Source organism: Salmo salar, chromosome 25 (genome assembly GCF_965601325.2).
Source record: "Salmo salar chromosome 25, fSalSal1, whole genome shotgun sequence".
NCBI classification, from domain to species: Eukaryota; Metazoa; Chordata; class Actinopteri; order Salmoniformes; family Salmonidae; genus Salmo; species Salmo salar.
The window spans coordinates 35,022,328-35,094,416 of NC_138315.1; the positions used below are offsets into that span (position 1 = coordinate 35,022,328).

General features: G+C 42.7%; 2 protein-coding genes across 2 annotated transcripts in view; one reads left to right on the forward strand and one right to left on the reverse strand.

Moving 5' to 3' along the window:
- LOC145864091 (nectin-3-like) overlaps window positions 1-9,054 on the forward strand; it is a 16,110-nt gene extending 7,056 nt beyond the window's left edge. The window contains exons 4-7 of the mRNA XM_082969236.1: window positions 4,411-4,513; window positions 4,726-4,880; window positions 7,191-7,204; window positions 8,869-9,054. Coding sequence (XP_082825362.1) covers window positions 4,411-4,513; window positions 4,726-4,880; window positions 7,191-7,204; window positions 8,869-9,054 — 458 coding nt within the window. The remainder of the gene's footprint in view (window positions 1-4,410; window positions 4,514-4,725; window positions 4,881-7,190; window positions 7,205-8,868) is intronic.
- Window positions 9,055-32,088: 23,034 nt separating this feature from the next.
- Window positions 32,089-41,507, reverse strand: LOC145864068 (uncharacterized). Its single transcript, XM_082969117.1, has 5 exons — window positions 41,352-41,507; window positions 40,845-41,168; window positions 40,455-40,560; window positions 40,263-40,308; window positions 32,089-33,072 (listed from the first exon to the last, which is right to left on the reverse strand). The coding sequence occupies exons 1-5, from the start codon at window positions 41,413-41,415 to the stop codon at window positions 32,962-32,964; spliced, it is 651 nt and encodes a 216-aa protein (XP_082825243.1). The 5' UTR covers window positions 41,416-41,507; the 3' UTR covers window positions 32,089-32,961.
- Between the last annotated feature and the right edge of the window lie 30,582 nt (window positions 41,508-72,089).

The window sequence follows — 72,089 nt, forward strand, 5'->3', positions numbered from 1 at the left end:
AAGGTTAGTGCTGCTGTCTTCTGGGTTTTTGTGACATTATATGCTAGCTTGAAAAATGTGTGTCTGATTATTTCTGGCTTGGTACTCTGCTGACATAATCTAATGTTTTGCTTTCGTTGTAAAGCCTTTTTGAAATCAGACAGTGTGGTTAGATTAATGAGAGTCTTGTCTTTAAATAGCTGTAAAATAGTCATATGTTTGAGAAATTGAAGTAATAGCATTTCAAAGGTTTTGAAAATCGCGCCACAGGATTCAACTGGCTGTTACGTAGGTGGGACGAATTCGTCCCGCCTGCCCCAGAGAGGTTAAGCCGGGAGTGAGGGGAAAAAGCGGGAAAGGACACTAATGCATACATGTGACTGACAGAGGGGTCTGGGTGAGGCTGGTGCTGACTCACCTGAGGTGTCAAAGAAGTGCTCTGCCTGCCATCTAGACTCCCGGGTGAGTTCCTCCAGCACCGGTCCACAGTGTGTCCTCTGCGACCACTGGCGGTACAGGAGAGACCCCCCCCCTCCGACCTTCCTGGCGGCAGCCCCCCCTATCTCCATAGGCGTGGGAGCAGGAGGGTTAGGAGGTGGAATGAGCAGGGCCCGGTTCGGACGCCCACGGGCCGACAGCAGATTGTCCAAACAGATCGACAAGTCAATCAGCTGGTCCAGAGAGATAGTATTGTCCCTACATGCTATCTCCCGGCGGACATCCTCCCTCAAACTACACCTGTAGTGATCTATAAGGGCCCTCTCATTCCACCCCGCTCCAGCAGCCAGGGTCCGAAACTCCAGAGCAAAGTCCTGCGCGCTCCTCGTCTCCTGTCTCAGGTGGAACAGCCGCTCCCCCGCCGCTCTCCCCTCCGGGGGATGATCGAACACTGCCCGGAAGCGACGGGTGAACTCCGGGTAGCTGTCCCTGGCTGAGTCCGGACTGTCCCAGACGGCGTTGGCCCATACCAGGGCTCTACCCGTGAGACACGAGACGAGGACGCTGACACTCTCCTCCTCCGAGGGAGGAGGACGGACGGTCGCTAAGTACAACTCCAGATGGAGTAAGAACCTTTTACACCCAGTGGCCGTGCAATCATACTGCCTGGGAGGTGAGAGTTTAACCCCGCTGGCACTGGGTGCTGGAGATACTGGTTGAGGTGCCGGCTGTTGGACTGGCTGGTTAGTTGGACCAGAAGCGCTTCGGTCCCAACTCTCTAGGCATGCCAGCACCTGGTCCATGGCAGTACCCAGACGGTGGAGGAGGGTGGAGTGTTGATCGATCCGCTCCTCTATGGAAGGGGCTGGTGTTGAAGTCCCTGCTGACTCCATGTTTGGTGCGGGATTCTGTCACAACGGGTGGCTTGTGGATTCAGGAGAGTCAGGCGCAGGAGACAGAAAGATTCCGTGAATGAATTTAATAAAATATCCACACGGAAAATATGCAAAAGGTATGGAGTGCAAGGTGTGCAGAAAGAAACGCACCACCCTTAAAAGAACGTAACCAGGGACGCAGCCCAAAATGAATAACGTAACTCCAAAAGGCAAAATACAGAACCTCCTAACAAAAACACACCCTGACAAACGAACAATCCCGCACAAACAACAAACCTAACTAGCTAGCCTAAATACCCTTCCCCACTAACAACTAACACAAAACAGGTGCGCAACTAATCTAGGCCTAACTAACAGAACGTGAAACATAAATCGATTGCAGTTTGTAGGCCGGCGAAATGTCTGTAGTGATCTATAAGGGCCCTCTCATTCCACCCCGCTCCAGCAGCCAGGGTCCGAAACTCCAGAGCAAAGTCCTGCGCGCTCCTCGTCTCGTCTCCTGGAACAGCCGCTCCCCCGCCGCTCTCCCCTCCGGGGGATGATCGAACACTGCCCGGAAGCGGCGGGTGAACTCTGGGTAGCTGTCCCTGGCTGAGTCCGGACTGTCCCAGATGAATTTAATAAAATATCCACAAGGAAAATATGCAAAACGTATGGAGTGCAAGGTGTGCAGAAAGAAACGCACCACCCTTAAAAGAACGTAACCAGGGACGCAGCCCAAAACGAATAACGTAACTCCAAAAGGCAAAATACAGAACCTCCTAACAAAAACACACCCTGACAAACGAACAATCCCGCACAAACAACAAACCTAACTAGCTAGCCTAAATACCCTTCCCCACTAACAACTAACACAAAACAGGTGCGCAACTAATCTAGGCCTAACTAACAGAACGTGAAACATAAATCGATTGCAGTTTGTAGGCCGGCGAAATGTCTGTAGTGATCTATAAGGGCCCTCTCATTCCACCCCGCTCCAGCAGCCAGGGTCCGAAACTCCAGAGCAAAGTCCTGCGCGCTCCTCGTCTCGTCTCCTGCGCGCTCCTCGTCTCGACGACGACCGCCGAGCGCCGCCCGGGCGAGGAGGGGCGCCACCTTCCGTAGGTGTCGTGACAGGAGTACCAGTACCAGATCAATGTGGAGCTATATACTGGGAGTACCAGTACCATATCAATGTGGAGTTATATACAAGGAGGACCAGTACCAGATCAATGTGCAGACGTACGAGGTACAGGTAGTTGAGGTAGATATGTACATGATGGCAATGTGAAGTGACTAGGCATCCGGATGATAAATAATAATAAGAGTTAAATAAAGAACAATGCAGAAAATCAAATCAAAGTCTATTTGTCATGTGCACCGAATACAACGTACGCATCTTACAGTGAAATGCTTACTTACGAGCTCCTAATCAACAGTGCGGTTTAAAAAATACAGGGGGGTACCGGTACAGAGTCAATGTGCGGGGGCACCGGTTAGTAGAGGTAGTATGTACATGTAGGTAGAGTTATTAAAGTGACTATGCATAGATGACAAGAGAGTGGCAGTGGTGTTGAGGGGGGAGGGGGGGCAAATAGTCTGGGTAGCCATTTGACTAGATGTTCAGGAGTATTATGGCTTGGGGGTAGAAGCTGTTTAGAAGCCTCTTGGACCTAGACTTGGCGCTCCGGTACCTCTTGCCATGCGGTAGCAGAGAGAACAGTCTATGACTAGGGTGGCTGGAGTTTTTAGGGCCTTCCTCTGACACCACCTGGTGTAGAGGTCCTGGATGGGAGGCAGCTTAGCCTTGCGGTCAGAGGCCGAGCAGTTGTCGTACCAGGCAGTGATGCAACCAGTCAGGATGCTCTCGATGTTGCAGCTGTATAACCTTTTGAGCATCTGAGGACCCATGCCAAATCTTTTTAGTTTCCTGAGGGGGGGGGGGATAGGCTTTTTGATGCCCTCCTCACGACTGTCTTGGTGTGTTTGGAGCATTCTAGTTTGTTGGTGATGTGGACACCAAAGAACTTGAAGCTCTCAACCTGCTCCACTGCAGCCCCGTCGATGAGAATGGGAGCGTGCTCGGTCCTCCTTTTCCTGTAGTCTACAATCATCTCCGTTGTCTTGATTATGTTGAGGGATAGGTTGTTATTCTGGCACCACCCGGCCAGGTCTCTGACCTCCTCCCTGTAGGCTGTCTCGTTGTTGTCGGTGATCAGGCCTACCACTGTTGTGTCATCTGCAAACTTAATGATGGTGTTGGAGTCATGCCTGGCCACGCAGTCATGGGTGAACATGGAGTACAGGAGGGGACTGAGCACGCACCCCTGAGGGGCTCCAGTGTTGAGCAGCAGCAAATGATGTGTTAACGTGTGTGTATGTATAATATGTCCGTGTGTCTTTGTGTGTTTGTGTTGTGTCAGTATGCATTTGTGTTATGTGTGTGTGTGTGTTTGTGTGCGTATGTAGTGTTTGAATGTGTGAGGGATTTGTGTGGGAGTGACAGTGTAGTGTGTGAGTGATTGTGTATATGGTGTGAATATAAAGTCTAGTTAGTGTGGATAGGGTCAGTGCAAGATGGAGTCAGTGCCGATAGTTTAGGTACCATCATTTATTATTTAGCAGCCTTATGGCTTGTGGGTAGAAGCTGTTTCTGAGTCTGTTGGTCCTAGAGCTGATGCTCCGGTACCGTTGTCCGGACGGTAGCAGAGTGAACAGTCTTTGGTTTGGGTGGCTGGACTCTTTGGCAATTTTTCGGGCCTTCTTCTGGCACCACTTGATATAGAGATGGCAGGGAGCTCTGTCCCTGTGATGTACGTTACTGGGCTGTCCGCACCATCCTTTGCAGTGCTTTGTGGTGAAGGGCGGTGCAATTGCCATACCAAGTGGCGATGCAGTCAGTCAAGGTGTTCTCGAGAGTGCAGCTGCATAATTCTTTGAGGATCTGAGGGCCCGTTCTCTTCAGGACTGTGCGAGTGAGTGTGGACCATGTTACTTCCTTACTAATGTGGATGCCAAAGAACTGAAAGGTTTCGACCTGCTCCACAACAGCCCAGTAGATGTGGATGGAAGTTTGCTCTCCCCTCTTTCTCCTATAGTCTCTCTCTCTCTCTCATAGATCCACCTCAGTCAGTGAACATCACCCTTAGTGAGGCCTCTAAAACCACAGTCTTACTATGTGTAGCAGATGGCAACCCACATCCCAACTACACCTGGAGCAGGTACTCACTCCAATGTAAACTAATTCAGACCAGTTTAAATGTAAATGTTATCTGCACTTGTTAAGACATGAGATCTAAATTAGCTAAAGGACAGTTGTTGAATTATGCTGGCAGTCAAATTATGCCTTTGCCTTTAACACACACATGCACATGCACACACACACTCACACACATACACTCAGCCCCTCTCCTCCTCTCTCTCTCCCCCTCAGAGTGGTCCAGCCATGGCCTGGGTCTTCAGTGAAAGCAGAGGGAGACATACTGCACTTCCTCAGTCTCAGCTCTGAGCTGAATGGTCTCTATGTCTGTGAGACCTCCAACCCTTACGGACGAGCAACTGTCTCCCTCTATGTACACATATCCTCTGGTGAGATGCACCTGGGACACACACACACACACACACACACCACACACACACACACACACACACACACACACACACATACACATACACATACACACAAACACTCACAGTATTCATACTAGTTACTTATAATTGACTGATTGCCTGATTTATTGAATACTTTATTGTCCCATAGGGAAATATCTCTGATAACAATACAGGCATTCCCGGTATACACATAAAACACATATATGAGGTTGAGAAATGTGATGTAGCATGGATAACAAAGTTGAGCAAGATGATCACTTATCTTTCACTGCATGTGTTAATATCAGACTTAAGGCCTCATTACCCTTTCTATTGGAAGTTACATGTATAACCACTAACTAAGATGGTCATGATACACACTTATCTCTTACTGCATATGTACATGTCGTTTAACTTACAGTCGTGGCCAAATATTAATTTCCACAAAGTTGGCTGCTTCAGTGTCTAGATATTTTTGTCAGATGTGACTATGGAATACTGAAGTATAATTACAAGCATTTCATGTGTCAAATGCTTTTATTGACAATTACATGAAGTTGATGCAAAGAGATAATATTTGCAGTGTTGACCCTTCTTTTTCAAGACCTCTGCAATCCGCCCTGGCATGCTGTCAATTAACTTCTTGGCCACATCCTGACTGATGGCAGCCCATTCTTCCATAATCAATGTTTGGAGTTTGTCAGAATTTGTGGGTTTTTGTTTGTCCATCTGCCTCTTGAGGATTGACCACAAGTTCTCAATGGGATTAAGGTCTGGGGAGTTTCCTGGCCATGGACCCAAAATATCAATGTTTTGTTCCCCGAGCTACTTAGTTATCACTTTTGCCTTATGGCAAGGTGCTCCATCATGCTGGAAAAGGCATTGTTCGTCACCAAACTGTTCCTGGATGGTTGGGAGAAGTTGCTCTCGGAGGATATGTTGGTACCATTCTTTATTCATGGCTGTGTTCTTAGGCAAAATTGTGAGTGAGCCCACTCCCTTGGCTGAGAAGCAACCCCACACAGGAATGGTCTCAGGATGCTTTACTGTTGGCATGACACAGGACTGATGGAAGCGCTCACCTTGTCTTCTCCGGACACATTTTTTTCCGGATGCCCCAAACAATCGGAAAGGGGATTCATCAGAGAAAATGACTTGACCCCAGTCCTCAGCATTCCAATCCCTGTACCTTTTGCAGAATATCAGTCTGTCCCTGATGTTTTTCCTGGAGAGAAGTGACTTCTTTGCTGCCCTTCTTGACACCAGGACATCCTCCAAAAGTCTTTGCCTCACTGTGCGTGCAGATGCACTCACACCTGCCTGCTGCCATTCCTGAGCAAGCTCTGTACTGGTGGTGGCCCTATCCCGCAGCTGAATCAACTTTAGGAGACGGTCCTGGCGCTTGCTGGACTTTCTTGGGCACCCTGAAGCCTTCTTCACAACAATTGAACCGCTCTCCTTGAAGTTCTTGATGATCTGATAAATGGTTGATTTAGGTGCAATCTTACTGGCAGCAATATCCTTGCCTGTGAAGCCCGTTTTGTGCAAAGCAATGATGACGGCACGTGTTTCCTTACAGGTAACCATGATTGACAGAGGAAGAACAATGATTCCAAGCACCACCCTCCTTTTGAAGCTTCCAGTCTTGTATTCAAACATAATCAGCATGACAGAGTGATCTCCAGCCTTGTCACACCTGTGTTAACGAGATAATCACTGACATGATGTCAGCTGGTCCTTTTGTGGCAGGGCTGAAATGCAGTGGAAATGTTTTTGGGGGGGGATTCAGTTGATTTTCGTGGCAAAGAGGGACTTCGCAATTAATTGCAATTCATCTGATCACTCTTCATAACATTCTGGAGTATAGGCAAATTGCCATCATACAAACTGAGGCAGCAGACTTTGTGAAAATTAATATTTTTGTAATTCTCAAAACTTTTGGCCACGACTGTAGTATTATCTCTTTGCTTTCTGCAGTAACGTGTTTGCATCAGAGCCATTATGTTTGCTAGGGCAACAAGATTACATATAATTGTAAATGAATACTTTTTCTTATATTAATTGTATCACCTCTATCTTCACAGAGACCTCTGCTGCCTGTTGGGTTCTACTGGTTGTTATTCTCTGTCTGATTGTTGCTGCGGCTGCACTCATATGGTACCGGTGCAAATACGGACAATTTCCTTGGTAATATCAACTACTGTAATGTTAGAATTTTCCATTGTGAAAAAAAATATTTTTCATTTGATGATCATATATTTATTTGTATCAAATTCAGATTATATTTTTTTCTTGACGATATTCCAGGAGCACCACAACAGGTATGTGATTATGTTAAAGTCCACCATTGTTGTGTGATTAACCTACCTCATCAACCACTTTTTGCTATGTAATAATACTGTTATAATATCTGATGACAAGGTTGATGAAGATGAACCTGGGACGTCTGGGTTCTAACACTCCAAACCAGGAAGGCGGATAAGGGTGAAGTAACATGATGTAAGGAACACACAATATTTATATCTTGTTTGAGGTATTGTCTATTCATGAGGTATGATTATTGTGCTATTTTAAAGAAATCACCGGACAGGCTGAGAACAGATGCCAGAAGAATCGCAGACATGTACTATGTGGGGGAAGGATTCCAGTCTGCACATTCTCCAACGTTACAGCCATTTTCTAAGAACAGGCACATTCTCCAACTTTTTTTATTGTTTTATTTAACCTTTATCTAACTAGGCAAGTCACTTAAGAACAAATTCTTTAACCCTATCCCTGATTAACCCAGCATTATTTGTTGTTTTAGCCTAGCATTAGTGTAGCATGGCATGTTTGTCCACCAGTAGTTACTGTAGGTAGTTAGTAGCTAGAATGCAGGTCTTTTCCCTATATTATTAGCTAGAATACAGGTCTAGTTACAATGCAGATCTTTTCACGAAGTTAATTGTTAGAATGCAGGTTAGAAAGAGACTTATGTCTTGTTCAAGATGGCGTAGCAGTCAGACGTCTTTGTCATTCGTCTTGTCGTGTCCCATGTATATATATTTTTGTAGCTATTTCTTCGCATATCTTTTTATGTTTCTAACCCCTTACTTCAAATTACTCTCCTGCAATCCGCCATTTTTTTCCCCCGTACTGGTCCCCCGTGGGAATCAAACCCACAACCCTGGAGTTGCAAACACCATGCTTTACCAACTGAGCCACACGGGACCAGTTCTAGATACAGAAAATAAGTGCATCTTTACTTTTACTCAAGTATGACAATTGGCTACATTTTCCACCACTGAGTATTCCAAAAATTCGGAACACCTTCCTAATAGAGTTGCACCCTCCCCCTTTTGCTCTCAGAAAAGCCTCAATTTGTCAGGGCATGGACTCTACAAGATGTCAAAAGCGTTCCACATGGATGCTGGCCCATGTTGACTCTAATGCTTCCCACAGTTGTCTGGATGTCCTTTGGGTGGTCGACCATTCTTGATACACATGGGAAACTGTTGAGCATGAAAAACCCAGCAGCATTGCAGTGCTTGACACAAAACTGGGCACCTTGCACTTACTACCATACCCCGTTCAAAGGCACATATATTTTGTCTTGCCCATTCACCCTCTGAATGGAACACATAGACAATCCAATGGAATAATCACTGGGCTATTAATGGTTTTCAGTGGAAATGCTGAAGCTGATAAACAATTTGTGTAATGAAGACGCTGGGAGTCGAGAAGCAGGTGTTTAATAAAACAATGAACATTGAGGGGTACAAAACAGGAGTAGCATCTTGACATGAAACACAATCAATACTGCCTGGGGAATGAGCAGATTTAGGGGAGGTATTCAGTGAATTGATGGAGTTCAGGTGAGTCTCATAATGATGCGCAGGTTTGCTTAATGATGCTTGTCAGGGCCAGTGATTAGTTAACCGGCTACGTCGAGTGCTGGAGAGGGAGTAGACGTGAAAGTACCCTCCCCTCTGATGCGTGGCTCCAGCTGCAGGACGATGCCGGCCAGGGGGATGGCCCCCAAGGGCGAGCAGCGGACCGGTTCAGACAGCAAAGGTGTAAATCACGAAAGATGTTGGGATCCAGAATGTCAACCACAGGAAGCCAACACAGCTCCTCTGGACCGTACCCCTCCCAGTCCACCAGGTACTGGAAACGACCCCCACAATGTTAGGAGTACGGTAGGGATCTGACATCAAAGGCGGGACCTCCCTCGACATCCGGGGGGGCGGAGGAGTGTTGTGGGGGACAACCTCAGCCATGGGACGAGGAACCACCGGCCTGAGAAGGGAGACATGAAAGGAAGGTGAGATACGGTAGTCACTGGGGAGCTGTAATCTATATGTCATCTCGTTGACCCCCGGAGAACTTAGAAAAGCCCCACAAATCGGGGGCTCAACTTCTTGCAGGGCAGGCAGAGTGGAAGGTTCCTGGTAGAGAGCCAGACAAGAAAAATGCATTCAGGACAGGACCCTCTCCTGAATCGTAGAGATGGGACATCGACTTTGGTGTTCTTTGAACCTGGGCGATAGGTTAGCATGAAGTCAAATCTAGTAAAGAAAAGGGCCCACCTTGCTTGGCGCGGTTTCAGCCACCTCACTGTCCATATGTGCTCCACGTGCCAATGGTCAGTGAGGATGACGAATGGGTCCTTGGCTCCCTCCAGCCAGTGTCTCTACTCCTCTAATGCCAACTTCACCGCCAGGAGCTCTCGTTCACCGACATCATAATTCCTCTCTGGAGGAGACAGTTTCTTGAGTAATACGCACAAGGATACCATTTTTATGGATGACCTTGCGTTGAGATGGGACAGCTCCCACACCCACCACAAAGGGTAGCGTAGGATCTGGGTGTTTGAGAAATGGGGTTTAGGGGAAATGTCTCTTCTGTAGACAGGCTTTGTCAGCTGCTGGACTCTACATCAACCTATGGGGACCCCCCTTGAGGAGAGAGCAGAGGCGATGAGCTAAAGTTCCTGATGAAACGGCTGTAGAAGTTGGCAAACCCCAAAAACCATTGTAACCCATTTATGGTGGTTGGGACTGGCCAAGACCTGACTGCATCTACCTTAACGTCCATTGTCACTCCTTGTGGGCTGATCTGGTAGCCTAGATAGGAGACATCCTCTTGATGAAATTGGCACTTCTCTGCCTTGACATATAGTTGGTTGGCCAGGAGGCGTTCCAAGACTATTTGGATGTGAGCGATGTGATCCTCCAAGGTAGCCGAGTAGACCAGGATGTCGTCAATATACACGACCATCTGACAGCCCAGCATGTCCCGGAACACCTCGGTGATGAATGCCTGGAACATTGATGGAGCACTGGCTAAGCCAAAAGGCATCATCAAGTACTCGTAGTGACAAGACATCGTGCTGAAAGCTTTCTTCCAATCATCCCCCTCCCGGATGCAAATGAGATTGTATGCACTCCCCAGGTCCAATTTGGTAAAGAACCGGGTCCAGCGGAGCTGTTTGATGGCTGCCGGCACCAACAGGAGAGGGTAACGGTACTGGGTGGTGATCTTTTTCAGTCCTCTGTAATCAGTACACGGGCATAATCCTCCATCCTTCTTAGCCACAAATAAGAAGCCAGCAGACGCACGAGAGGTGGATGTGCAGAGGAAACCTTGTTGGAGCAGTTCATGGATGTACTCCTCCATGGCCTTGGTTTCAGCCACCGTAGATGATTCTGTGCGGGGGCACAGAGCCTGCAAGCAGGTTGATGGCACAGTCCCACCGGCGATGAGGATGGAGACAGGTGGCACTGGTTTTGGAAAATATCTCCTGTAGGTCCTGGTATACCTCCGGGTTGTTGGGCTGAAGGCAACTAGAGGACTCTCAACTGATGTGGAACCACAGGGGATGGGAAAGCAGATCCTCCGGCATTCAGGTGCCCAGTCCATGATCCTTTGAGCTGGTGCACTAGTGATGAAGAAGGGAATGTTCTCCTGATGGATGGACTCCATGGTGAGTGGTGTGTTGATGTGTGTGATGGTCCCAGATCCTAGTGGCCAATTATCAAGGGCTTGAACCGGAAATGGAGAGGAGAGCGGGTTTGAAGTGATGTTAAGAAAGGAGGCAAGGGTCTGGTCAATAAAGTTCCCCGCAGCTCCGGAATTCACTAGCTCTGTAGAAACAGTACTTGAGGGACCGTCAGCTGGTGTGATTGACACTAAAAAGGATTTGGCAGAAAGTGATGAAGATGGGATACTCACACCTGCCCCAGGAGGTAGAAGACCATGTAATCGTCCCTCTGCTCACGTGGGTTCCGAGTTGGAATGTACTGGACACTGCTGGAGCTGATGTCCTCCTTGACCACAATAGAGACAGAGCCCCAGCTGTCTACGTTGCGGGGAGGCGTGTGACCCCTACCTCCATGGGTTCGGGCTCTGATACAGTGTGTTCACTGAGGGAGGGAGAGAAGCGATGAGGGCACCGATGCTCCCGAAGTAGGTAATCCAGACGGATGGCCATCACGATGAGTACATCCAAGGAGAGGTTTTCGTCTCGACATGCCAGTTCCGTCTGGACCTCCTTGCGCAGTCCTCTTCTGAATAGCGTACGGAGCACCGGCTCATTCCATTGGCTGGATGCTGCTACTGTCCGGAAGGTGAGCACGTACTCGGCAGCGGTCTGGTCATTCTGCCTTAGTTGGAGTAGGCACTCTGCCCTCTGGTGGACGGTCGAAGATACCTCTGAACAGAGCCATGAACCCCTCATGAATCCAGCTCCTCCTCTCTCCCAGACAGCTGTAGCCCATTCCTACACACGTCCAGTCATGAGAGAAATAACCATGGCAACCTTGGACCTCTCGGTGGTGGGGGCTCCCATCTGGTGCACAAAATAGAGGGAGCACTGTAGTAGGAAGCCACAGCATTCAGATGGGGTTCGTCTTATTTATCTGGGAGGGAAAAATGGGCATCGCTGACCTGGGAGGGCTGCTGAATGGACTGGTGTGCTAGCTCACTGGGTCGACTGGTGGCAGAGTATCCTCCGCTAGTTGAAGGCAATGCCCCTCGGGTATGTTTGTGACGTTGAAGACTGCGAATAACCTCTTTCAAGTAGGAATCCCTGTTCGTCGTCCACCTGCAAGATATCCTGATTCTTGCTACTTCCATTTGTTGAGGCAGTATTCTGTAACGAAGACGCTGGGAGTTGAGCAGCAGGTGGTGAGTTTAATAAAACAATGAACATTGACCGGTACAAACCAGGAGCATCATCTTGACATGAAACACATAATCAATACTGTACGGGGAATGAACCTAAGGGAGTGACTGATATAGGGGAGGTAATCAGTGACGTGATGGAATCCAGGTGAGTCTCATAATGATGCGCAGGTGTGCGTAATGATGGTTATCAAGGCCAGTGATTAGTAAACTGGCTGCGTCGAGCGCCGGAGAAAGGGAGCGGGAGTAGACGTGACATTTTGTGATTTGTGTGTGAAACTTAATACCTCAGGTACCTCTCATCAGGGTGAGCTAAAACCTGTTAATACTGGATTTGCCCAAACCTCCAACACAGTAAATGTTTAGCTACTGATGATGTATATTGCAATTGGCCAGATAGAGAACATAATAGGGTTTATTTAAACATGTGGAAGCAACAGCAAACATTTCAATTAGAGAAAAAATACTCTCCGCTGTTGGGAGTTTGGAGAGCGCAAGTGGAGAACCGCACCCATAGCGCTTCTTCGCCACAGAAATAATTAATTTAAACAAAAAATTCTAAGACTACAAATCCCATATTTAGCTGACACTTTTGCTAACAGGTATTGTATAAATGTAAAACTTGCCCAAGATAGTTCACAGAATTGTCAATTTAAGGGAATGTTGCAATTTATTCATTACTACATGTAGTTAACATTCAATAGTTTATCCAGAGATTCTTACCTTTGCCTCGATTTGGCAGTTTCATCCAGAGCATCATGGCATTTGTAGTTCTGTATGATAGCCACAATAACAGCTAATTAGCATAAAACAAAGATACAGGCAAATATATTGATGAAAGTCACCTTGTCGAAGAGAGATTTACAAGGTTTTTGAAACATCACGCCGGGTTAAACCTACACAAAAACACACCTCTTATTTTAAGTGTTTTTATAATCCCCTAAGGAAAAAATGATTGGAACCATCTTCCTATTGGACCGCTAGATTGTAGGGTTATTATGACTCATACTGTGGTACTTTATAGCTGTACTGCAAATTAGCGATCTGTTTGCTAGCTCACCCGACCTGAATTGATTGACAGTTTACTGATCCAATCAGAGGGCTGAGTGTGCGTTTCACTAACCAATCTGCTGCAAGTTTTTTGGCAAGGGCGATGCTGCGGCTATTGTCTCTGGCTGTGTATAGAGTAATCCACGTAGACTCTGTGCCACAAAATGAGTGACAAAACATTACCACACCTGGCCAGATAATTTAAAGTCATTACTCATAAGTCAAAGTTGAGTCCCGAGTCTTGAGGCTCAAAGTCCAAGTCGAGTCTCAAGTTATTTTATGTTCTAATAAGTCGAGGTTCAAGTCATCAGATTTGTGACTGGAGTCAGAATCTGCAAATTCAACATAAGGTTTGTCTATGTTGAAATTTGGTTACCATGATGACATAATCCTGTGGTTGAAATTTCACCCACAAAACAACAGTTGATTACTTTTTCCAAATCCATTGTATTTCCCACGAAGATTCCATGTCACAATACATTGACAAATTACGTTGAAACAACGTTGATTCAACCAGTTTGTGCCCGGCGTGATCTATTTTCGTAGGCTGTGTGCTGCATCATTGAAGGCTAGAAATGAAAGCCTCTACCGCCATCTACCGGTAATGAAACCCGTAGGCCTCAAAACAAACAAATAAGAATGACAGGACAGGTATTTACTTTCTTTTAAAGACAACAGGCAAATCTTTATGACTTGGGACCCCTCTCTCTGATGTCAATCCATTGCATTAAATACACTCCACTGTTGACAAGGGTAGAATATATTAAACTATTCCTTATATTTTAATCATGAACCTTTAATACAACATAATAACATTTTCATGACATGTACCACCACCAATTTGTGACAGTGTTTAAATACATGAAAGTATATTATTTCCATCCAACCTCTTTATGCAAGTACATGTTTTATTTTCTTTATTTTTATGACAGCACATTTTAAAATGTCAACAATACAAAGTATGCAAGTATGCGGGATCTTTTTCTTGAGTTTTGATATTTCGCAGGCGTGTTAAGTAGAACAGATGTAGCTTATCCAAGGGCAATGAGTCAATTCTTTTCTGGTTGTGGGGCTGTGGGGCCATAGGGCTTGAACCCCGCCATGGCTGCATGCAACTATGTTTTTGTTTCATTCTTAGTGTACGTTTGAGTCTGATTCATTGGCCAGAGGAGAGAGTAGGTTTATATCCAAACTCCTCATTAACATCCACAAAGTAAGGTCAATTCACATGAAGGTTAGTCATTGATAGGTAACATCATTATTATAATATTGGTAATCCCCTGGAGTAACCCGTTCAGTTCTAATAACAAACCTGGCTGAGAAGTCATCCAATGAACACAACCACAGACACAGTTCTAAATCAAGGACATGTAATTTCCCTCTATCCAGGACATGCTGTGCAAATCAAACTCACGTCTAATCTAGAAACCCACTATACAATTAATTGAACACTGGCCTATGTCATTAACCACAGATATACAATGAACCGTAAATGTTGTTGAACTATTGTAACATGCTTAATAAGAAAACATGAAGTTTAATCTTGTGAAGGATCAAATGTTTGATTGTTGTCTTTCACAATACTTGGCTCTTGTTGCATGTTAAAAACTGATTTTACGTTGTTTTGATTAGCATCTGTCCATAGACTGAGTTGAGTGTTTTGAGTATTGACTCCGCTGGCATTGTTGTCTTCAGGCAGTGTGATCATGAGACTGGGCATTGCTCTCCTGTAGGGGAGAGAAGAGATGGGAGCAGAAGAGAGGAATGGAGAGAAGAGAGAGGAGCACTAGAGAAGTATGAACACACAGTGCATTCGGAAAGTATTCAGACCCCTTGACTTTTCCAAATTTTGTTACGTTACAGCCTTATACTAAAATAGATACAAGTGTTATTTTTCCGTTTAACCTCTATGGGCTAGGTGGGACGCAAGCGTCCCACCCGTGGTGCACTCCATCAACAGCAGGTGCATTTCAAGAGCGGCAAATTTGAATCCAAATAAATGTCAAAATTCAAATTTTTCAAACATACAACTATTTTACACCCTTTGAAAGATAAACATCTCCTTAATCTAACCACGTTTTACGATTTGAAAAAGGTTTTACGGCGAAAGCATAAATTTAGAGTATGTTAGGACAGTACATTTACAAGAGTTGTGTGTAATGTTTTGTCAATTCAAAGACAGGGTCACCAAAACCATAAAACCAGCTAAAATGATGCACTAACCTTTTACAATCTCCATCAGATGACACTCCTAGGACATTATGTTAGACAATGCATGCATTTTTAGTTCTATCAAGTTCATATTTATATCCAAAAACAGCGTTTTACTATGGCATTGATGTTGAGGAAATCATTTCCCTCCAATAACTGGCAGTCAAGTCAGCACCACAAATTAAATAATTAAAATTAGAAAACATTGGTAAAATATTATATTGTCATTTAAAGAATTATAGATTTACATCTCTTGAACGCAATCAACTTGCCAGATTTAAAAATAACCTTACTGGGAAATCACACTTTGCAATAATCTGAGCACTGCGCCCAGAAAAATACGCCTTGCGATACAGACTAGCCGTCATGTTGGGGAGATCTAAAATCGAAAATACTATGTAAATAATCCATTACCTTTGATTCTCTTCATCAGATGTCACTTCCAGGTATCACAGGTCCATAACGAATGTAGTTTTGTTCAAAAAAGCTCATCATTTATGTCCAAAAATCTCCGTCTTGTTAGCACATGATCTAAGCCAGCCGGACTTCTCGTCATGAACGAGGGGAAAAAATATATTTACGTTCGTTCAAACATGTCAAACGTTGTATAGCATAAATCATTAGGGCCTTTTTTAACCAGAACATGAATAATATTCAAGGTGGACGAATGCATACTCTTTTATAACGTATTGGAACGAGGGTACCCAACATGAACTCGCGCGCCAGGTGTCTAATGGGCCATCATCGTTCCATGGCTCTTGTTCGGTCAGATCTCCCTCCAGAAGACTCAAAACACTTTGTAAAGGCTGGTGACATCTAGTGGAAGCAATAGGAAGTGCCAAAATATTCCTCAGCCCCTGTGTTTTTCAATGGCATAGGTTTAAAGGTAATACAACACATCAGGTATCCACTTCCTGTCAGAAAATGTCTCAGGTTTTGGCCTGCCAAATGAGTTCTGTTATACTCACAGACACCATTCAAACAGTTTTAGAAACTTTGGAGTGTTTTCTATCCAAAGCTAATAATTATATGCATATTCTAGTTTCTGGGCAGGAGTAATAATCAGATTAAATCAGGTACGTATTTTATCCGGCCGTGAAAATACTGCCCCCTAGCCATAACAGGTTAAATGATGATGAACACTAACTCTGCTGCATTTTGGTCCACTTCCTCAGACAGCCCTTACAGTAGGTTTCCACAATACTTTCCTTCCATCTATAGCATTTTTATTTCTCTTTCTCTCTCTATCTCTCTCTCTCAAGGCAAATAATTTATAAATGGAGAGCACTTAACATGACAGCAACTCGCTTCCAAAATATCTCCAAGCACCACAAGAACAATAATAAATCAGGTAAAAGCCAACCCAAACATAACATCTAGAGATTTGCAGACCTCCCGTACTGCATCTCAGGTAACTGTGCATGCTTCAACAATAAGAAGAACACTAAATCAAAATGCAATTAATGGGAGGGTTGCTAGGAAGAAGCCTCTGCTGTCCAAAAAATACCTAACTGCCCGTCTTAACTTTGGCAGAGACCACCTGGACAAACCTGAAGGTTTCTGGAAGTATATTCTCTGGACCGATGAGTCTAAAATTGACCTTGTTGGTCACAATCAACACTGCTATTTTTGGCGAAAACACAACACTGTCTACCACCAAAGAACCTTATCCCAACAGTTAAGCATGGTGGCTGGAATGTTAAGATCTGAGGCTGGTTTTCCTCCTCTGAACCTGGACGACGCCACATCATTAAGGGAACCATGAGATCTGAGGTATACCAGAAGATTCTGGAACAGAACGTAAGGCCATCAGTCAAGAAGCTAAGCTGGGATGAAAAATGGGTCTTCCAACAAGACATCAACCCAAAGCATTCAAGCAAATCTACCAAAGAATGGCTCAGGAGAAATAAGATTTGTGTTTTGTATTGGCCAAGTCAAAGTCCTGACCTAAATCCAATCGAGATGCTGTGGCCGGACCTGAATTGGGCAGTTCATGCCAGACAACCCTCAACCCTCACTCAATTGGCTGAATTCTGTAAGGAGGAGTGGGCAAATCTCCCTAAAAACAGATGTCATAGACTGATTACTGGCTATAGGAGACATTTACTCCAAGTTATCGCTTATTATGGAGGTGCCACAAGCTGTTGACTGAAGGGGTTCACATATTTTTGCACACATCAAATGAGTTTCTGCGCTTTGGTCCGCTCCTTCATCATACGACAACCGTGACAAAAGGAAACCGCACACTGCTCTTGATAGTATCACTGATCTTTAATAAGCTTACGTATCGGCCTCATGGCCTGCGTCAAAGCTTTTGTGAATAAAAAAAAATGTTGCACCCTTACGTAGACCTAGCCCTACCCACATCCGTTCCACGCATCGAAAGGGGTTGGAGGAGAAGGAAAAACAAATAAGTGCTACCAAATATAACAATATGCATTTCATAAATATTCGAATATAGTGTGTAAAGAAGACGAATTAAACACGTCTGTAAAACCTCAATGAGGACATAGCAAGTTTTCGTAAGTCATTGGGTATATTGTACAGAAAACATCAGAGTAATCTTGACTGAATAGGGACATAATTCATGTTCAAATTCACAACATAACATACATAGGCATTTCATCATTAAGTCCTTTAGGAAATAATGTCTGGAGGGTGAAAATCCAAAAACATTCTCTTTTACGCAGAGTACTATTAAAACCTGTTGGGGCTACAGGTTAGCAATGAACCCCGAGCCGGGATTGCTAACAAGGCTGGAAATTCAAAACATCAAAAATCTAATAATTTCAATTTCTCAAACAATCAACTATTTTACACAATTTAAAAGATAAACATCCCTTAATCTAACCACATTGTTCGATTTTCAAAGAGGCTTTACGGCAAAAGCATAAAGTTAGATTATGTTAGGACAGTACATAGCCACAAAAGTACAAACATCCATTTTCAATTCAAGGTCAGGAGTCACCAAAAGCAGAAACCAGCTTGAATTATGCACTAACCTTTGTCAATCTCCATCAGATGACACTCCTAGGACATTATGTTATACAATACATGCATTTTTTGTTCCATCAAGTTCATATTTATATCCAAAAACAGCATTTTACAGTAGCGTGAAATTCAGATTTTTTTCTTCTCTGAAATGCTTCCGGTGAACATAACAAAATTACTATTCGAAAACATTGGTAAATTATAATATTGTCATTCAAAGAATAATATATTATCATCTCGTAATTGCTACCGAATGGCCAGATCTCAAAATAACTTTACTGGGAAATCACATTTTGCAATAAACGGGGTGCTATGCTAAGAACAACAGGCTATGCTATACAGTTAGCATCATCTAAAATCGATAATAACATTGTAAATACCCCCTTACCTTTGATTATCTCCATCAGAAGGCAGGATCCCAGGTCCGGAAGGCATTCCAGGTCCGGAACAAATGTGGTTTCTTTTGACAAAGTTCATAATTTATGTCCAAATAACACCAAGTACTTAGCGTTCATTATGCTCCCACAAAACGTGGTTGGGTTGCTGGTAAAATCACGCCGAAAAGCTAAAAAAACCTAGTAAATAATCTATTTATGTTCGTTCAAACATGTCAAATGTTGTTTAGCATTAATCTTTTGGTCCATTTTTAACGTTAAACATCAGTAATATTTTCACACAACCTATCCTATGTCTAGATAAAAAATGATGACAAACTCACGTTTCTCAGATTTATGCGCAGGCGCAAAAAAATGAAGTGATGACATGTCAACTTCCTTGGATTCTAATTTGCTCTCTGTTTATCATAGACGCTTCAAACAACTTTATAAAGATCGTTGACATCTAGTGGAAGCCGTAGGTGTTGCGAAATGAATCCTTTCTCACTATGGTATCTATAAAACAATGACACTAAATAGTACAGTCACAAAATTCACATTTTTTTAAATCTATTTTTCACAGGTTTTTGCCTGCAATATGAGTTTTGTTATACTTACAGACACCATTCAAACTGTTTTAGAAAATTCAGAGTGTTTTCTATCCGAATGTGTTAATAATATGCATATCCTAGCTTCTGAGTTGGTGTAGGAGGCAGTTAAAAATGGGCACATATTTTTTTCAAAATGTCTCAATACTGCCCCCGAGCCCCAACAGGTTTTAAGCACCAGCTGTCAGAGCAGCTCACAGATCACTGCACCTGTACATAGCCCATCTATAATTTAGCCCAAATAACTACCTCTCCCCTACTGTATTTATTTATTTATTTATTTTGCTCCTTTGCACCCCATTATTTCTACTTTGCACTTTCTTCCACTACAAATCTACCATTCCAGTGTTTTACTTGCTACAGTGAGGGAAAAAAGTATTTGATCCCCTGCTGATTTTGTACGTTTGCCCACTGACAAAGAAATGATCAGTCTATAATTTTAATGGTAGGTTTATTTGAACAGTGAGAGACAGAATAACAACAAAAAAAATCAGAAAAACACATGTCAAAAATGTTATAAATTGATTGACTGATCATTTCTTTGTCAGTGGGCAAACGTACAAAATCAGCAGGGAATCAAATACTTTTTTCCCTCACTGTATATTGTATTTACTTACTTTGCCACCATGGCCTTTTTTGCCTTTACCTCCCTTATCTTACCTCATTTGCTCACATTGTATATAGACTTCTTTTTCTACTGTATTATTGACTGTATGTTTGTTTTACTCCATGTGTAACTCTGTGTTGTTGTATGTGTCAAACTGCTTTGCTTTATCTTGGCCAGGTCGCAATTGTAAATGAGAACTTGGTCTCAACTTGCCTACCTGGTTAAATAAAGGTGAAATACTTTTTTACAATTGCACCGATACCATACGAGTGCAGCAGCAACAGACATAGAATGACAACGAGTAGAACCCAACAGGCAGCAGAGGTCTCTGTGAGGAGAGAGGGGAAACAGTTAATATAAGAAACAATCTGTATTTACAATTACATGCAATCATGTTGCCCAAGCAACCATCATGGCTCTAATGCAAACACTTTCCTGCAGAAAGCAAAGAGATAATACTACAGTCGTGGCCAAAAGTTTTGAGAATGACACAAATATTAATTTTCACAGTCTGCTGCCTCAGTTTGTATGTAGGTAATAAGAAGTGTACGTATGAAGTAAGAGCAGAGTGTATCACGACAATCTTAGTTAGTGGTTATACTGTCCTGTAGAGTGGGGAATTAGGCCATAAGTCTAACACATGCAGTGAAAGATAAGTGATCATCTGGCTCAACTTTGTTATCCATGCTACATCATATTTCTCATAACCTCATATACAATGCTGCTTGAAAATATGTGAACCCTAGAGGACTGGTCATTATTTTGCTATAAAATATCAAAATAAATATATAAAATCCTTCTTTAAGCCCCAATTTGTTAGAAAGACATTCCAAGTAAATGACAGAAACAAAAATATGATGTGTTCATTGTTTATTTAACAAAAATGGTTTATTTAAAGCTAGGGAGGGAGATAAGTGTTTCCAGTTTCAGAGATTTTTGTAGTTCGTTCCAGTCATTAGCAGCAGAGAACTGGAAGGAGAGATGGCCAAAGGAGGAATTGGCTTTGGGGGTGACCAGAGAGATATCCTGTTAGGGCTAGGGGGCAGCATTGACACGGCTGGATAAAAAACATACCCGATTTAATCTGGTTACCACTCCTACCCAGTAACTAGAATATGCATATACTTATTACATATGGATAGAAAACACCCTAAATTTTCTAAAACTGTTTGAATGGTGTCTGTGAGTATAACAGAACTCAAATGGCAGGTCAAAACCTGAGAGATTCCTTTACAGGAAGTGGCCTGTCTGACCATTTGTTGAACTTCTTTTCCATCTCTATCATTTACTAAGGATCTCTGCTCTAACGTGACACTTCCCACGTCGTCCATAGGCTCTCAGAGCCCGGGAAAAAACAGAATGTCGTCATTCCAGCCCCAGGCTGAAACACATTATCGCCTTTCTCAAGTGGCCGATCAAGAGACACTGGCTTATGCGCGTGACCCCGACCGCCCCCGCCTTTGGGATTTTTTCCTCTGTTTGCCGAAAAGGAGATTCCCTGTCGGAATATTATCGCTTTTCTACGAGAAAAGTGTCGTAAAAATTGATTTTAAACAGCGGTTGACATGCTTCGAAGTACGGTAATGGAATACTTAGAATTTTATTGTCACGAATTGCGCCAAGCGCGTGACACTTCTTTACTATTTCGGATAGTGTCTGGAACGCACGAACAAAACGCCGCTATTCGGATATAACGATGGATTATTTTGGACCAAACCAACATTTGTTATTGAAGTAGCAGTCCTGGCTGTGTATTCTGACGAAGACAACAAAAGGTAATGAAACTTTAATAATAGTAAATATGATTATGGTGAGTGCTAAACTTGCCGGGTGTCTAAATAGCGAGCCCGTGATGCCTGGGCTATGTACTTAGAATATTGCAAAATGTGCTTTCACCAAAAAGCTATTTTAAAATCGGACATATCGAGTGCATAGAGGTCTGTATCTATAATTCTTAAAATAATTGTTATGCTTTTTGTGAACGTTTATCGTGAGTAATTTAGTAAAATGTTAGCGAATTCCCCGGAAGTTTGCGGGGGGTATGCTAGTTCTGAACGTCACATGCTAATGTAAAAAGCTGGTTTTTGATATAAATATGAACTTGATTGAACAAAACATGCATGTATTGTATAACATAATGTCCTAGGGTTGTCATCTGATGAAGATCATCAAAGGTGAGTGCTGCATTTAGCTGTCTTCTGGGTTTTGGTGACATTATATGCTGGCTTGAAAAATGGGTGTCTGATTATTTCTGGCTTGGTACTCTGCTGACATAATCTAATGTTTTGCTTTCGTTGTAAAGCCTTTTTGAAATCGGACAGTGTGGTTAGATTAACGAGAGTCTTGTCTTTAAATGGCTGTAAAATAGTCATATGTTTGAGAAATTGAAGTAATAGGATTTTTAAGGTTTTGAAAATCGCGCCACAGGATAGCAGTGGCTGTTACGTAGGTGGGACGAATTCGTCCCGCCTAGCCTAGAGAGGTTAAACCTGCTGGAGCGTGTGCTACAGGTGGGTGCTGCTATGGTGACCAGTGAGCTGAGATATGGGGGGACTTTACCTAGCAGGGTCTTGTAGGTGACCTGGAGCCAGTGGGTTTGGCGACGAGTATGAAGCGAGGGCCAGCCAACGAGAGCGTACAGGTCGCAGTGGTGGGTAGTATATGGGGCTTTGGTGACAAAACGGATGGCACTGTGATAGACTGCATCCAGTTTATTGAGTAGGGTATTGGAGGCTATTTTGTAAATGACATCGCCGAAGTCGAGGATCGGTAGGATGGTCAGTTTTACGAGGGTATGTTTGGCAGCATGAGTGAAGGATGCTTTGTTGCGAAATAGGAAGACAATTCTAGATTTAACTTTGGATTGGAGATGTTTGATGTGAGTCTGGAAGGAGAGTTTACAGTCTAACCAGACACCTAGGTATTTGTAGTTGTCCACATATTCTAAGTCAGAACCGTCCAGAGTAATGATGCTGGATGGGCGGGCAGGTGCGGGCAGCCATCGGTTGAAGAGCATGCATTTAGTTTTACTTGTATTTAACCTCTTAGGGCTAGGGGGCAGTATTTACACCGCCGGATAAAAAAACGTACCCGATTTAATCTGGTTACTACTCCTACCCAGTAACTAGAATATGCAGATACTTATTAGATATGGACAGAAAACACCCTAAAGTTTCTAAAACTGTTTGAATGGTGTCTGTGAGTATAACAGAACTCATATGGCAGGCAAAAACCTGAGAGATTCCTTTACAGGAAGTGGCCTGTCTGACCATTTATTGGCTTTCTTTGACATCTCTTTCCAAAACAAAGGATCTCTGCGGTAACGTGACACTTCCCACGGCTCCCATAGGCTCTCAGACCCCGGGAAAAAGCTGAATGTCGTCATTCCAGCCCCAGGCTGAAACACATTATCGCCTTTGTCAAGTGGCCGATCAGGGGACAGTGGGCTTAGGCGCGTGCACTGGTCGCCCCGTCTTTCTTTTTTTTTCATCTATTTACCGAAACGCAGATTCCCGGTCGGAATATTATCGCTTTTTTACGAGATAAATTGCATAAAAATTGATTTTAAACAGCGGTTGACATGCTTCGAAGTACGGTAATGGAATATTTAGAATTTTTTTGTCACGAAATGCGCCATGCTCGTAACCCTGATTTACCATTTCGGATAGTGTCTAGAACGCACGAACAAAACGCCGCTGTTTGGATATAACGATGGATTATTTGGGACCAAACCAACATTTGTTATAGAAGTAGAAGTCCTGGGATTGCATTCTGACCAAGAACAGCAAAGGTAATAATATTTTTGTTATAGTAAATCTGATTTTGGTGAAGGCTAAACTTGCTGGGTGTCTAAATAGCTAGCCCGTGATGGCTGGGCTATGTACTTAGAATATTGCAAAATGTGCTTTCACCAAAAAGCTATTTTAAAATCGGACACATCGAGTGCATAGAGGAGTTCTGTATCTATAATTCTTAAAATAATTGTTATGCTTTTTGTGAACGTTTATCGTGAGTAATTTAGTAAATTGTTAGTAAATTCCCCGGAAGTTTGCGGGGGGTATGCTAGTTCTGAACGTCACATGCTAATGTAAAAAGCAGTTTTTTGATATAAATATGAACTTGATTGAACAAAACATGCATGTATTGTATAACATAATGTCCTAGGTGTGTCATCTGATGAAGATCATCAAAGGTGAGTGCTGCATTTAGCTGTCTTCTGGGTTTTTGTGACATTATATGCTAGCTTGAAAAATGGGTGTGATTATTTCTGGCTTGGTACTCTGCTGACATAATCTAATGTTTTGCTTTCGTTGTAAAGCCTTTTTGAAATCGGACAGTGTGGTTAGATTAAAGCCAAGCCCACTCAAAATCGGAAAAGTCAATCTGCTTCCATCTTGAACAGACATGGCACATCACGTCGTTGCGAATGACCACTCCACTTTGTGGGGAATATGTCCACTAACCACGAATCTAAACGGCCATACCTGGAAACAGTCCTGGAGGACTGCTTAGCTTGTCATGCTCTAATTGATTCGGGTGCGACAATATCACTCATCTCTCAAACATTGTTTGATGATCTCAAAAGGGCTTTGAAGCCAACTAAACGTTGGTTAAAAGTGGAACGATGCGACACTAAACTTCGAGGGGTCACTCAGACTACCTCGCCTCTCACATTGAGAGTCATGCTGAAACTACACTTCCAGGACGTATCGCTCGTTCACCCTGTGTATGTTACCAGCCTCGAAACTGTAACCCTGCTACTTGGAGCAGACTTGATGGATCGGTTACTCCCATTGATGGATTGGAAAACCAACCAGGTATAGTCACAGGCCACAGTGCCTTCTCCACTGACCACACTGTCTTCCCCTAATGCTAGCTGCAACGCAGTCCTTCACGAGGGGTATCTGTCGAAAGCACCCCTTGGGAAAAAGACGTTTAGAAACCTCTTGGTTCAGAATCCGATCCACGGAGATAGTACGATATCTCGACACATTCCATCAGCCAACCTGATTGACCATTCTTTTCATGATTTCGAGCCAGCTGTCTCTGTGAATAAGCAACTTCCCTCCTCCTTGCAGTCGTGCAATACGATAGTTGAGATGAACTTTTCTTGCCCTTGGGAAACTTCCGCAAGCACTGCGGCTGTCTCAGCAAGTAAAACATTGATGCACAGAGTATACTCTGCTTCCGATGATACACATTCCGCTTTGTTGGGGACTGTCACCCCTTACAATGACAATAATGGTGTCAGTCCAGCAACTGACCCGATGACTCACACTGGTGAAATACTTTGCGATATCACAGATCGATATCCTCGTCTCAGTTCGCAGGTACTGAAGAGGTTGCCACACGCGGACGCGGTGGTGACTGACATGCCTCGACAGCCACTGAGCGATTTGAAGCACAAACACCAGGAGATTTGGTTGAAAGGTTACAGCCACTCTCATAAAAACGCGGCCGCTGACAACTCGTACATAGGGTCCGACCTTTTCATTTGCGCATCGGACACCAACACCACCCGCTGGTGGGGGGGTCCCGAGGCACAAAGGGGGGGAATAGTAGCCCAGACCCATGATGAGCCTCATCGAGGCCGGTGGGGGGGGTCAAGACTACGGACAACACCGTACGAGGCCGCCAGAGCATAAATCAAATCTAGTTGTAAACTCTCCTATGAGAACAGTGAGGAGCAGACAGGCCCCTAGACGGGGATTATCTTAGAAGACATCTAAGATAGTACTGAGGTGTACCACACTGGTCGTAAAGGAAGTCCAGTGGACTTGTCCACCTCCAAAACAAATGGCAACAATAATCATTCTTTGCCATGTGTAGGTTCAACTACAATACAACTAGTAAAATGCTCCAATCATGTGTTCCGGTAGATAATATTTCAGAATAAATCGGTAGGATAACTGGTCCCCTTGAGTACCAGTACCAATACTAGCAACAGTCAGTCCAGCTACAATCAGTAAGAAGGTTAGAGACCTAACCGATCGAATTACCATTGACAACAGCGACATAGGAGTCACTCAGAGTGCAACACGTGGAGGGGAATCTCCAGTGCACTCTTCCAATGGTTAACCCACATGTCACTAATAAATAGGATCCTCCATTCAGGAGGAAAATTATTAGAAGTCATGAACCATGATCACACCACGTATGACTGGTCCAATACTTAAAGAGTACTTCCGTCGTGAGGTTAGCTCCTCCGTGGATAACATAGCTATGAAATGGGCTTCATACCTATCGCCACTACAATAGTGGAAGACAGTGACTTGTAGAAAAACTACTACAGACTCCCTTGACACCAATTCTGACTGACCTCCAGGCATTGACCTGAAAATTACCTGACTACGTCAGACTCATTCTGAACAACTTGTAATCTGCCCGGATACTTGGTTTTCTTCCCTTGACATCAGCGCTTGTGTAAGCATAAACGCACATGCACAACGGAACATCCAATTAGGATTTATGCTAGGACCACTTAAGGGCCCAAGCAATATACCAGCCTTAGTAAAGTTGAACATTTACTTCTAGGCCTTTGACTCTACAGCACTCACCAGTTTTCTTCCCAGAAGTCCATAGGTCATCCCTGTAGACTGCCCAAAACTAGTGCATTACAGCTGTAGACTTATCATATAGTTAAACTTAGGATAGCGCCTAAGCAACACACCAAGTAGGAAAAACCCTAGATATGGCATTAGAGACAATGCCATGATAATCATTTTGCCAGAACATTGGACGTATATAGAATACAGTCCAATTAGATGATTTTTTTGTGTGAACTATATTTTGTATATTTTTTTGTTTTGTTTATGCTTTCATTCCTTTTCGGTTCAGTTCCTTTGACACTTAGGAAGTGATAGAGCCATAAACAAAGTCCCCATACAACCATCACTTAGTGCCACAACGCCGCTCATTGGGGAATGAATGTAATTATATATATTTCATGAGTGTGTGTGCGTTGTTAACCTCTATGGGACCGGCGGGACGAATTCGTCCCACCTACGTAACAGCCACTGCCATCCTGTGGCGCGATTTTCAAAATCTTCAAAATCATATTACTTCAATTTCTCAAACATATGACTATTTTACAGCCATTTAAAGATAAGACTCTCGTTAATCTAACCACACTGTCCGATTTCAAAAAGGCTTTACAACGAAAGCAAAACATTAGATTATGTCAGCAGAGTACCAAGCCAGAAATAATCAGACACCCATTTTTCAAGCCAGCATATAATGTCACCAAAACCCAGAAGACAGCTAAATGCAGCACTCACCTTTGATGATCTTCATCAGATGACAACCCTAGGACATTATGTTATACAATACATGCATGTTTTGTTCAATCAAGTTCATATTTATATCAAAAACCAGCTTTTTACATTAGCATGTGACGTTCAGAACTAGCATACCCCCCGCAAACTTACGGGGAATTCGCTAACATTTTACTAAATTACTCACGATAAACGTTCACAAAAAGCATAACAATTATTTTAAGAATTATAGATACAGACCTCCTCTATGCACTCGATATGTCCGATTTTAAAATAGCTTTTTGGTGAAAGCACATTTTGCAATATTCTCAGTAGATAGCCCAGGCATCACGGGCTCGCTATTTAGACACCCGGCAAGTTTAGCACTCACCATAATCATATTTACTATTATAAAAATGTCATTACCTTTTGTTGTCTTCGTCAGAATGCACACCCAGGACGTCTACTTCAATAACAAATGTTGGTTTGGTCCAAAATAATCCATCGTTATATCCGAATAGCGGCGTTTTGTTCGTGCGTTCCAGACACTATCCGAAATAGTAAAGAAGTGTCGCGCGCTTGGCGCAATTCCTGACAATAAAATTCAAAGTATTCCATTGCCGTACGTCGAAGCATGTCAACCACTGTTTAAAATCAATTTTTACGTCATTTTTCTCGTAGAAAAGCGATAAAATTCCGACAGGGAATCTCCTTTTCGGCAAACAGAGGAAAAAATCCCAAAGGCGGGGGCGGTCGGGGTCACGCGCATAAGCTAGTGTCTCTTGATGGGCCACTTGAGAAAGGCGATAATGTGTTTCAGCCTGGGGCTGGAATGACGACATTCTCTTTTTTCCCGGGCTATGAGAGCCTATGGACGACGTGGGAAGTGTCACGTTAGAGCAGAGATCCTTAGTAAATGATAGAGATGGCAAAGAAGTTCCAGAAATGGTCAGACAGGCCACTTCCTGTAAAGGAATCTCTCAGGTTTTGACCTGCCATTTGAGTTCTGTTATACTCACAGACACCATTCAAACAGTTTTAGAAAATTTAGGGTGTTTTCTATCCATATGTAATAAGTATATGCATATTCTAGTTACTGAGTAGGAGTGGTAACCAGATTAAATCGGGTATGTTTTTTATCCAGCCGTGTCAATGCTGCCCCCTAGCCCTAACAGGTTAACATCTGCCTAAGTTACTGCCCAGATCTTCCAGTCTGGACGACGGGTCCTGAACGGCGACCCCAAATCCGGACACCCACAGCCTATCCTTGTGGCGGCATGCCCGCTGTCAGAGAGACTACCAAGGTAAACCACCAGAGGGGGGGACCGCAACGGCGATCCCCAACCAGGACATCCCCTGGCCCTTCCTGGGGTACTTTACAGCTTCCAGGGAATCTACCAAGGTACACCACTAGAGGAGACCGCAACGGCGATCACCAACCGGACATCAACTGCCCATCCTTGTGGTGGACGGCTCCGCTTTCAGAGAGCCTACCAAGTTCAACCACCAGAGAGGACTGCAACGATGATCTACCAATGGGACATCACGTGGTCATGATTTTATGTTGATTTGTAACTTGCAGGATAAACAAGATCCAAACCACCAGGGGGGGGTATGTCATGACGTTGGCCTCTTTTGGTACAGGGAGGACAGTTGACCCCCTCCCTTTTGCACCACCACCCAACCTACCTTCCCCCCCAACCCAGGCCCTGTGTGTAAAGGGTTGTAAAAACTCTAAAATTCCAGGAGAGTCTCTGGCCACATGGCCCATAGAGAGACACAGGAAATTCTTCCAACTCATAGAATTGGAGAGCCAAGCGACATTTTGTGTTCTGGAGAAGGTATGGAAGATTGGTGAAGAATCCAGCTACGAACTGATCCGCTTGGTACAATTTTGTGATACTCAGAAGAGACAATATAGCCATATTACCATAAAACTGTTTATATAATAGCATCAGCTTGAGACTTGCATCGTAATGGTTGTATAGAATGTATTAATAAGGATAAAGCTTTTATAATACATTGAGATGCTATTGTACTGATGTTAATGTGATAGAATTGTATTTCTGTAACCAAGTCTAGCTCAGTCATAGGCACGCCCCAGGGACACATACAGGACCAGGAGTCATTTGACAAGCCTGTTCGATGGGCACTATAAAACACCCCCTGATTTACATTTCTTCAGACCAGGCCTACACTCCATGGCCAATAGGTTTTACCATCCAATTCCTCTACTGAAAGTTAACCATACCACGTGGTTAACTTTTAGACTATTGATACCGACAGAATAAGAACAAGTCTTTGATATTAATTATTAGTCTGCAGCTAAGTAAATTATATCATCGAAAGCGAAGACCAACAAAACATCCATTCTAACCGAGAGAGAGAGAGAGAGAACGCGGAGACCAACGAAACATCCATTCTAACCGAGAGAGAGAGAACGTGGAGAAAACTCCCCAACAGAACCGAACTCTCCAGCAAGAATCAGAACGACACACTGAGCGTAAATATATATTAATTGCAATTGTTCCCGAATGAGTGAGCCGTCAATTGTTAATATTAATGAACTCTGTGTACATTCTCAGCTGACCGTTTATGACCCATTGTCTAACAGACCAGTCATGCCTGTTAGCCATTAGCGCACATTACTATACCAATTCTTTGTGACGATAATTACTGTTTGTATGTTTTCTGTTCATTACTTAGTGTAGTAAATAAATGATTTTAAGACAATTGATGTATGGATGATTTTAGTAAAGACTGGGTTCGTGCAGATACAACAATTTACGATGTTTGGAATGAGACTGGACTCGAGGTAAAATACACCATTTAAACCAGAAGATAATCGGCCTATACTATAATAGAATATCATATTATAGTACAGGAAAGTTATATTAGGAAAATTATAGCTTTGTAATCTGAATATTCTCCTTGGAGCCCCGATCTCCTAGTTAATTAAACGATTAATCAGTTTAATCGCGTGATAATAATTACAGGGAGCTAATTGATAAACATATCTTCAGTTTAATGGTAACCCCAAAGACACGACAACATAGAATTCAACAGTACAGTGCAGACACAGCAAAAACATGTGACTTCCTCACATGACTCTGTTCCCCAGAGATGGAGGGGGTTTCCCATTGGGATATGTAACTAGTGACAGAGGGGTGATAGAGAACTAGCAAAATGACTATGACGAGAAAGAGATATCAGAGAACACACATTGATGCTGTCTTCTTTCTCTCAAAGAAGTCACTGTTTACAAGCCTCCGCACTCAACACCAGATTCAGAACTGAATGCTAGTAGCCATGCCTTCGCCCTCTACACCAGATTCTGAACTGAATGCTAAGCCTCCGGCCAGGTTCCTAACTTGATCAATATGCTGTTACTCAGAGAATTGACCCCATGCAATCTAATATGGAGTAGTGGCTGTGATGGAAAGGCCCGTGACATGATCCCTATGGAAACGGCACAGTAGATTATGGCAGTGCCTCAACCTCACATGGCTTTATTGCTGTGAAACAATCAACTGTGTCCCTCTGCTCACTACTTTCTTAGTACACAAAGGAGAGACAATGCAAGAGCAGCTGTACTGCTGTGATGAATGTAAATAATGACAACAATTTGCTTTTATTTACCAAGTGCAGGAAATTTTACGATTTTCTATTTGCACATGTATTCACAAACAACGCTTATTTACAGTTTGACAGCTGCACCAACTCTTTCTCAGGCCTCGCTATACCACTTTGTCTTTCTCCCATCATAGTGTGACCAGTGGCCTTAAGTTGTCATGCTGCAGTCTGCATGTTTCTCTATATGTGTACACATTACAGTAGTTCAGTCATATTGTTATTCATAATAGACATGATTTTCATTTTTTTGTTGTTGCTGTTATTATGTAGATCTAGTTCCTTACACCCAACTACCAGGCATTCTTGTTGCTTTATGTCTATTTCAGGGCCTGGACACATATCAACTGGGTGGATACATTATTTCAATGTTCTTCTGAATAGAAAAATAAAGTAGGGAGGCCACTGCTATCTAGAAACAACGTATGACTTCCTGAGATATATTGCATTTGATCCATAGATAAAATCCCATGGCCCTGTTATTTTTCTGTAAACAAGCCTTAGCTTTCCATCTTCTATGTAAATCCTAGCCCACAACAGTCTTACCAGTCCTAAACCCCGAGCACCACATTTTGACTATATAGTACAGAGATGTATCTGTCTCTCATGCTCTGGTACAAATTACGTCCATATACATTATTTCCATCACCTCAGCGCTGTTGTTAAAACCTGTTAGGGCTAGGGGGCAGTATTTGCACGGCTGGATGAAAAAATGTACCCGATTTAATCTGGTTACTAATCCTACCCAGTAACTAGAATATGCATATACTTATTATATATGGATAGAAAACACTCTAAAGTTTCTAAAACTGTTTGAATGGTGTCTGTGAGTATAACAGAACTCATTTGGCAGGCAAAACCCTGAGACAGATTCTGACAGGAAGTGGATACCTGATGTGTTGTATTACCTTTAAACCTATGCTATTGAAAAACACAGGGGCTGAGGAATATTTTGGCACTTCCTATTGCTTCCACTAGATGTCACCAGCCTTTACAAAGTGTTTTGAGTCTTCTGGAGGGAGATCTGACCGAACAAGAGCCATGGAACGATGATGGCCCATTAGACACCTGGCACGCGAGTTCATGTTGGGTACCCTCGTTCCAATACGTTATAAAAGAGAATGCATTCGTCCACCTTGAATATTATTCATGTTCTGGTTAAAAAAGGCCCTAATGATTTATGCTATACAACGTTTGACATGTTTGAACGAACGTAAATATATTTTTTCCCCTCGTTCATGAAGTGAAGTCCGGCGGGCTTAGATCATGTGCTAACAAGACAGAGATTTTTGGACATAAATGATGAGCTTTTTTGAACAAAACTACATTCGTTATGGACCTGTGATACCTGGAAGTGACATCTGATGAAGAGAATCAAAGGTAATGGATTATTTACATAGTATTTTCGATTTTAGATCTCCCCAACATGGCGGCTAGTCTGTATCGCAACGTGTATTTTTCTGGGCGCAGTGCTCAGATTATTGCAAAGTGTGATTTCCCAGTAAGGTTATTTTTAAATCTGGCAAGTTGATTGCGTTCAAGAGATGTAAATCTATAATTCTTTAAATGACAATAATATTTTACCAATGTTTTCTAATTTTAATTATTTAATTTGTGGTGCTGACTTGAATGCCGGTTATTGGAGGGAAACGATTTCCTGAACATCAACGCCACAGTAAAACGCTGTTTTTGGATATAAATATGAACTTGATAGAACTAAAAATGCATGCATTGTCTAACATAATGTCCTAGGAGTGTCATCTGTTGGAGATTGTAAAAGGTTAGTGCATAATTTTAGCTGATTTTATGGTTTTGGTGACGCCTGTCTTTGAATTGGCACAACATTACACACAACTCTTGTAAATGTACTGTCCTAACATACTCTAAATGTATGCTTTCGCCGTAAAACCTTTTTGAAATCGGAAAACGTGGTTAGATTAAGGAGATGTTTATCTTTCAAAGGGTGTAAAATAGTTGTATGTTTGAAAAATTTGAATTTTGACATTTATTTGGATTCAAATTTGCCGCTCTTGAAATGCACCTGCTGTTGATGGAGTGCACCACGGGTGGGACGCTTGCGTCCCACCTAGCCCATAGAGGTTAACAGGTGGTCAATGTCTGAAATAGAAATGCTATACATTTTCTCACCCATACCTCCCCCCTCAGTCACGCTCTCTGTTCTCCTCCTGTTTAATCTGCCTCTTTTTCTCTCAGTGTTGTGGGTCCATGTTGACAGTGTTGTGCAGCATCTGTAGCTAGACAGTTTTCATAAATCACCTCCTCATTGCATTCCTGCTGCACCTAAGAAAATGACAAAAGTGAATGACATTATCAAGAGATGCAACATAAAGAGACTGGGAGCAGACTGGGGAATTCCTTCGGTTCAACATTGGTTTCAGTTGGCCCCAGGCTAATGAAATGCCACCCCTGACCAACGAAGACCAACAGATGCCTGTGCCAAACCATTACACAGTAAAAGGTAATTACATGTAAAAGCTCTTCCCTGAGTGCCGTTTCCTTGACGATTTTGGGGAAGATTGCGTGTTTCAGTGATCCTGAAAGCTATACCGGTGGGGTTTTGGCCCCAGGCAGGTTCAACCATGCCTGGCAGGTTCCAGGTGAGAGGCCAGACTAAACACAGCACCTGGCCCGCCTGGTTGGGGGTTGGGTGTGGGGCTACCAACCCTCCCCATAAAAAAACACATTGTTACAGAAACTGCAACAACTTTGAAAACTACAACAAGGAACTCAACAGGAAACTTCAGCCAACCCATATGCACTAATACAGCTTCAGATGAAAGCCCTACCCGGGAAATCAGGAGCTTTCTAGGACCAAAACTACAGTCCCCACCATGTTTAAACCTTCAAACTCAGCTCAAGTTTACAGAGATATGGACAGGTACAACATGGACATCCTGTGTTAAAGAAAAAGCAAGTGAACTCGTTCTGGACCCAAGGTGACAAGCGATTGCTCAACAATACTCTATTCAGGAAAGGATGATTCTAGTGTTGTAGCCCTCATTATCAGTAGAACTGCCACATCACTCTTGGAATGGGAACCCATCATTAAGCAGGATTTGACTCCATGAACTGCAAGTTCACCAACCTGCAATGCAATGACCCCACCGACGAGGCAAAGGAGGTGGACAAGCATGACTGGTAGGAGCAGCTACAACAAGCAGTATCCAAGGTCCCACAACAATGTGATCATGATAACGGGACATTTGAATGCCAAGGTTGGAGCCGATAACACAGACTGTGAACAGGCTATGTGGTAACACGGCTGTGGTACCATCAATAACAAAGGTGAAATGCTTGTTGACTTCTGCCTCAATAACAGCTGTGTGATTGGTGGCCCACTCTTCCCTCACAAACACATCCATAAGATAACATGGAGATCCCCAGATGGTCACACCATCAACCAAATCGACCACATCATTATCAACAAGAAATGGCAAAGGTCTCTGTGTATGTCACGGTCCACCGTGGGGCAACAGCGACCACTACCTGCTAATAGCCCAGGTGAGGCTGACGCTGTGATCCACACACACCATACAACAAGGGCAGAAAGTCTTTGACATCAACAAGCTCACATATCCTTACATAAAGAAAGCTTTGAGCTAGGAAATCGCTTCAGTCCATTAGCCAATGCAGAGGAAGAAGACCAGGGCACAGTTGAAACCACTTGGAGTAACATCATGAATGCATACACAGGAAGACCAAATAAAATTATTGGCTTTAGAAAGAAGGGCAAGAAGAGGTTAACACATGATACATGGAAGAAAACCGATAAGAGGAGGCTGGCTATAGATAAATTGCTTAGTGCAAAATCCCCCAGGAAATTAAAATACGCAGGTTACGCTGGCTTGTCCATGTGCTGAGGATGCTGCCAGAAAGGATCCCCAAAGTTGCCCTCAGATGGACACCAACTGGAAAGCGCAAATAAGGCAGGCCATAAACAACATGACGACGGACAGGGGTAGCTGAGCTGGAAGAGATGGGTCGCTCATGTGACAGGGCTCTAACTTTGGCCAAAGACAGACTCCAGTGGCAGAAGATTGTTGCAGCCTTATATCCTACCTGGGGCAAAGAGGACTAAGTAAGTAAGTACTCATGCAATTTGTAATTTCAGTAACATTACATTGACCTACCATTTTTACTGCCAGGATTCTATCTCTTAGCCTCGCAATTACCAGACTGATTACCGCTGTGCACCGAAACAGAATGTAACCTCACAAGCCTTCCGGATGGTTGTACGAGGTTATACCTGCTCAATACATAGTATGCTAAGAGCAGGGAAAACTAACAGGGAGAGAAGAATGTTTTTTCAAGACAGTCTTGAGTATTCATTTTCAAGAAGACTAATCTAATCTTAGGTTCATTTTTGTGTGTGTTTTTATATTTCTGCAGCACTAACACAAACACAATACTGTCCTGCTGAGTTAAGGTAATGTGAATTAAGTTGTTATCACTGTGCTTCCTCTCCGGCCTCTAGGTCACCAGGCTGCTCGTTAGGGCGCACACCTGTCACCAGCGTTAGGCGCATAATGACATTCACCTGGACTCCATCACCTCCTTGATTACCTGCCCTTTATATGTCACTCCCTTTGGTTCCTTCCCCAGTCGTCTTTGTTCTTAATCTACGTCGGTACTCTGTTCGTGGTTCGTTATTTTATTTATAAAATGTATTCACTCCCTGAACTTGATTCCCGACTTTCTGCGTACATAATTACAGTTGTAGACTTAATTAGTAATCAAGTTTGCATGTCTAAAGAGTAAGCCACTAACTTTGCAGGCTCTGAACAAGGTCACCACAGTGATGCTGACAACTGCAACCGTTCCCACAACTACACACACTCAGGGCCAGATTAAGAAATCATAGGCCTAGTGTTCCCCATCAAGTCAAGACTGGCAGCCATTGCTGGTGTACCCATGAGTTTAACAGTCAAATTGCCTGGGTAAGCAGTTCTAAAACCCTTCAATAGATTATATGTCTATGCCCACAATGCAACAAGCTGTATATTTGGTGCACATGCTTCCCAAACTGCGGCCATCCCGACTGTAGGCACACCAGTAACTGCCAAAATAAAGGAAACACTTAAATGAGGGAATGTGGCTCAGTTGGTAGAGCATGGTGTTTGCAACGCCAGGGTTGTGGGTTCGATTCCCACGGGGGACCAGTTCGGAAAACAAAAATGTATAAAATGTATGCATTCACTACTGTAAGTCGCTCTGGATAAGAGCATCTGCTAAATGACTAAAATGTAAATGAGGGATACAAAGTATATGTTATGGTGTAAGGTGCATTTTCCTGGCATGGCTTAGGTCCACTTGTAGAATCCATGCCAAGGTGCTTTGAAACTGTTCTGGCAGCTCGTGGGAGCCTAACACCCTTTTAACACAATATGTAGGTGTTTCCTTAAATGTGGCAGTTACATGTATGTGCTTGTGATAAAACTTCATCCACAGTTATTTTTTTATAAACTATTTATCCTATTTAGCCCCTGACTCATACAATTGACCAGTCACATGTATTTTTTATGCTGCGTTTTTCAATTTGTTTATTAATTAGTTACCCAATCAAGGCAGGGCCCCCTAGTTACGCATTTGGGCCCCCTACCTCCTCTCCTCCCCCCATCTGATGATTAGCAGATCAGAAGAGGGCTGTCAACACTCATTGCGAGTGGGCTCCTGAGCCCTTCTGTGATTAGTTAAATAAATACTAAACATATACTACATATACAATTTCTAATGGATATATATCATTTATATTTATTTGCTGCCTCTTGGGCCCCTCATGACCTGGGCCCAGGGGCTTCAGCCCCGGTATACCCCTGCATTAATCCCCCCCTGGACACACTATTATCCACCTCAATGGACTGAACTTAATAGCCACTGCACCTGCATCCCCAAAAGGAGGTAGGGAATAATGATGTGTCTGCTCATAAGTACAGGGGTACTTATGAGAATTAATCTGAACTTCCTTCCATTAATCTGCACTGATATGAGACAATACTGTAGGACAGGTGAAATAACCTTCCCATTAGGCATATTGCATTCATCAGTCTTGTGTTCATAGACCAAAGCAGAAGAATGGGAGCGGAAGCTACTTAAAACTGCTGAAATGGACCCTAGGTCCTAGAATAGAGGATCCTAACCTGTGAGATAGGGACCTCTAGTGGGCTCCATAGAAACTACATAGGGGTGTCGTACAGCAGGTGGACCCCTGGGTATGCAGATGGTCAGTGTAAATATTTATTTCAATGTTTTTATGAATATTGCTTGCAAAAACAGAACAAACTAATTTGAAATGACATACAGTACTGTGCAAAATTTTTTGTCAGGTGTGAAAAAATGCTTTCAAAAATAGACATGTTAATAGATTATATTTATCAATTAACTAAATACAAAGCGGGTGAACAGAAGAAAAATCTAAATCAAATTCATATTTGGTGTGACCACCCTTTGCCTTCAAAACAGCATCAATTCTTCTAGGTACACTTGCACAAAGTCAGGGATTTGTAGGCATATAGTCAGGTGTATGATTAAAACATTATACCAAACAGGTGCTAATGATCATCAATTATATATGTTGGTTGAAACACAATCATTAACTGAACCAGAAACAGCTGTGTAGGAGGAATAAAACTGGGTGAGGAACAAGGTGAGGTTATTGAAGACAGTTTACTGTCAAAAGTCGTACACCATGGCAAGACTGAGCACAGAAATAAGATACAAGGTAGTTATACTGCATCAGAAAGTTCTATCCAAGGCATAAATTTCAAGGCAGACAGGGGTTTCCAGATGTGCTGTCCAAGCTCTGTTGAAGAAGCACAAAGAAATGGGCAACGTTGAGGACTGTAGATGCAGTGGTCGGCCAAGGAAACTTACTGCAGCAGATGAAAGACACATCATGCTTACTTCCCTTTGCAACTGGAAAATGTCCAGCAGTGCCATCAGCTCAGAATTGGCAGAAAACAGTGGGACCCTGGTACACCCACCTACTGTCCGGAGAAGTCTGGTCAGAAGTGTCCTTCATGGAAGACTTGCGTCAAAAAAGCCATAACTCCGACATTGTAACAAGGCCAAGCGACTCAACTATGCACGAAAACACAGGAACTGGGGTGTAGAAAAATGGCAACAGGTGCTCTGGACTGATGAGTAAAAATTTGAAATATTTGGCTGTAGCAGAAGGCAGTTTGTTTGCCGAAGGGCTGGATAGCGGTACACAAATTAGTGTCTGCAGGCAACAGTGAAGCATGGTGGAGGTTCCTTGCAAGTTTGGGGCTGCATTTCGCAAATGGAGTTGGGGATTTGGTCAGAATTTATGGTCTCCTCAATGCTGAGAAGTACAGGCAGATACTTATCCATCATGCAGTACCATCAGGGAGGCATCTGATTGGCCCCAAATCTTTTCTGCAGCATGACAACGACCCCAAACATACAACGAAAGTCATTAAGTCCTGGAAGTGATGGTTAAGCCCCCACAGAGCCCTAATCTCAACATCATCGAGTCTGTCTGGGATTATAGGAAGAGAGAGAAGCAACAGAGGCTGCCTAAATCCACAGAAAAACTGTGGTCACATCTCCAAGATGTTTGGGCCAACCTACCTGCCGAGTTCCTTCAAAAACTGTGTGAAAGTGTACCTAAAAGGCCGCTCAGCAAGGAAGAAGCCACTGCTCCAAAACCACCATAAAAAAAGCCACACTACTGTTTGCAACTGCATATGGGGACAAAAATCTTACTTTTTTGAGAAATGTCCTCTGGTGTGATGAAACAAAAATAGAACTGTTTAGCCATAATGTCCATCGTTATGTTTGGAGGAAAAAGGGGGAGGCTTGCAAGCCGAAGAACACCATCCCAACTGTGAAGCATAGGGGTGGCAGCATAATGTTGTGGGGGTGCTTTGCTGCAGGAGAGACTGGTGCACTTAACAAAATAGATAGCATCATGAGGAAGGGAAAATGATGTGGATATACTGAAGCAACATCTCAAGGCATCAGTCAGGAAGTTAAAGCTTGGTCGCAAATGGGTCTTCCAAATGAACAATGACCCCAAGCATACTTCCAAAGTTGTGGCAAAATGGCTTAAGGACAACAAAGTCAAGGAATTGGAGTGGCCATCACAAAGCCCTGACCTCAATCCTATAGAAAATTTGTGGACAGCACTGAAAAGCGTGTGTGAGCAAGGAGGCCTACAAACCTGACTCAGTTACACCAGCTCTGTCAGGAGGAACGGGCCAAATTTCACCCAATTTATTGTGGGAAGCTTGTGGAACGCTACCCAAAATGTTTGACCCAAGTTAAACAATTTAAAGGCAATGCTACCAAATACTAATTGAGTGTTTGTAAACTTCTGACCCACTGGGAATGTGATGAAAGAAAGAAATCATTCTCTCTACTATTATTGTGACATTTCACATTCTTAAAATAAAGTGGTGATCCTAACTGACCTAAGACAGGGGCATTTTACGAGGATTAAATGTCAGGAATTGTGAAACTGAGTTTAAATGTATTTGACTAAGGTGTATGTAAACTTCCAGCTTCAACTGTGAACAATCAATGTCATAATTTTCTCAAGGCTTATTAAAAATCCTTCTTTAACCTGTCTCCTCCCCTTCATGTATACTGACTGAAGTTGATTTAACAAGTGACACCAACAATGGATCATAGCTTTCACCTGGATTCAACTGGTCAGTCTGTCATATTTCTAATGTTTTGTACAGTCAATGTATATGTTTTTGGAATCGCCACCAAGTTTTTTTATTTCAGCTGTTCAGAAGTATGAGGCAGAGACATAGGGTAAATCATCATGATCAAAATTGGTCGATGGTTTAGAAGAGGGTGAGTAGCCTAAAGCACTAGAGTAAGGAGAGCAACTTGAATGTTTGTGTAAAATAACGCATGGGCAGAACGTGATTTGTATCGTAAGTTTTGTTTCCACTAGTTACACAGCCACAAAATGTACTTTTTGGTCTTAATTTAAGTTTAGGGTTAAGGTTAGGGTTAAGGTTTGGTTTAAAATCACATTATGACTTTGTTGCTGTTTTAACTAGTGACGACCCTATAGTTTTGAGAAAGAACTTTCAGAGGGGCGTGACGGGGGCATAAAACTCCGTATTTGTATTCTGGCCTTTTAGAAAACGCAGATGCTGCGCAACCTCTGTTCGCCCCAACCCCAGGATAACGTTTTCTGAAATCCTTTACATTCTACACATTTTCAAGACAACATAAACCTAAGCGGGAGGCTGCGTAAAGTTTTTAGTGTGTGAAAGAAACAAATCTACAGAACATAATGAGTTTAAGAAAACGGGAAAAGGCATCCTGCTGGTGGGACAAACACAAGTCAAACAGCTGCTCCGTTTAGTAATGATCAAGTGCTGAATGGAAAGGGAAAGGGGATACCTAGTCAGTTAGTTCCACAACTGAATGCATTCAACTGAAATGTGTCTTCCTCATTTAACCCAACCCGTCTGAATTAAGCTACTTACCTCTCTGTGCCTATCACAATGACTTGTCTGTTCCTGTTTTCGTTTCCTGCAGAAACAAGTTAACATGAATTAGGCATATCATTGAAACTATAACTCCTAATCAACTACAAACGCAAAATGAGACCACAGTGCTTTAGGCAATGCAGATGTGATTGAACTGAGCTCTTAGGTACACTACTTTGAGCTACTCACCTACACAGCCAGACCATACAGCAGATGTTAATGCAGAGAACCACTCCTCCAATAGCAGATGGAATTGTAAAGAGCAATAACCTCCGTAGGCCATGTTCAGCATGATCTGTGTTAAGACAGAAACAATTGGGATTTTCAGGAAAGTCTCAAAAGTCTAAAACAAGTGTTATATTCATTTGCTTTACAACAATATAGTAAAAAAAGGGGAGATAACCAAATAATAATATTATAACATTCAGTATTGATTGTTTGCAATAATTATCACAATAATTGACATTTTTGTTCATGTCAAAAATTCAACTTCAGAAATGTGCATATTTATATCTAGCATTACAGAATACAGTTTCTTCTCCACATGTTACAATATAAACAGAACATTACTTCCATTACCTGTGAGGTTATTAGTGATGGTCAAATTCCACTCCATTGTCCGTACACCACTTTGATCATCTGTTATTTGACAGCTGTAGCTCCCTGTGTCATGTAACTCTACATTAAAGATAGTCAGCTTTGTAGGCGGATCAACACTCATCCTGTCAGAGGTGAATCTTCTTTCAGTTTTATTCAGTGTGTCACTATGAGAGAAAATGAGAACTGTGTCCTTCTTCCAGATGTATGATGCATCCATCTCTGAGTTATTGCAAACCAAAGTAACAATTTCTCCCAAAGAAGCTGATTTATTTTTCTGATATTTTGTTGTGTCAGCTGCTGACTCTATGGGACAGAAAACAACAAAGACAATGTTGTAAGTACTTTACTTTAAATGACATTGTGAGATTTTTTTATCCTTTTAAGAAGTCATAAGAATGCAAACCGAACACAGACAGGCAGGTAGGTAGGCAGGCAGATACACACACACTCAAACACACTGTACTATGGTCATCCACTGTAGCTTACCTGTACAGACAAGGAACAGCATGATGACAACAGACACTAGGTCCCAGGACAGGAGAGTTTCCATGACGACCTTGGACGTGACTGACTGACAGAGAGAGAAATGGATAGAGTGGAGTGGAACTTTAGAGTCAGAGATCAGTTTCACATGTCGTTAGTCTGAGGAGGAGGGAGAACAGAGGAAGTGGTCGTATGAGAGAGAAGCACGGAAGTGAGTTTCTCTGAAACATCACAGCCATTTACTCAGACATTATACATACCCACTGAGCATTTTATTACCGAGTGATTTATTGTGTTCTCAGAGTTGTATTTCATGATGAATTTCACATCCAAAACGTTAAAATGTATTATTTACAACTGTATCAATGATAAATGTCCATTGGGGGGTGGTGTCCATTGAGGGGGAGCAGACACTGCCTAGTGCAGGCCTGGGCAACTCCAGTCCTCGGGGGCCTGATTGGTGTCACACTTTTGCCCCAGCTAACACACCTGACTCCAATAATCAACTAATCATGATCTTCAGTTAAAACTGCAATTCGTTTAAATCAGGTGTGTTTGCTAGGGATGGGGGAAACGTCTGACACCAATCAGGCCCCCGACGACTGGAATTGTCCAGGCCGGAGCTCAGAGAATAAGAATTTCACTATACCCTGTGACTAATAAACAAATCTAATCTAATATCTGCAGGGTAACTGGTGAGATTCGTACCACCGTTGTCTCGTTCCCAAAACCAACGTCTTAACCATTAGACCAAGAGGCAAGTGCTACACCATGCCAGTGGTCAGCTCAGAAACTACAAATGGTGCTTATCCATCTAGACTTACCCCGACACCAGGGTGTCACCAGTGTTTTATGTTTATGTTAGCTCTAGTGTTATTATGTTTCCATCAGGAGTGTAACGCCAAAGATTTGTGGCAAGCAGAATCAACAACCTCTACATCATTCAAGACTGTTGCTTTTTTGAGAACGTGGTCAAATTCACAGTTAGCCGTTGTTATGTAATTGCCAGCTGAAATGTACCCAGGCCTTGCCTTGGCTCCAAGTCAGAGCAGGTCCGCCGAAGCCATGAGCCAGTGAGACACGGGTACCGGCCCACGTAGATGGAAACAGAAAAGTCAGAGCCTTTTGGGTAAAACATTGGGTTAAATCCTCAGTGGAAATGTACCAAGAGAGTGCAGGAGTCTGGCCTAGTGGTAGCGCTGCCCACTCCATACCACACATCCTCTTGGCAACGGGATTTGAGCCCTGTCTTGGCCACTCTGTCTGAGCCATAGAAATAGATTATATTAAATGTTGTATTATCTAGGGCCCTTCTATCTAACCTCTCTGTATTTCCCACAGTCATTTCCTAAAGGAAACCACATAAAGTATTGCAACTCTAAGGGGTCTGACACCCCAGAACATACTACATTCTGAACTACCTCAGTGTAGAATGTAGTACATGACATTAGGATTAGTTTCACATTGACTCAATCACATCGAATCACTTGGTGTTTTTCAGTGCTTTTGACCATTTAGTTGAGTTTATTTGTCTTTACATTTGGGATGAAATTATCAACTTAAGAGTCTACCTATATGTTCATGCGATCCATCGGTAACTATACGTTTTGTTAGTTTATGTGTGGACTTTCCCTATAACTGTTGAGAACTTCATGTGAGACTAAGATACAGAGGGTATGAGACAACCAGGCATAGTGGGAGGCGTCAAACTGATACAGGATGTGTGGTTTCAGAGAGAGGAGGGTTTGTGTGGTTTTAGACAGATTTTCCCTCTTGTACTTGAAAAAGGTAGATCTAGAGTTAGACAAACTTTGATTTTTTTTGTCAGGGACATATACAGGATGCTACCCTAAACAACAAACCTGCAACCTGATTTTGGATGGAATTACCTGGAATTACCTGGAATGCTTCCTATGCCCAAGGATTATTATTCCCAACTATACAGCAAATGCTCTGTCAAACCTGAAAACACCATCCAACCTGGAACTGAGTGAGTCATGCTTAGTCTGAAGCTATTTTGTACTTTCAAAAGCCAAGAAGAAAAATGCATTACAGTGATATATTTTACTTTATAAGGACTGAATGCTAAGGCTACCAAGCTTCCTAGGACAAAGAGATACAACTTCAATTAGCACTGACATGTGAAGTGAGAGGTGTCAGTGGGGGGGGGGTTACCGATGGATACTAGACAACGAGGACTCTGAGTCAGCTAATATCAATCTCTATAAGTCTGGAACAGTATTGGTACAGGGCAAACGCAAACAGTTTCAGCTGGACTTTCACCTAATCAAAGAAATAACTCAGCAAGAGAAGCTCTTCCTTAACAATTCTTAGGGATAGGGGCAGTATTCAGAAGTTCGGATGGCTGAGGTGCCCAAAGTAAACTGCCTGTTACTCAGGCCCAGAAGCTAGGATATGCATATAATTGGTAGTATTGGATAGAAAACACTCTGATGTTTCTAAAACTGTTACAATAATGTCTGTTTGTATAACAGAACTGATATCGCAGGTGAAAACCCGAGAAGAATCCATCCTGAATTGTATATTTTTGAGGTGACAACACATTGAAATGGCTGTCTATGGGAAAATCAAAAGGAAATCCTCCCAGAATGCAGTTCCTATGGCTTCCACTAGATGTCAACAGTCTTTAGAAAGAGTTTCGGCTTGTTTTTTGAAAAGATTAGCTAGAATTTGAAGTTTTTCAAGGTGGCTCTCATTTAGACTGTAGTGCGGATGAGGGCGCGCACTTCGTTATTTATCTCCGGTATTGAACACACTATTCTCCGTCTTAAATTTGAGCATTTATTTACATATTAGGGTACCTGAGGATTGATTAGAAACGTTGTTTAACTTGTTTGGATGAAGTTTATTGGTAACATTTGGGATTCCTTTGTATGCATTTTGAACGATGGGAACAGGTGGATTACTGAATCAAGCGTGCCAAATAAAAATACTTTTTGGGGATATAAAGAAGGACTTTATCGAACAAAACAACCATTTGTTATGTAGCTGGGACCCTTGGGATTGCAAACAGAGGAAGATCTTCAAAGGTAAGTTATTTATTTTATCGCTATTTCTGACTTTTGTGACGCCTCTGCTGGTTTGGAAAATGTTTTTAATGTTTTTGGATGTGGGGCGCTGTCCTCAGATAATCGCATGGTATGCTTTCGCCATAAAGCCTTTTTGAAATCTGACAAAGCGGCTGGATTAACCTGTTATGGCTAGGGGGCAGTATTTTCACAGCCGGATAAAAAACGTACCCGATTGAATCTGATTATTACTCCTGCCCAGAAACTAGAATATGCATATAATTATTAGCTGTGGATAGAAAACACTCCAAAGTTTCTAAAACTGTTTGAATGGTGTCTGTGAGTATAACAGAACTCATTTGGCAGGCCAAAACCTGAGAAGATTCCATGCAGGAAGTGCCCTGTCTGACAATTCCTTGCCCTTCTTGGTTATCTCTATCCATTACAGAGGATCTCTGCTGTTACGTGACACTTCCTACGGCTCCCATGGGCTCTCAGAAGGCGGCAAAAAGCTGAATCGTGGCTTTGCAGGCTCTGGTTGAAAAAAAGTAGCGCGTTTGGGTAGTGGCTGGTTGCAGTACTGTGAGACTCAGGCTCGTGCCCGTGTCGACAGAATGCTTTGTTTTCTTTCGTCTGTTTACCTAAATGCAGATTCCCGGTCGGAATATTATCGCTTTTTTACGAGAAAAATGGCATAAAAATTGATTTTAACCTGTTATGGCTAGGGGGCAGTATTTTCAAGGCTGGATAAAAAACGTACCCGATTTAATCTGGTTACCACTCCTGCCCAGTAACTAGAATATGCATATAATTATTGGCTTTGGATAGAAAACACTCCAAAGTTTCTAAAACTGTTTGAATGGTGTCTGAGTGTAACAGAACTCAAATGGCAGGTCAAAACCTGAGAGATTCCTTTACAGGAAGTGGCCTGTCTGACCATTTATTGTCTTTCTTTGACATCTCTTTCTAAAACTTAGGATCTCTGCGGTAACGTGACACTTCCCACGGCTCCAATAGGCTGTCAGAGCCCGGGAAAAACCTGAATGTCGTCATTCCAGCCCCAGGCTGAAACACATTATCGCCTTTCTCAAGTGGCCGATCAAGGGACAGTGGGCTTAGGCGCGTGCACTGGCCGCCCCCGTCTTTGTGTTTTTTCCTCTGTTTACTGAAAAGGAGATTCCCGGTCGGAATATTATCGCTTTTTTACGAGATAAATTACATAAAAATTGATTTTAAACAGCGGTTGACATGCTTCGAAGTACGGTAATGGAATATTTAGAATTTTTTTGTCACGAATTGCGCCATGCTCGTAACCCTGGATAGTGTCGAACGCACGAACAAAACGCACGAACAAAACGCCGCTATTTGGGTATAACGATGGATTATTTGGGACCAAACCAACATTTGTTATTGAAGTAGAAGTCCTGGGAGTGCATTCTGACAAAGACAACAAAGGTAATAACATTTTTGTTATAGTAAATCTGATTTTGGTGAAGGCTAAACTTGCCGGGTGTCTAAATAGCTAGCCCGTGATGGCTGGGCTATGTACTTAGAATATTGCAAAATGTGCTTTCACCAAAAAGCTATTTTAAAATCGGACATATCGAGTGCATAGAGGAGTTCTGTATCTATAATTCTTAAAATAATTGTTATGCTTTTTGTGAACGTTTATCGTGAGTAATTTAGTAAAATGTTAGCTAATTCCCCGGAAGTTTGCGGGGGGTATGCTAGTTCTGAACGTCACATGCTAATGTAAAAAGCTGTTTTTTGATATAAATATGAACTTGATTGAACAAAACATGCATGTATTGTATAACATAATGTCCTAGGGTTGTCATCTGATGAAGATCATCAAAGGTGAGTGCTGCATTTAGCTGTCTTCTGGGTTTTGGTGACATTATATGCTAGCTTGAAAAATGGGTGTCTGATTATTTCTGGCTTGGTACTCTGCTGACATAATCTAATGTTTTGCTTTCGTTGTAAAGCCTTTTTGAAATCGGACAGTGTGGTTAGATTAACGAGAGTCTTGTCTTTAAATAGCTGTAAAATAGTCATATGTTTGAGAAATTGAAGTAATAGGATTTTTAACGTTTTGAAAATTGCGCCACAGGCTGCCAGTGGCTGTTACGTAGGTGGGACGAATTCGCGTCCCACCTAGCCCATAGAGGTTAAGAATAACATGTTCTTTTAGCTGCACATGCAGGTTTTGACATATGAGATCACACCATAAGGAACGATCTTGTGTATATAAGATCCTGTCATTCTTTTGTTCGGGGCAGAACTCAGGAGAGACATCAGTTGTATGTTTGATCTTTGACTTTGACTATTTTGATAAAAATTGTTACGATTTATAAGTGCACATTTTGAGTGTTCCTTATTTGTTAAGTAAATAACAGAGCCCAGAAAAGTGGAACCAACACTAGCTGCAATCCGTGTGGCTACTCCAGGCTAATGTTTCTGTCCTGTAGCAAGCACCACTTAGCCTTGAGCTAGCCTCGAGCTAGGCCCATCTCCCGGCTAGCCAAAGAGGTCCACCACCTAATTCTTGGGCTACAATACCTCTTTTGCCAATTGGCCTGGACCCTTTATTGCCGACATGGAGCAGCGCCGATCCATCACGACTGGTCTGCCGATGTAATCGTTCAACAGTCGGTTTCAAGAGGCTTTTCCGTTGCGACGTTGTCGAAGATCCATCTGCTGGCCACGTCCAGCTAGCTTTCTGAGTCACCTTGTCTCCAGCTCGCCTAGTGTAGCAGAAACTACCGAATGGCCCCCTGACTCACTTATTGTTGCTCATTGGACCCTATGATCACTCGGCTACTCATGCCTCTCCATAATGTCAATATGCCTTGTCTACTGCAGTTTAGATCAGTTATTATAGTTTTACTTCACTATAGAGCCCCCAGTCCCATCCTAAATGCCTTAAATATACTGCTCAAAAAAATAAAGGGAACACTTAAACAACACATCCTAGATCTGAATGAAAGAAATAATCTTATTAAATACTTTTTTCTTTACATAGTTGAATGTGCTGACAACAAAATCACACAAAAATAATCAATGGAAATCCAATTTATCAACCCATGGAGGTCTGGATTTGGAGTCACACTCCAATTAAAGTGGAAAACCACACTACAGGCTGATCCAAGTTTGATGTAATGTCCTTAAAACAAGTCAAAATGAGGCTCAGTAGTGTGTGTGGCCTCCACGTGCCTGTATGACCTCCCTACGACGCCTGGGCATGCTCCTGATGAGGTGGCGGATGGTCTCCTGAGGGATCTCCTCCCAGACCTGGACTAAAGCATCCGCCAACTCCTGGACAGTCTGTGGTGCAACATGGCATTGGTGGATGGAGCGAGACATGATGTCCCAGATGTGCTCAATTGGATTCAGGTCTGGGGAACGGGCGGGCCAGTCCATAGCATCAATGCCTTCCTCTTGCAGGAACTGCTGACACACTCCAGCCACATGAGGTCTAGCATTGTCTTGCATTAGGAGGAACCCAGGGCCAACCGCACCAGCATATGGTCTCACAAGGGGTCTGAGGATCTCATCTCGGTACCTAATGGCAGTCAGGCTACCTCTGGCGAGCACATGGAGGGCTGTGCGGCCCCCCAAAGAAATGCCACCCCACACCATGACTGACCCACCGCCAAACCGGTCATGCTGGAGGATGTTGCAGGCAGCAGAATGTTCTCCACGGCGTCTCCAGACTCTGTCACATCTGTCACGTGCTCAGTGTGAACCTGCTTTCATCTGTGAAGAGCACAGGGCGCCAGTGGCGAATTTGCCAATCTTGGTGTTCTCTGGCAAATGCCAAACGTCCTGCACAGTGTTGGGCTGTAAGCACAACCCCCACCTGTGGACGTCGGGCCCTCATACCACCCTCATGGAGTCTGTTTCTGACCGTTTGCGCAGGCACATGCACATTTGTGGCCTGCTGGAGGTCATTTTGCAGGGCTCTGGCAGTGCTCCTCCTGCTCCTCCTTGCACAAATGCGGAGGTAGCGGTCCTGCTGCTGTGTTGTTGCCCTCCTACGGCCTCCTCCACATCTCCTGATGTACTGGCCTGTCTCCTGGTAGCGCCTCCATGCTCTGGACACTACGCTGACAGACACAGCAAACCTTCTTGCCACAGCTCGCATTGATGTGCCATCCTGGATGAGCTGCACTACCTGAGCCACTTGTGTGGGTTGTAGACTCCGTCTCATGCTACCACTAGAGTGAAAGCACCGCCAGCATTCAAAAGTGACCAAAACATCAGCCAGGAAGCATAGGAACTGAGAAGTGGTCTGTGGTCCCCACTTGCAGAATCACTCCTTTATTGGGGGTGTCTTGTTAATTGCCTATAATTTCCACCTGTTGTCTATTCCATTTGCACAACAGCATGTGAAATTTATTGTCAATCAGTGTTGCTTCCTAAGTGGACAGTTTGATTTCACAGAAGTGTGATTGACTTGGAGTTACATTGTGTTGTTTAAGTGTTCCCTTTATTTTTTTGAGCAGTGTATATCTTTTGTTGCACCCTCCACACATGCGGAGACCTCACCTGGCTTAACTGGTGCCTTCAGAGACGCAACCATTCTCATCGTCACTCAATGCCTAGGTTTACCTCCACTGTACTCACATTCTACCATACCCTTGTCTGTACATTATGCCCTGAATCTATTCTACCACGCCCAGAAATCTGCTCCTTTTATTCTCTGTTTCCAACGCACTAGACGACCAGTTCTTATAGCCTGTAGCCGTATCCTTATGTTCCTCTGGTGAGGTTAACCCAGGCCCTGTTGCCCCCAGCACCACACCTATTCCCAATGTGCTCTCATTTGTTGACTTCTGTAACCGTAAAAGCCTTGGTTTCATGCATGTTAACATCAGAAGCCTCCTCCCTAAGTTTGTTTTATTCAATGCTATAGCACACTCTGCCAAGCCTGATGTCCTAGTTGTGTCTGAATCCTGGCTTAGGAAGGCCACCAAAAATTCTGAAATTTCCATCCCCAACTACAACATTTTCCGACAAGATAGAACTGCCGGTGTTGCAATCTACTTCAGAGAAGGCCTGCAGAGTTCTGTCATACTATCCAGGTCTGTGCCCAAACAATTCAAGCTTCTACTTTGAAAAATCCACCTTTCCAGAAATAAGTCTCTCACCGTTGCCACTTGTTATAGCCCCCCTAAGCCCCCAGCTGTGCCCTGGACACCATATGTTATTTGATTGCCCATCATCTATCTTCAGAGTTCATACTGTTAGGTGACCTAAACTGGGATATGCTTAACACCCCGGCCGTCCTACAATCTAAGCTAGATGCCTTCAATCTCACACAAATTATCAAGGAACCTACCAGGTACAACCCTAAATCTGTAACCATGGGCACCCTCTTAGATATCATCCTGACTAACTTACCCTCTAAATACACTTCTGCTGTCTTCAACCAAGATCTCAGCGATCACTGCCTCATTGCCTGCGTGCGTAATGGGTCCGTGGTCAAATGACCACCCCTCATCACTGTCAAACGCTACCTTAAATACTTCAGCGAGCAGGCCTTTCTAACCGACCTGCCCCTGGTATCCTGGAAGGATATTGACCTCATCCTGTCAGTAGAGGATGCCTGGTTGCTCGTTAAAAGTGTTTTCCTCACCATCTAAAATAAGCATACACCATTTAAAGAATGTAGAATTAAGAACAGATATAGCTCTTGGTTCACCCCAGACTTGACTGGCCTTGACCAGCACAAAAACATCCTGTGGCGTACTGCATTAGCATCGAATAGCCCCCGCGATATGCAACTTTTCAGGGAAGTCAGGAACCAATATACACAGTCAGTTAGGAAAGTTAGGAAACAGAAATTTGCATCCTGTAACACTAATTCCAAAATATTTTGAGACACTGTAAAGTCAATGGAGAACAGTTTCCTTTCAAATGGTAACAGGAATATGCCTATCCTTGCATCAGGGCCTGAGCTACAGGCAGTTAGATTTGGGTATGTCATTTTAGGCAAAAATTGAAAAAAAGGGGCGGATCCTTAAGAGCTTTTAACAATGTTCTTGTTTTTGAAAGAAAAGCACATTTGTCTATTAAAATAACATAAAATTGATCAGAAATTGAGTGTAGACATTGTTCATTCTGGAAATGATTGATTTTTTATACGGAATATCTACATAGGCGTACAGAGGCCCATTATCAGCAACTATCCCTCCTGTGTTCCAATGGCACATTGTGTTAGCTGGTCCAAGTTTATCATTTTAAAAGGATAATTTATCATTAGAAAACCCTTTTGCAATTATGTTAGCACAGCTGAAAACTGTTATTCTGATTGAAGAAGCAATACAACTGTGTAACGTTCGTCGTAGGGAGTGGACCAAAATGCAGCGGGTATATTTATCATCTTCTTATTTATTGAAGGAAAAAACACTTAAACAAAACAAACGTCGAAAACAGTCCAATAAGGTGCACAGACAATTTGAGGCAACGACAACCAGCTGCCTCTAATTGGAGGTCCTACCAAAACCCCAACATAGAAATAGAAAATATAGAACATAAGCCAAAAAACCCGAACCATACAAAACAAACACCCCCCTGCCACGCCCTGACCAAACTACAATTACAAATAACCCCTTTTACTGGTCAGGACATGACAAACTGGCCGTCTTCAGAGTAGTTGAGTATGTGGAGCATCAGCATTTGTGGGTTCGATTACAGGCTCAAAATGGCCAGAAACAAAGACCTTTCTTCTGAAACTCGTCAGTCTATTCTTGTTCTGAGAAATTAAAGCTATTCGATTTGAGAAATTGTCAAGAAACTGAAGATCTCGATTCCCACGGGGGGCCAGCACAGAAAGAAAAAAAAATGTATGAAATGAAATGTATGCATTCACTACTGTAAGTCGCTCTGGATAAGAGCGTCTGCTAAATGACTAAAATGTAAAATGTAATGCTGTGTACTACTCCCTTCAGAGAACAGTGCAAACTGGCTCTAAACAGAATAGAAAAAGGAGTGGGAAGCCCCCGGTGCACAACTGAGCAAGAGGACAAGAATATTAGAGTGTCTAGTTTGAGAAACAGATGCCTAACATGTCCTCAACTGTAACTACTACATTAATGAAAAGACCTGCATTTTAACTATTAATATAGTGAAAAGACCTGGATTGTAACTACTAACATAGTGAAAAGACCTGTATTCTAACTACTAATGTTGTGAAAAGACCTGTATTCTAACTACTAATGTTGTGAAAAGTCCTGTATTCTAACTACTAACGTTGTGAAAAGACCTGTATTCTAACTACTAATGTTGTGAAAAGACCTGTATTCTAACTAATAACGTTGTGAAAAGATCTGTATTCTAACTACTAACGTAGTGAAAAGACCTGTATTCTAACTATTGATGTAGTGTAAAGACCTGCAATGTAACTACTAATGTAGTGAAAAGACCTGCATTCTAACTACCAATGTAGTGAAAAGACCTGCATTCTAACTACTGATGTAGTGTAAAGACCTGCATTCTAACTATTAATGTAATGTAAAGACCTGCATTCTAACTACCAATGTAGTGAAAAGACCGGCATTCTAACTATTGATGTGTTGAAAAGACCTGTATTCTAACTACAAACAGTAACCACTGGTGGCCAAAAATGCCATGCTACACTAACGCTAGGCTAAAACAACAAATAATACAGGGTTCATCAGGGATAGGGTTAATACGTGGATCATAAGGCAGCTGTTAGTGGAGCTTCTGTTCCCAGTGGAACACTAACGTCAGAGGTTCACCTAGGGGTCATGATAGGGGCTGTACCAAATGTTTGATGTATTATCATAATTGATTATGCTTATGTTGTATTAAAAGGAAGGGAGGTGTTGGTTTCATGGTTCCTCTTATAACTGCTCCCTGTACCAATACTACATAAGGCTGCATAATATGAAGGAACACATGTTTGAGCAGCTACAAGCACCAGCATCAGTCAGGGTTTGGCTAGTCATTACTGACAATATTCTCCATTTGTACATGTTATTTAGATTATACCTGGCCTCCCATTAGTTGGCTTCAACATGCACCATTCATATATACATACATACAGGAGAGTTGTTGTTCCCTCTGAAGCAACAAAGCCCCTCCACCACGGCAAGGCGGAATCCAGGAGAGGGGATACATTTTTTTTTACGAGGGCCAGCACTGTGTAAAGAGGTGGTGGAGGAGGGGCCAAGCTGAGGTTTCTAATGTCACAGTGAATACTGCATAGAGTCTCTGTTCATTAGATGGTTGGAGAATGTGCCTGTTCTTTGCTAATGGTTAGAACATTGGAGAATATGCAGACTGGAAATCTTCCCACACCCAGTGCATGTCTGAGATTCTTCTGGCATCCGCTATCAGCCTGTCCGGCAATTTCTTTAAAATAGTACAATAAATATGCCTCATGAATAGACAATAACACATACAATATATTTTTGAAATAATATTTAAAAATATATACAAATAATTTCTGTTCCTTACATCACAATACTTCCTTATCCGTCTTCCTGGTATGGAGTGTCAGAACCCAGACGTCCCAGGTTCATCTTCCTCAACCTTGTCATTAGACATTATAACAGTATTATTACATAGTAAAAGGTGGCTGATGAGATATGTTAATCACGCAACAATGGTGGACTTTAACATAGTCACATACCTGTTGTGGTGCCTGGAACTGGTGATTGGCCATGATTGAACTCCTGGCATATAGTCCCCCAAAAAATTGTATATGAACTTGAGCCAAATCAATATATGATCATCTAATGACAATTCATAATTTTTTTTAATGCAAAATTAAGTTCATAATATTACAGTAGTTGATATTACCAAGCAAACTGTCCGTATTTGCACTGGTACCATAAAACTGCAGCTTCAGCAACAATCAAGCATAGAATGACAACGAGTAGAACCCAACAGGCAGCAGAGGTCTCTGTGAGGACAGAGGGGGTACAGTTAATATCAGTCTGCATTTACAATTACATATCATTTTGTTTTCCTAGCAGCTGCATTTCCATGTAATTTTGTTGCCCTAGCAATCATTATAGCTTTGATATCAACCCTTACCTGCAGAAAGCAAAGAGAAAATACCAGGTTATAAGACATGTACATATGCAGTAAGAGATGAGTGTGTATCATGACCATCTTAGTTAGTGGTTATACAGTAACTTCCAATAAAAAGCAGAATGAGGCCATAAGTCTGATACTAACACATGCAGTGAAAGATAAGTGAGCATCTGGCACAACTTTGTTATCCATGCTACATAACATTAATCATAACTTAATATATCGGTTTTATGTGTATGCCAGACAAATTTCCATATAGGATAATAAAGAATTCAATCAATCTATCAATCATAGAACAACTATAAGCATATAGTTAAGCAACCAGCATGAATAGTGTGTGTGTGTGTGTGTGTGTGTCTCTCTCAGGTGCTTCTCACCAGAGGATATGTGTACATAGAGGGAGCCAGTTGCTCGTCCGTAAGGGTTGGAGGTCTCACAGACATAGAGACCATTCAGCTCAGAGTTGAGACTGAGGAGGTACAGTTTGTCTCCCTCTGCTCTGCTCTCACTGAAGACCCAGGCCATGGCTGGACCACCATGGGGGAGAGAGAGAGGAGAAGAAGGGCTTTGTGTGAGTGTATGTGAGATCGGCAAAGGCATCATTTCACAGCCAGCATAATATATGAACATACTGAAGCTTCAAGCTAATCTGTTTCATATGTTTAAACAAGGGAACCTAACATTTACATTTAAACTGGTTTGAACTAGTTTACATAGGAGTGAGTACCTGCTCCAGGTGTAGTTGGGTTGTGGGTTACCATCTGCTACACATAGTAAGACTGTGGTTTTAGAGGCCTCACTAAGTGCGATGACCTACTCACTGCCACAGTCATACTCTGGACCTAGTTTTGTCCCATGGAATAAATGTTGTGGATCTTAATGTTTTTCCTCATAATCCTGGATTATCGGACCACCATTTTATTGCGTTTGCAATCGCAACAAATAATCTGCTCAGACCCCAACCAAGGAGCATTAAAAGTCGTGCTATAAATTCTCAGACAACCCAAAGATTCCTTGATGCCCTTCCAGACTCCCTCTGCCTACCCAAGGACGTCAGAGGACAAAAATCAGTTAACCACCTAACCGAGGAACTCAATTTAACCTTGCGCAATACCCTAGATGCAGTTGCACCCCTAAAAATTAAAAACATCTGTCATAAGAAACTATCTCCCTGGTATACAGAAAATACACGAGCTCTGAAGCAAGCTTCCAGAAAATTGGAACGGAAATGGCGCCACACCAAACTGGAAGTCTTCCGACTAGCTTGGAAAGACAGTACCGTGCAGTATCGAAGAGCCCTCACTGCTGCTCGATCATCCTAATTTTCCAACTTAATTGAGGAAAATAAGAACAATCCGAAATTTCTTTTTGATACTGTTGCAAAGTGTTGGGGCTACAGGTTAGCAATCCCGAGTCGGGATTGCTAACAAGGCTGGAAATTCAAAACATCAAAAATCTAATAATTTCAATTTCTCAAACAATCAACTATTTTACACAATTTAAATGATAAACATCTCCTTAATCTAACCACATTGTTCGATTTTCAAAGAGGCTTTACGGCAAAAGCATAAAGTTAGATTATGTTAGGACAGTACATAGCCACAAAAGTACAAACATCCATTTTCAATTCAAGGTCAGGCGTCACCAAAAGCAGAAACCAGCTAGAATTATGCACTAACCTTTGTCAATCTCCATCAGATGACACTCCTAGGACATTATGTTATACAATACATGCATTTTTTGTTCCATCAAGTTCATATTTATATCCAAAAACAGCATTTTACAGTAGCATGAAATTCAGATTTTTTTCTTCTCTGAAATGCTTCCGGTGAACATAACAAAATTACTATTCGAAAACATTGGTAAATTATAATATTGTCATTCAAAGAATAATATATTATCATCTCGTAATTGCTACCGAATGGCCAGATCTCAAAATAACTTTACTGGGAAATCACATTTTGCAATAAACGGGGTGCTATGCTAAGAACAATAGGCTATGCTATACAGTTAGCATCATCTAATATCGATAATAACATTGTAAATATCCCCTTACCTTTGATTATCTCCATCAGAAGGCACTGCCAGGAATCCCAGGTCCGGAACAAATGTGGTTTCTTTTGACAAAGTTCATAATTTATGTCCAAATAACACCAAGTAGTTAGCGTTCATTATGCTCCCACAAAACGTGGTGGGGGGGGGGGTGTAAAATCACGCCGAAAAGCTAAAAAAACCTAGTAAATAATCTATTTACGTTCGTTCAAACATGTCAAACGTTGTTTAGCATTAATCTTTTGGTCCATTTTTAATGTTAAACATCAGTAATATTTTCACACAACCTATCCTATGTCTAGATAAACAATTATGACAAACTCACGCTTCTCAGATTTATGCGCAGGCGCAAAAAAAATGAAGTGACGACATGTCAACTTCCTTGCATTCTAATTTGCTCTCTGTTTATCATAGACGCTTCAAACAACTTTATAAAGATCGTTGACATCTAGTGGAAGCCGTAGGTGTTGCGAAATTAATCCGTTCTCACTATGATATCTATAAAACAATGACACTAAATAGTACAGTCACAAAATTCACATTTTTTTTTAAATCTATTTTTCACAGGTTTATGCCTGCAATATGAGTTTTGTTATACTTACAGACACAATTGAAAACTGTTTTAGAAAATTCAGAGTGTTTTCTATCCGAATGTGTTAATAATATGCATATCCTAGCTTCTGAGTTGGTGTAGGAGGCAGTTAAAAATGGGCACATATTTTTTTCAAAATGTCTCAATACTGCCCCCTAGCCCCAACAGGCTAACTAAAAAGCAGCCTTCGCAAATGGAGGATGGCTTTCACTTCAGCAGTAATACATTTATGAACTTCTTTGAGGAAAAGATCATGATCATTAGAAAGCAAATTACGGACTCCTCTTTAAATCTGGGTATTCCTCCAAAGCTCCATTGTCCTGAGTCTACACAACTCTGCCAGGACCTAGGATCAAGGGAGATACTAAAGTGTTTTAGTACTATATCTCTTGACACAATGATGAAAATAATCATGGCCTCCAAACCCTCAAGCAGCATACTGGACCCTATTCCAACTAAACTACTGAAAGAGCTGCTTCCTGTGCTTGGCCCTCCTATGTTGAACATAATAAACGGCTCTCTATCCACCGGATGTGTACCAAGCTCACTAAAAGTGGCAGTAATAAAGCCTCTCTTGAAAAAGCCGAATCTTGACCCAGAAATTATAAAAAACTATCGGCCTATATCGAATCTTCCATTCCTCTCAAAAATGTTAGGAAAAGCTGTTGCACAGCAACTCACTGCCTTCCTGAAGACAAACAATGTATACGAAACGCTTCAGTCTGGTTTTAGACCCCATCATAGCACTGAGACTGCACTTGTGAAGGTGGTAAATGACCTTTTAATGACGTCAGACCGAGGCTCTGCATCTGTCCTCGTGCTCCTAGATCTTAGTGCCGCTTTTGATACCATCGATCACCACATTCTTTTGGAGAGATTGGAAACCCAAATTGTTCTACATGGACAAGTTCTGGCCTGGTTTAGATCTTATCTGTCGGAAAGATATCAGTTTGTCTCTGTGAATGGTTTGTCCTCTGACAAATCAATTGTACATTTCGGTGTTCCTCAAGGTTCCGTTTTAGGACCACTATTGTTTTCACTATATATTTTACCTCTTGGGGATGTCATTCGAAAACATCATGTTAAATTTCACTGCTATGCGGACGACACACAGCTGTACATTTCAATGAAACATGATGAAGCCCCAAAATTGCCCTCGCTAGAAGCCTGTGTTTCAGACATAAAGAAGTGGATGGCTGCAAACTTTCTACTTTTAAACTCGGACAAAACAGAGATGCTTGTTCTAGGTCCCAAGAAACAAAGAGATCTTCTGTTGAATCTGACAATTAATCTGGATGGTTGTACAGTCGTCTCAAATAAAACTGTGAAGGACCTCGGCGTTACTCTGGACCCTGATCTCTCTTTTGATGAACATATCAAGACTGTTTCAAGGACAGCTTTTTTCCATCTACGTAACATTGCAAAAATCTGAAACTTTCTGTCCAAAAATGACGCAGAAAAATGAATCCATGCTTTTGTTTCTTCTAGGCTAGTTACGACAGTGACGGATGGTGGCGCACCTCCTCGGGCTGGGCGGAGCTCGGCAGTCGTCGTCGCCGGCCTAATAGCTAACATCGATCACTTTTTGTTTCACTTTCGTTTGGTTAGGTCTAGGTAGGCACGCACCTGTTTTGGGTTAGTCATTAGTAAGGGGGGGTTATTTAGGTTAGCGTAGGATGTATGTGGTTGTACGTGATTGTGTTGCTTGTCCGGGTTTTTTTGTGCGAAAAGAACGTGTACTGAGTTTTCCTTTTGCCAGTGGTTTATTTTATTTGTGTACACCACCGCAGAATCTTTAACCTGTTAGGGCTAGGGGGCAGTATTGACACGGCTGGATAAAAAACATACCCGATTTAATCTGGTTACCACTCCTACCCAGTAACTAGAATATGCATATACTTATTACATATGGATAGAAAACACCCTACATTTTCTAAAACTGTTTGAATGGTGTCTGTGAGTATAACAGAACTCAAATGGCAGGTCAAAACCTGAGAGATTCCTTTACAGGAAGTGGCCTGTCTGACCATTTCTTGAACTTCTTTTCCATCTCTATCATTTACTAAGGATCTCTGCTCTAACGTGACACTTCCCACGTCGTCCATAGGCGCTCAGAGCCCGGGAAAAAACAGAATGTCGTCATTCCAGCCCCAGGCTGAAACACATTATCGCCTTTCTCAAGTGGCCGATCAAGGGACACTGGCCTTATGCGCGTGACCCCGACCGCCCCCGCCTTTGGGATTTTTTCCTCTGTTTGCCGAAAAGGAGATTCCCTGTCGGAATATTATCGCTTTTCTACGAGAAAAGTGTCGTAAAAATTGATTTTAAACAGCGGTTGACATGCTTCGAAGTACGGTAATGGAATATTTCGAATTTTATTGTCACGAATTGCGCCATGCGCGCGACACTTCTTTACTATTTCGGATAGTGTCTGGAACGCACGAACAAAACGCCGCTATTCGGATATAACGATGGATTATTTTGGACCAAACCAACATTTGTTATTGAAGTAGCAGTCCTGGGTGTGCATTCTGACGAAGACAACAAAAGGTAATCAAACTTTTATAATAGTAAATATGATTATGGTGAGTGCTAAACTTGCCGGGTGTCTAAATAGCGAGCCCGTGATGCCTGGGCTATGTACTTAGAATATTGCAAAATGTGCTTTCACCAAAAAGCTATTTTAAAATCGGACATATCGAGTGCATAGAGGAGGTCTGTATCTATAATTCTTAAAATAATTGTTATGCTTTTTGTGAACGTTTATCGTGAGTAATTTAGTAAAATGTTAGCAAATTCCCCGGAAGTTTGCGGGGGGTATGCTAGTTCTGAACGTCACATGCTAATGTAAAAAGCTGGTTTTTCGATATAAATATGAACTTGATTGAACAAAACATGCATGTATTGTATAACATAATGTCCTAGGGTTGTCATCTGATGAAGATCATCAAAGGTGAGTGCTGCATTTAGCTGTCTTCTGGGTTTTGGTGACATTATATGCTGGCTTGAAAAATGGGTGTCTGATTATTTCTGGCTTGGTACTCTGCTGACATAATCTAATGTTTTGCTTTCGTTGTAAAGCCTTTTTGAAATCGGACAGTGTGGTTAGATTAACGAGAGTCTTGTCTTTAAATGGCTGTAAAATAGTCATATGTTTGAGAAATTGAAGTAATAGGATTTTTAAGGTTTTGAAAATCGCGCCACAGGCTGGCAGTGGCTGTTACGTAGGTGGGACGAATTCGTCCCGCCTAGCCTAGAGAGGATAATAACAAAATGACCCCTTTACTGGTCAGGACGTGACAGATCTGCTATTTTCTTTACTTTTAAACCGGGACCCCCAACAGAAGCTAGCCAGCTAACTAGCTACTAGTCAGCTAGCCACTGCTAGCGGTCAACAGCTACCTTTAGCCCGGACAACTCTCGCCAGTCTGCACAGCGCAACTCAAACCAGAGCAAATCTGACTTATTTTTCTCCATATCTCCGGATTCCTACCGCAAGCCCTGAACCTTTTCACCTGGCTCATCACAGCTAGCTAGCTGTTATCCGAGTGGCCACTCCCGGCTAACGTCTCTATCCCAAAGCAAGAACCAATTAGCCTGGAGCTAGCCTTTGCTAGGCCCATCTCCCGGCTAGCCAAAGAGGTCCATCAGCCACTCCTTGAGCTACTATACCTATTTTGTCAATTGGCCTGGACCCCCTTTACTGCCGACACGGGTCCCCACCGACCCATCACGACTGGACTACCGACATAATTCGCCCGAGGGGGTTCTGCAACTGGCTCCTCTATCGCGACGTCCCCTAAAGCCCATCTGCTTGCCTGCTAGCCGCGGCCCGCCAGCAGTCTAGAGCATATTGAATTAGCTGAAGAGGCCCATTGGACAAATTCTTTGGCCACCATACCTATTTTGACAATTGGCCTGGACCCTTTTACCACACAAACCCTGCTGATCCATGACGACTGGTCTGCCGACGTAACAGCACGAAGGGGCTACAACAGACTTCTTCCATCGCGACGTCCCTCTAAGGCCCTTGTGCTAGCTTGCCCTCCCCGGCCACTAGCTGTCTGAATCGCCATGTCTCCAGCCCACCGAGCTACACACTGGACCCCTATGATCACTCGGCTACGCAGGCCTCTCACTAATGTCAATATGCCTTGTCCATTTCTGTTTTGGTTAGTAATTGTTGCCTTATTTCACCGTAGAGCCTCTAGCCCTGCTCAATACGCCTTAGTTAACTTCTATGGGCTAGGTGGGACGCTACACAGCCAGTGAAATATCAGGGTGGAAAATTCAAAAACAACGAAATGTCATAATTCAACTTTCTCAAACATACAACTATAATCCACCATTTGAAAGATAAACTTCTCGTTAACCCCTGTGCGGCCTCCGTCCCGTATGCGGGACAGACATCCAGCGAAAAATCATATCGCCATTAGAATAACAAAATTTAATAATAAAAAAATTATAATAATAATTCAAATTATATCGTTTTATAGATACACCTCTCCTGAATCGAACCACGTTGTCCGATTTCAAAAAGGCTTTACAGCAAAAGCAAAACATTAGATTATGTTAGAGGAGTATATCGTAAAAGTAGCCACATAGCCATTTTCCGACCAACCACATGCATCACAAATAACCAAAAAACAGCTAAATGCATCACTAACCTTTGACAATCTTCATCAGATGACACACCTAGGACATCATGTTACACAATACATGCATTCTTTTGTTCGATAAAGTTCATATTTATATATAAAAACAGCATTTTACATCGGTGCATAACGTTGACTAACTATTTTCCCTCAAATGCATCCGATGAAACAGAGCTACAATTTACTAAATTACTATTCGAAAACATTTTTAAAATGTAATATTGTCATTCTAAGATTTATAGATGAATATCTCTTGAAAGCACCTGTAATGCCAGATTTAAAATTAACTTTACTGGGTAATCATACTTTGCGATGAAAGGGGATGCGATACTCTGAAAAATAGGCTAACGTTACAGTTCAGCGCCATCTTGGAACAATCGCATATCACATCTAGTCTTGTATACTATTGTCAATAATCCCTTACCTTTGGTTGTCTTCATCAGAAAGCACTTCCAGGAATCCCAGGTCCACAACAAATGTATTTTTGTTCTGAAAAAAATACTCCTTTATGTTCCAAGAGCTTGTTCTTGTTAGCGCGTCTGAAGGCTGCTCCAAAACTTCCGTCGGCCACGGGACAGCCATTTCGAGAAAATGCATTTTTTCCCCATTTAGGTTCGTTCAAACATGTCAAACGTTGTATAACATAAATCTTCAGGGCGTTTTTCAACAAGAGAGCCAATAAGATTCGAGGGGGACGATTGCATTGTGTTTCAAAACGTTTCGAAAGGGGAGGGTAGCCAGGGGCGCCGGCGTCATAATGGTGATGGCCCTCTCCGTGTGACCACGTTCCACAGCGTCTCATTTTTCACAGTAGGAGACTCAAACCACTTTGTAAAGACTAGGGACATCTAGTGGAAGCAATAGGAAGTGCTCAATGAACCATAGCTCACGGTGTGATTAATAGGCAACGTGATGAACTTGAGTTCACAATTCAGAATTCCACTTCCTGTTTCCATCTGTCTCGGGGTTTTGACTGCCATATGAGTTCTGTTATACTCACAGACACCATTCAAACAGTTTTAGAAACGTTAGGGTGTTTTCTATCCACAAGTATTAATTATATGCATATCCTAGCTTCTGAGTTTGAGTAGGAGGCCATTTAAAATGGGCACGAATGTTTTTCAAAAATCGCTTTAGCGCCCCCTATCCTAGGGGAACGCCAAGAGGTAATCTAACCACATTGTCCGATTTCAAAAAGGCTTTACAGCGAAAGCAAAACATTAGATTATGTTAGGAGAGTACATTGACAAAAATAATCACACAGCCATTTTCCAAGCAAGGACATGTGTCAATAAAACCCAAAACACAGCTAAATGAAGCACTAACCTTTGACGATCTTCATCAGATCACACTCCTAGGACATTATGTTACACAATACATGTATGTTTTGTTTGATAAAGTTCATATTTATATCCAAAAACAGCATTTTACATTGGCGCGTGATGTTCATAAAATGTATTCCCACCAAACCTCCGGTGAATGTGCACATCAATTTACAAAAATACTCATCATAAACGTTGACAAAATATATAACAATTATTTTAAGAATTATAGATAGGCAACCGCTGTGTCAGATTTTAAAATAGCTTTATGGAGAAAGCACATTTTTCAATATTCTGAGTACATAGCTCAGCCATCACGGTGAGCTATTCAGACACCCGGCAAGTTCGGGGCAACCTAATCTCAGAATTAGTATTAGAAATATTCTCTTACCTCTGCTGATCTTCGTCAGAATGCACTCCCAGGACTGCTACTTCCACAAGAAATGTTGTTTTTGTTCAAAATAATCCATATTTATGTACAAATACCTCTGTTTTGTTCATGCGTTCAGGTCACTATCCAAAGGGTAACGCATGAGCGCAGAACGAGAGACAAAAAGTCAAAATGTTCCATTACCGTACTTAGAAGCATGTCAAACGCTGTTTAAAATCAATCTTTATGGTATTTTTAACGTAAAATTGCGATAATATTCCAACCGGACAATAGCATATTCATTCAAGAAGAAAAAGAAGGAGGGGCGCGCTCGCGGGACCGAGCATATCCAATCCCTTTGTTGCCAGGCAGACCACTCAGTAACTGAGCTCCTATTATCTGCCCACTGACAGGAAAATGCTCAAACTACTTTCTGAAGGCTTTAGACAGCCAATGGAAGCATAAGGAAGTGCAACGTCACCCCACAGACACTGTAGCTTCGATAAAGAATCAAAAGAAGAACTACAATTCTCAGACTTTCCACTTCCTGCGTGGAATTTTCTCAGGTTTTTGCCTGCCATATGAGTTCTGTTATACTCACAGACAGCATTCAAACAGTTTTAGAAACTTCAGAGTGTTTTCTATCCAAATCTACTAATAATATGCATATTCTAGTTTCTGGGCAAGAGTAGTAACCTGTCTAAATTGGGTACGTTTTTCATCCGGCCGTGAAAATACTGCCCCCTAGCCCAGACAGGTTAACCCTTTAGTCCCACCGCCCACACATGCGGTGACCTCACCTGGTTTAAATTATGTTTCTACAGACCGTATCTCTCTCATCATCACTCAAGGTTTACCTCCATTGCATTCACATCCTACCAAACCTTCGTCTGTACATTATGCCTTGAATCTATTCTACCGTGCCCAGAACCCTGCTCCTTTTACTCTCTGTTCTGAACGTACTAGATGACCAGTTCTTATAGCCTTTAGCTGTACCCTTATCCTACACCTCCTCTTTTCCTATGGGGATGTAGAGGTTAATCCAGGCCCTGCAGTGCCTAGCTCCACTCCCATTCCCCAGGCACTATCATTTGTTGACTTCTGTAACCGTAAAAGCCTTGGATTCATGCATGTTAACATTAGAAGCCTCCTCCCTAAGTTTGTCTTATTCACTGCTTTAGCACACTCTGCCAAGCTGGATGTCCTAGCCGTGTCTGAATCCTGGTTTAGGAAGACCACCAAAAATCCTGAAATTTCTATCCCTAACTAGAACATTTTCCAACAAGATAGAACTGCCAAAGGGATTTGCAATCTACTGCACGGATAGCCTGCAGAGTTCTGTCTTTCTATCCAGGTCTGTGAGCAAACAATTTGAGCTTCTACTTTTAAAAATCCACCTTTCCAGAAACAAGTCTCTCACCATTGCCAAATGCTATAGACCACCTTCTTCCCCCAGCTGTGCCCTGGACCCCATATGTGAATTGATTGCCCCCCATCTATCTTCAGAGCTCGTGCTGTTAGGTGACCTAAACTGGGACATGCTTAATAACACCCCGGCCATCCTACAATCTAAGATTGATGCCCTTAATCACACACAAATTATCAATGAACCGACCAGGTACAACCTCAAATTTGTAAACACGGGCACCCTCATAGATATCATCCTGACCAACCTGCCCTCCAAATACACCTCTGCTGTCTTCAACCAGGATTTCAGCGATCACTGCCTCATTGCCTGCGTCCGTAATGGGTCTGCGGTCAAACGACCACCCCTCATCACTGTCAAACGCTCACTAAAACACTTCAGCAAGCAGGCCTTTCTAATTGACCTGGCCCCGGTATCATGGAAGGATATTGACCTCATTCTGTCAGTAGAGGATGCCTGGTTATTCTTTCAAAGTGCTTTCCACAACATCTTAAATAAGCATGCCCATTCAAAAAATGTAGAACCAGGAACAGATGTAGCCCTTGGTTCACTCCAGACCTGACTGCCCTTGAGCAGCACAAAAACATCCTGTGGTGTATTGCATTAGCATCGAATAACCCCCGCGATATGCAACTTTTCAGGGAAGTTAGGAACCAATATACACAGGCAGTTAGGAGAGCAAGGCTAGCTTTTTCAAACAGAAATGTGCATCCTGTAGCACAAACTCCAAAAAGTTATGTGACACTGTAAAGTCCATGGATAATAAGAACACCTCCTCCCAGCTGCCCCCTGCACTGAGGCTAGGAAACACTGTCACCACCGATAAATCCGCGACAATTGAGAATTTCAATAAGCATTTTTCTACGGCTGGCCATGCTTTCCACCTGGCTACCGCTGCCCCGGTCAACAGCCCTGCACCTCCCACAGCAACTTGCCCAAGCCTCCCCCATTTCTCCTTCTCCCAAACCCAGATAGCTGATGTTCTGAAAGAGCTGCAACATTTGAACCCCTACAAATCAGCTGGGCTAGACAATTTGGACCCTCTCTTTCTACAATGATCCGCCAAAATTGTTGCAACCCTTATTACTAGCCTGTTCAACCTCTCTTTCGTATTGTCTGAGATCCCCAAAGACTGGAAAGCTGCTGCAGTCATCCCCCTCTTCAAAGGGGGAGACACTCTAGACCCAAACTGCTACAGACTATATCTATCCTACCCTGCCATTCTAAGGTCTTCGAAAGCCAAGTTAACCTCTCTAGGGTAGGGGGCAGTATTTACATGGCCGGATAAAAAACGTACCCGATTCAATCTGGTTATTACTACTGCCCAGAAACTAGAATATGCATATAATTGTTTGATTTGGATAGAAAACACCCTAAAGTTTCTAAAACTGATTGAATGGTGTCTGTGAGTATAACAGAACTCATATGGCAGGAAAAAACCTGAGAAGATTCCTTACAGGAAGTGCCCTCTCTGACCATTTCTTGGCCTTCTACACTCTCTTTATTGAAAACTGAGGATCTCTGCTGTAACGTGACACGTCCTACGGCTCCCATAGGCTCTCAGAAGGCGACAGAACGTTGAATGATGACTTTGCAGCCCATTGCTGAAAAACAGTAGCGCATTTGGATAGTGGTCGATCTGAGAACAATGAGACTGGGAGCGCGTGCACGAGCCGACACCATGTTTTTATTTTTTTGTCTTTGAACGAAAACAGGGTTTCCTGGTTGGAATATTATCGCTTTTTTACGAGAAAAATCGCGTAAAAATTGATTTTAAACAGCGGTTGACATGCTTCGAAGTACGGTAATTGAATATTTAGACATTTTTTGTCACGAAACCCTTCGGATAGTGTCTTGAACGCACAAACAAAACAGAGGATATTTGAACATAGCTATGGATTATTTTGAACCAAACCAACATTTGTTATTGAAGTAGAAGTCCTGGGAGTGCATTCTGACGAAGAACAGCAAAGGTAATCCAATTTTTATTATAGTAAATCTGAGTTTGGTGAGGGCCAAACTTGGTGGGTGTCAAAAAAGCTAGCCCGTGATGGCGAGCTATCTACTCAGAATATTGCAAAATGTGCTTTTGCTGAAAAGCTATTTTAAAATCGGACATAGCGATTGCATAAAGGAGTTCTGTATCTATAATTCTTAAAATAATTATTATGTTTTTTGTCAACGTTTATCATGAGTAATTTTGTAAATTCACCGGAAGTGTTCGGTGGGAATGCTAGTTCTGAACGTCACATGCTAATGTAAAAAGCTGTTTTTTGATATAAATATGAACTTGATTGAACAAAACATGCACGTATTGTATAACATAATGTCCTTGGGGTGTCATCTGATGAAGATCATCAAAGGTTAGTGCTGCATTTAGCTGTGGTTTGGGTTTATGTGACATTATATGCTAGCTTGAAAAATGGGTGTCTGATTATTTCTGGCTGGGTACTCTGCTGACAATCTAATGTTTTGCTTTCGTTGTAAAGCCTTTTTGAAATCGGACAGTGTGGTTAGATTAATGAGAGTCTTGTCTTTAAAATGGTGTAAAATAGTCATATGTTTGAGAAATTGAAGTAATAGCATTTCTAAGGTATTTGAATATCGCGCCACAGGATTACACTGGCTGTTGAGTAGGTGGGACGCAAGCGTCCCACCTAGCCCATAGAGGTTAAAATAACTTTTCGGTGAAAGCACATTTTGCAATATTCTGAGTAGATAGCCCGGCCATCATGGTTAGCTATTTTGACACCCACCAAGTTTGGTACTCACCAAACTCAGATTTACTATAAGAAAAATTGGATTACCTTTGCTGTTCTTCGTCAGAATGCACTCCCAGGACTTCTACTTCATCACCCAATGTTGTTTTGGTTCCAAATAATCCATAGTTATATCCAAATAGCGGTGTTTTGTTGTGCGTTCAAGACACTATCCAAAGGGTAGAAAAGGGTGACGCGCCCGGCGCGTTTCGTGACAAAAAAATTCAAAATATTCCATTACCGTACTTCGAAGCATGTCAAACGCTGTTTAAAATCGGCGGCTCAGGTGCGGGACGTAGCCTCTGCTCCACCCTTGGCGTCGCCCTCTTAGGTGGCGCACCTGGCCGCGCCGAAGGTCTGGTGGGCGACGCTGACTGCGGCCCTGGCTGCGCCCGGCTGGCGGGCGACCCTGGCTGCGCCCGGCTGGCGGGCGGCCCTGGCTGCGCCCGGCTGGTGGGCGACCCTGGCTGCGCCCGGCTGGCGGGCCACTCTGGCAGTTCAGGGCAGTCTGGCCACTCTGGCAGTTCAGGGCAGTCTGGCCACTCTGGCAGTTCAGGGCAGTCTGGCCACTCTGGCAGTTCAGGGCAGTCTGGCCACTCTGGCAGTTCAGGGCAGTCTGGCCACTCCGGCAGTTCAGGGCAGTCTGGCCACTCCGGCAGTTCAGCGCAGTCTGACCTCTCTGGCGACTGTTGACTGGCGGGCAGCTCTGACGACTGTTGACTGGCGGGCAGCTCTGACGACTGTTGACTGGCGAGGCTGGGTTGACATGACAGAGGCCTGGCCCTAGGCGTAGGCACAGGACTCACCGGGCTGGCGGGCGGCTCTGACTGCTCTGGACAGGTGAGACCCACTGGAGGCCTAGTCCTGGGAGGTGGCACAGGACGGACCAGGATGGGGAGACCCACTGGAGGCCTAGTCCTGGGAGGTGGCACAGGATGGACCAGGATGGGGAGACCCACTGGAGGCCTGGTCCTGGGAGCTGGCACAGGATGGACCAGGATGGGGAGACCCACTGAAGGCCTGGTCCTGCGAGGTGGCACAGGATGGACCAGGATGGGGAGACCCACTGGAGGCCTGGTCCGAGGAGGAGGCACAGGATAAACCGGGCTGTGGGGGAGCACTGGAGTTCTGGTAAGGACACTCTTTACCCACACTCCAGGCTGAATGCCCACTTTGGCCCGGCACGGGCGGAGAGCAGGCATTGGGCGAACTGGACCCTCCCAGCGCTCTGGAGACACAGTGCGCAACGCCGGCGCAGGATAACCTGGACCGAGGAGGCGCACTGGAGACCAGACGCGCTGAGCTGGCACCATCCGCCCTGGCTCGATGCCTGCACTCGCATGGCACTTGCGGGGGGCTGGTATGTAGCGCACCGGGCTTTGAACGCGCACTGGGGACACCGTGCGCTCCACAGCATAACACGGTGTCTTACCAGTACCACGCTGCTTCCGGTAAGCACGGGGAGTTGGCTTAGGTCTACCACCTGACTCCGCCAATCTCCCCGTGTGCCCCCCCCCAAAAAAAATTGTGGGGCTGCCTCCCGTGTCTGTTGCGCTCCCTCTCCTCATACCAGCGCCTCTCAGCTCTCGCCGCCTCGATCTCCCACTGTGGGCGGCGATAATCCCCAGCTTGAGTCCATGGTCCTTTCCCGTCCAGGATTTCCTCCCAAGTCCATGACTCCAGATAGCTTTTCTCCTGGTGCCTCTCCTTGTGCTGCTCCTTCCTCTGCTGCTTGGTCCGTTGTTGGTGGGTAATTCTGTAACGACTGTCTTCGTCGTCAGATGAAACAGATAAGTCATCGTCCGAAAAGGTGGACCAATACGCAGCGGAGTGAGTGTTCATATTCAATATTTAATTAATAGAAACACTTTAAACAAAACACGAAAATGAACGACAGCCTACAGTTCTGCTAGGTACAAAACTAAACAGAAACAATTACCCACAAACCCCAAAGGAAAAACATGCTCCTTATGTGTGACTCCCAATCAGCACCAACGAGCTTCAGCTGTGCCTGATTGGGAGCCACACACACGGCCCAAAACATAGAAAAAGGAACATAGAACGCCCACCCAATGTAACACCCTGGCCTAACCAAAATAAAGAACAAAAAACCCCTCTCTATGGCCAGAGCGTTACACAAGTGAATCAGCACCTGTGGATTTTTTTACATCGATCTTTAGCAAGGCACTTAATACATCGTAGACATTAAATGATTGAAATGAAAATAAAGTATGTGAGTCTGTTTAGGACATCATTCTCTTCGTCTGTTATGAGGTGACTAAAGGACTCCCTCCAGTGGAATGAGATACATTTTCAGAGACTATACTTTCAAACAGGTGGTCAGCTGAAAGAACTTATTTAAAATTCTCACTCTGTTCTAAATATGCACCAATCTTGTTTTAGATCTGGACATAGCACTGTTTCAGTCACTATGCTTGTTTAATAATTTTATTTTTATTTTACCGTTATTTTACCAGGTAGGTTTATTTATATTTATTAACATTTTTAATGTCACATAAACCCAAACCACAGCTAAATGCAGCACTAACCTTTGATGATTTTCATCAGATGACAATCCTAGGACATTATGTTATACAATACATGCATGTTTTGTTCAATCAAGTTCATATTTATATCAAAAACCAGCTTTTTACATTAGCATGTGATGTTCAGAACTAGCATTCCCACCCAAAACTTCCGGTGAATTTACTAAATTACTCATGATAAACGTTGACAAAATACATAACAATTATTTTAAGAATTATAGATACAGAACTCCTTTATGCAATCGCTACGTCCGATTTTAAAATAGCTTTTCGGCGAAAGCACATTTAGCAATATTCTGAGTACATAGCTCGGCCATCACGGCTAGCTATTTTGACATCCGCCAACTTCGGGGTCACCTAAACTCAGAATTACTATTAGAAAAATTGGATTACCTTTGCTGTTCTTCGTCAAAATGCACTCCCAGGACTTCTACTTCAACAACAAATGTTGTTTTGGTTCCAAATAATCCATAGTTATATCCAAATACCTCCGTTTTGTTCGTGCGTTCAGGTCACTATCCGAAGGGTAACGCGCAAGCGCATTTCGTGACAAAAATAAATCCAAATATTCCATTACCGTACTTAGAAGCATGTCAAACGCTGTTTAAAATAATTTTTTATGCTATTTTTCTCGTAAAATAGCGATAATATTCCAACCGGGCAACGTTGTATTCATTCAAAGAGAGAAAGAAAAACAAGGTGAGTTCTCGTGACTCCGCTTCTCCAGTTTCACTGTCCCCAGGCTGAACACTTACAAACTCTGCTCCTATACTTTGCCCAGAGACAGCAGACACCCCTTTCCACTTTCTGGCGGCTTTAGAGAGCCAATGGAAGCCTTAGAAAGTGTCACGTTACAGCACAGATGCTGTAATGTCAATAGAGATGCAACAGAAGGACAACAAATTGTCAGACAGGGCACTTCCTGCATGGAATCTTCTCAGGTTTTGGCCTGCCATATGAGTTCTGTTATACTCACAGACACCATTCAAACAGTTTTAGAAACTTTAGAGTATTTTCTATACAAATCTGCTAATTACATGCATATTCTAGTTTCTGGGCAGGAGTAGTAACCAGATTAAATCAGGGTACGTTTTTTTATCCAGCTGTGAAAATACTGCCCCCTATCCCAAAGAAGTTAAAAGCACTACAAATGTTATTTTTGTCTACTATGGGACCAGAGGCTGTCAAAACCTGCAGGGGCAACGAGGGGGTGGATTTCTGTTTCAAAGATTTGACCACTTTCCAGAAAGGAGCTGGATCACCACCACTCTTCAATACACAATTCAAGACATATGTTGATTTTGCTTTTCTAACCAGAGATAGACATTTGTCAAATGTCTGAAGGACTGCCAGTCAGAAGTAGAATCAGCAAGTCTAGCCTTAGCCCAATCTACATAAAAAAAATGTATTCATGCGTGAACCAAGGAATAGATTTGTCTTTTATCCTTAGCCTTTTGTACGCCACATGTTTATCTGCAACAGAGTTAAACATGGATATAGAATAATTAAGGAACTGATCCGGGTCAGTGATAGTTGACACAGCCCACCAGTCACTCAACACCTGCTCAGACAAAAAATGTTGCTCATTAAAATTCCTATAATTTAGCTTTGTAATAATGTATGAAGGTAACTTAACATCTCTTAAGCAGGCAATGGACACTGAACTCCTTAGCAATTATCCCATTGGCTGTACATTTATGAGGGGCATTTGTTAGAATAATATCTAAGAGTAGATTTTTCAGGGTGTTTAATGTTGAGGTGAGTTGGTTTACTTATCATCTGCGTTAGATTTAGCTCTGTACAAATATCTTTCAACCTATCAGATACTGGCATCAACCAATCCAGATTAAGATCACCCACTGCTAATAGTTTGGATTTAACATAGTTTGCTAAGAGCACATAAGGAGGCCGAGGTAGGGTGATAAACTCCCACTAACGTTAGTTGAGGATTATTGCCAAGGGCCTCATTTAAGACTAGACATTCGTATTGCTTGGGGATGTGGTAATACACACAGCCACATTCAAGTTGTTCTTTGTGAATATAGCGACAACCGCCAGCTCTGTCAGATCTATAAAGATTAAATCCTTTCAGAGAAACATCGTAGTCTGGACTTTTTTAACCAAGTCTCAATAATTATCAAAATGTCTCTGTTAGTTTGAGAAGCCAGAATTACAACATGATACATTTTCAAAATCAAACTTCTGACATTTACATGAATCAGTCCAAAGCCACAGCTGCGGGATTTCCGATCAGATAGATGCTTGACCCTGAATTAGCTCTAGAATTGTTCTCATTTATTTGTATCTCTCTGGCAAAACAAAGAACCATCATTGGTTGTCTATAGAACTTTCAAGGCTAGAAAAACTGACTCTGTAGCTGATTGGTAGCTTTTCAGAAAACGTTGAAATAGATGCACTTCCTCAATCAAGAAAGCTATATCTAGTTGCTTTCTAAGGTCTATCTCAGACTCTTCTAGTGATCCATATACATTTTGGAAAACAGTTAATGCACTGAAGCGTGGGAAATGCTCTCCTTCCCTGCATGAACAAGTTGTGTCAGACTGACATCATTACTGAGAAAAAAATAGATAAGTGATGCTTTTAATCAGCATTTTATCTCAGCAGGCTTTTTATTTGAAAGAAATGGTGGTTTAATTGACCATGGTCTGCCAGTCGACTGCCTGCTCCTCTCCCAGCTCGATGGAAGTTCTGTCAACTTTCTACTTTCAACAATGAAGATGGCGGTGCTGAGGAGGGTGTGTGACTTGATGGTTGACTTAGCTTTTTTTATGGTAACAACTGTTTACATTTTTTTGAGGAGTAGATCAGTTTAAATATTGCAGATAGATTGTGGCTTCAATCAATGTAATTATCTTTTTCATTTCCAATCCCCAATACATTTTTGTAAATATATGCATTGTTTT

What these genes read in the sequence shown, in the direction of transcription:
- LOC145864068 (XM_082969117.1), bottom strand. Translation starts at nt 41,415, where the DNA reads ATGGAAACTCTCCTGTCCTGGGACCTAGTGTCTGTTGTCATCATGCTG. An exon ending in TGTATGGTCTGGCTGTGTAG is followed by an intron (nt 40,309 to 40,454) that starts GTGAGTAGCTCA and finishes TTGTTTCTGCAG; the next exon opens with GAAACGAAAACAGGAACAGA. An exon ending in ATTGTGATAGGCACAGAGAG is followed by an intron (nt 33,073 to 40,262) that starts GTAAGTAGCTTA and finishes TCATTTTCTTAG; the next exon opens with GTGCAGCAGGAATGCAATGA.